The sequence below is a fragment of the Callorhinus ursinus genome, unplaced genomic scaffold (genome assembly GCF_003265705.2).
Source record: "Callorhinus ursinus isolate GAN/ISIS: 27379988/994484 unplaced genomic scaffold, GSC_fseal_2.0 scaffold8, whole genome shotgun sequence".
Lineage (NCBI taxonomy): Eukaryota > Metazoa > Chordata > Mammalia > Carnivora > Otariidae > Callorhinus > Callorhinus ursinus.
Window position 1 is genome coordinate 20,324,874 of NW_027397070.1, and position 72,089 is coordinate 20,396,962.

The 72,089-nt window shown below is 35.3% G+C and overlaps 1 pseudogene; it reads right to left on the reverse strand.

Moving 5' to 3' along the window:
• Window positions 1-16,437: 16,437 nt before the first annotated feature.
• Window positions 16,438-54,390, reverse strand: LOC141373216 (14-3-3 protein zeta/delta-like; annotated as a pseudogene).
• Window positions 54,391-72,089: the final 17,699 nt, after the last annotated feature.

Sequence of the window (72,089 nt, forward strand, 5' to 3'; positions counted from 1 at the left end):
AATGTGCAGCTATTCTAGAGAGCAATGTGACTGTACTCAGGTTAAATATACAAATACTCTGAGAACCAGCAATCCTCTCCTCAACATATATCCTAGAGAAATTGCCCACAAGTCTGGCCATTACTGGAGAATGGGCATAAAAATATGGTGGACACAAACCATGGAATATTAGAAGGCCATGAGAAACAACAGACTAGATGTAAATGTAATTTAAATAGTTCACAGAAACATTGCCATGTTAAAATTATAAGATTAAAATGAGACCTATAACACAACAGCTTATAAAATAAAAATACACATATATAAGATAACATGAATTTTCCAAGAATATACACACATAATAAAGGGACAGAGAATAAATGGAATGATTACCTTTTCAGGATGGTGGTTGGGTAGGCAATATGATAAGAAATGGGGATATACGAGACTTCATAAATATATAAAAAAGGATGTTTTATATCTCCATTGCTACATAACAAATTACCAAAAAGTTAGCACTTTAAAACAATGCAAATTCATTGTCTCACAGTGTCTGTACATCAGAAGTCCCAACAGGGCTCAGCTAGACTCTCTGCTTAGGGTCTCACTGACATCCAGGAGACAAATGGGGCCTAGGTTTCATCTGAGGCTTGAGGACCTCTTCCAAGCTAATGTGGTTATTGGCAGAATTCATATCCTTGCAGTTTAAGAAGTCATGAACTGAACCTTCAAGACCATCAAAAGAGGTTCTCTCTAATCCTTCATTTTCATTTAAAGGACTCACCTGATTAGATCAGGCCCACATGGAACAATATCTTCTTTGAGTAATTAAAAATGAAGTAATAAGTAACCTAATCATAATAGTACTAGTCCATAACACTACTGGTCCTGTCCACATCAAGGGAATTGGATTAAAGAAGGAATGTATGTTCAAACTGGATAGTATAAAATTTTATAAATTTTCAAATAGATACTTTACTATATAAAGCAGATAAAAATGTTTAAAGATATAGAATAAACATTATCATTAATAGTTTGATTTAATGAACATACATAGAATTTTGCACTCCCCCCCCAAAAAATGGAGTAGGAGAAAGGATTTTTAAAGACATGCAACGTAAACTGGAAACAAAAGAAAGAAAATAAAACTTGTATAGCTTTATTGATATTAGAAAAAATTGACATGTTAGATATCTACTAATACTATTTCAGTTAAATCTAACTGAAGTATTACTTAGTACAAGGAAGTAAAAAAAAATTATACGGTTTTGAAAAGTACTTTAAGACACTGTCATTATTATGTATATATCTACATAAATATGAAGGAAATTATTAGAATAATATGTAATTTATTTTAACATTATTTAAAATAAATTATTTTGTGGGCGCCTGGGTGGCTCAGTCGGGTAAACATCTGCATTCGGCTCAGATCATGATCCCAGGGTCCTGGAATCAAGTCCCGCATCGGGGTCCCTGCTCAGCAGGGAGTCTGCTTCTCCCTCTCCCTCTACCTCTCCCTCTCCCCACTGCTCGTGCTCTCTCTCACTCAATTGCTTGCTCTCTCAAATAAATAAATAAAATCTTTTAAAAAATAAAACAATTTATTTTGATATAAAAGTATAAATTATTTCTATTTTTATATGGCAACAACAAGAAGGTAGAAAAGAAAGTAATTTCAAAAAGTTGCCATTGGTAGGGCGCCCGGGTAGCTTAGTCAGCTGAGCATCCAACTTGTCACTTCGGCTCTGGTCATGATCTCAGGGTCGTGAGATCGAGCCCTGGGTAGGGCCCTCACTGAGCATAGAGTCGGCTTGAGATTCTCTCTCTCCCTCTCCCTCTGCCTTTTGCCCCACTCATACTCTCCCTCTCTCTAAAATAAATAAATAAATCTTTTCTAAAAAGTTGCCATTTGCAATAACAACTATAAAATATGAGGCACCAAAAAATAAGTTTTGAAAAGACATATATGAAAACCATTTGTATTGATATACATTAAAAAAATCTAAATAAACGGAGGGATATGCCAAGTAAGACATATTACTGGTTTAAACTGACTTTAGACATGAAGAAAATTCTAACAAAACATCCAAGCAAGGTTTCTTGTGTTTCCCTTCCCTCCTACCATCCTTATCTTCCTTCCTGCTTTCCTTTCCTTCCCTTCTTTGGTAGAACATGATAAGCTCATTCTTAGATACATGTGAAAGAGCGAAGGATAAAGAGAGGCCATGATACACATGAAGAGAAAGGATTACATGGTGGGGGAGACTGAAAATCATATGCTATCAGATATTGAGTCATTTTTATATTACTATGAATACTGTATTGGTACTGGCATATGAATAAACCAGACAGAGCAATAAAATAGAGCAGGTGCCCAATAGCAGATGAACACACACACACACACACACACACACACACACACACACACACACACACACAACCCCCAAAGCCCTTTGAATACTAGATCACAGGCCCAAAGTGGCAGGGGAATTTAGACCACAGGTGGTCTTGTTCTAATCCTCACTCTAGGCTAGGAGCTGTATGGTTTATCTATACAGATGCTCAGAGCAGCTCACCACAAGTTGTTATGTTTTGCCTCCCAAATCTTATGAGGCCTACCAAATATTGTGTCTTCTGTCTTTATGGTAGGCAGTGTAAAATGCAATTTTTTTTTCCTCACTTTGGACAGGATATCTCAACATGTCCCAAATTAATGAACACTAGAAATCTCACCCATGGGACAGACCCTTGAACTTTTACAAGATATATAATCTACTCCCTAGAATTCATATTTCTTATTAAGGCAAATAGGGTCCTTAGTTTTTTATACTCACTGGGTGTGTAATGGGATAAAGACAACTACAAATATTCTGACATTTTTTCCCACTGAGATGTGGTATCTAATTCCCTTCCCCTTGAATCTGGTTGGCCTTAGTAACTGACTGCAGAAGTAATGCTGTATGACTTCCAAGGCCAAGTCAGAAGACTTGGATCATCCTTCTTGAGCCCTTGGATTATTCATTCTTTGTCACCTCCTCTTAGGACATGTCTCAAAATCCAATTCCCATGCTCCAAGAAGTCCAAGTCACATGAAACAGCAATGTGAAGCTGTTTGGTCTGTAATTCCAGCTGAGTTCCCAGCATATAGCACATATCAACTGCCTGCCATTTTGGTTTTCAAATGACTAAATCCACAACCAACATACAAATGTGACCACCTGAAAAATCTCAAGCCAAAATTATGCATTCTGAGCCATTCTCAAATTTGATTTTCAAAACTGTAAACAAGGGGCGCCTGGGTGGCTCAGTCGTTAAGCATCTGCTTTCGGCTCAGGTCATGATCCCAGGGTCCTGGGATCGAGCCCCACATCAGGATCCCTGCGCGGCAGGAAGCCTGTTTCTCCCTCTCCCATTCCCCCTGCTTGTGTTCCTGCTCTTGCTGTGTCTCTCTCTGTCAAATAAATAAATAAAATCTTTAAAAAAGAAACAAAAAACAAACAAAAAACTGTGAACAAAATAAAAATGGTTGTTTCAAGCTGCTAAGTAATGGGTAATTTGTTACACAGTAAAAGATAACCAAAGAAAGGTCTGATTCACAAAACATCATCAGGGGTACCTGGGTGGCTCAGTCAGTTAGGCATCTGCCTTCAGCTCAGGTCATAATCCCAGGGCACTGGGACTGAGCCCCATGTTGGGTTCCCTGCTCAGCAGGGAGCCTGCTTCTCCCTCTTGCCCCTGCTTGTACTCTCTCTCTCGCTCGCTCGCTCTCTCCCTCTCTAAAATAAACAAGATATTAAAAAAAAAACTTAACATCATCAGATATTCTGTGATATCTTCATTATGAGACCCTGAGGCAAAAATCAATATATCCTTTTGTCACTGCCATGTGAGGGTAAAGTGATTCTGATATTCTTTAATTATATAGATGGATACAAAAGTATTGCTAGGGAAACAGCTCCATATGTGGTATTAGTGGTTATGCTTCTTTTTACCAGTAAAGATACCACAACTGGAAATGGAGCTGTAATTATCAAAACCACCTGATTACATTTGCCATAATCTATAGCACTGGCTCTAAAAATGTGGCCCCTAGATGGCTTTGGATGTTAAAAGACTTCTTAAGTAATATACAAAAGCACAAATCATAAAAATATATATATCAGACATTATTAAAGTATAAAATCCAACAAAATTATATCACTAAAAAACACAAAAAGAAGTCACACAGGAGAGGATATAAGCACATTTCAAACTAGAATATAAAAATCTTTCAAAATAATAAGAAAAAGAGACAATCCAAATCACTCAACCACCCTCTGAAAATGGGCACAAAACATAAACAAGCATTTCACAGATTAAGATGTGTGAAGGACCAATAAACACTTCAAAAGATGCTCAATCTCATTAACAATTTAGGAAAATGAACATTAAAACCACAGATACCATTTTACATCCTCTAGAACAGCAAAAATTAAGTGTGGCAATACTAAGTATCAACAAAAATGCAGAGGTAAAAGTTTATAAACTGTCAGTAAAAGTAAAAGTTAATACAACTACTAATCTCATAACCTGTAATTACCTTGTAAAGTTAAATATGTGATCCCCATAACCCACTAATTCTACACTGACAAAGCAGAAAAGCACAAACACATGGACACCAAAGTCATGTATTAGAATCTAATGGCAACATTGCCTGAAAGAACAAAAAACTGAAAACAACTCAATGTCCATAGTCTTGAGACTAAATAAATAAATCCTCATATATTCATACAAAAGAATATCCTGTAGCCTTAAAAATGAGCAATTATAGCTACATACACAATGTGAATAAATTGTTAGGTATACAGTGTTGGTAAAAAAAGCAAATCTCATAAAAATATATACCATATCACATATTTTACATAAATTTTAAACATGAAAATCCAAACAGCATATAAAATTTAGGGAGATAAAATGTTGAATCATTTGAAAATGCCCATTCTTATAGGTGAGTATTGGAAATTTCTTATGGTTTGACCTAATATAAATACATACAGCAAAATTATAAAGAAATGCAATGAAGTGCTTAATATAAAATTCAGGATTTATTTATTCACATACTTGGTATGTTTGAGACAATGGAGCAGCCAACAAAATAGTTCTTTAAAAAAACTGTTCTAATGCAGCATTTTAGTGCAGAGAGAAACAATAAACAGTCACGTGGTAAATATGAAACAAACAAACAAACAAACAAACCCAGAAACAAAGCAGATAAGGCAGATCTGGTGGATTTGGAAGAAGTGTGCTGGCTATTTTAGACAGGAGACAGAAGATTAGGCATAATTTGAGAAGAAATCTGAAGGAAAAAAGAAGGGATCCAATGGCTCTCTGGAGGAATGCTATTATTGGCAGAGGCAAATGCCCTGAAAGAAAGTGTGCTTGGATCATTCCAAGAACAGCAAGGATACTTATGTATCCGGGGTGGAATAGATTAGTAGTGGGGTAGGAAGAGTGATAAAAATGAAGTCAAAGAAGAAGCTGGAAGCCGAATCATGTAAGGACCTATATGCCCTTATAAAGACTTTGTCTTTTACTCTGAGTCTATGTCAAATTGCTGGAAAATTTTCAGCAGATAAATCATGTGATCATCTTTCTGTCTTACAAGGATCACTCTGGATACAACATGGAGAAGAGATTCTAAGGAAGGGAAAGATGGAAAATCAACTAGGAAGCAACTGCAATAATTCAGGCAAGAGGAAATGGTGGCATGGAACTAGGCTGGTAGCCATGAAGGTCGTGAGAATTAATTCTGAATCCAATTTTGAAGGCAAAAATCAATTTCCTGATGCACTTAATGTGGGTTACAAGAAAAAGAGAAGTGTCAAAGAGGCTCCAAGATGTTTGGAGTAAGCATCTGGAAAGTGGAAATTGGGCAATTGTGGCTAAAAAATGAGGTTTGGATTTTGGATACATCAGATTTGAGGTGGCTATTAATCATCTAAATGAAGAAGTTGAGTAGGGAATTAGATATAGAAGTCTAGCGTCCAAAGGAAATTTCTTGACTGGCAATTAAAATATGGGAACCTTCAAGGTAATTATGACTTTATAAAACTAAGTCAGGATTAGATCTCTTAGAAACTAACTATAGAAAGAGGAGAACTAGACCTGGAACATTTCAGTGTTTAGTGGTCTGGAAGAGAAGAAGGAGCCAGCAAAGATTTAGAAGGAGTAGCACTTAGGTAAGAAAAGAATCAAGCAAAAGTGGTGTCCCTGAAACCAAGTGACAGAATATCTCAAGAAAGAGCGACTTTTCGCTGGTAGGAAAAGGAGTAATGAGATCACAGGATGGTGGGGAGTAGCTTTAGTAATATTGGTGACACTTGGTTTAATAATCTGGATGGTATACAGTGGTAATATCTCACATGAAAAAATGAAAATAAGTTAAAAAATCATGCCAAGGAAAAATACCATGGCACAGGGGAAAATAATTATTTTGATAGGTTTCTATAGGAAATAATCCGCTATGGAAGACAGTTAAACTGTGCAATGAAGGAGAGATATACATTAGCCATTCAACTTGCCCCCAGTTCTGGAAACTATGTAACAGATACACTACCCAAAACGTATTACTTCTGCTTAACCCAGACAAATAGATAATTTGTGAACCATGTACATTTGGCACAAAATTAATGTATTCTTATCTGTTTGAAAAGGATGTTATGTTAAACCATATATAAACAACCAAATTTTCCAATTTTTTTATGAAATCTTTATAACAAAAGCTGCAATGTTAATAGAAAAACAATAAAAATGAAGCCTTTTGGGTTTATCCATTTATCTTATAAATACACTAAAGGAAAAAAAAAAAAAACACCCACATAATATCCCCTTAACAATGTAAGACTCATTTTGAAAATTTTTCTCCCTTAAGAAATAATAATTCATTAGAAATACATTTCTAAAGTTGTGGGTTTTTTTTTTAACATAAAAAACTCCATAATATTTTATCTTGTGTTTTGAAAACTGCTTCCCCAATGAGAAAATAGGATTCTAGACAGAATTTCTATACCTGAGTTCACATTAAAAAATGATAAAAGTAGGGATGCCTGGGTGGCTCAGTTGGTTAAGCATCTGCCTTCAGCTCAGGTCATGATCTCAGGGTCCTGGGATCGAGGGTCCTGGGATCAAGCCCCGTGTCAGGCTCGCTGCTCAGCAAGGAGTCTGCTTCTCCCTCTCCCTCTGCTACTCTTCCACTCATTTTCTCTCTCTCTCTCTCAAATAAATAAATAAATAAAATCTTTAAAAAATGATAAAAGCAGTTCTTATTCCTAACCCATAACAAGAGAAGGATTGTGGCAAGGAGTGAGAGGAGGAGCACTAAAAGTAGACACCACCTGGCAAGCAGCTCGACAGTAAGACGGCTTACACATTTATTACCAAATATCAACAGCATAATACCAACCAGCAGCAAAATCAATCTTTCTCACTCACCCTCTCTCTCTCCCTCTCCCTCTCCCCCCACAGCTTCCTTCCCCCTTTCTGCTCCCTCTCTCCCTCTCCATCTCCCTCTCTCACACACACATACACACACTTATTTCAACTGCAGCTTCCTGTACCTTTCTTGAAGAATATGATGAAGCTGCCTTATTAGTGATTATATAGTTGACCTCCACTAATGTTAGAGATTATTTTCTCAAGTCCCATTTGAATGTATGTCAAAGGAATCATTTCAGAAGAAAAATGAAGGTTTCCTGAAGTTCCTGAAGGAGGCATTGCTAGCCTCCAGGCACATGCTAAGGTAGAATTAGCCTCACTATGTGGAATAATTTTCTATATTAAAACTGCTAGAATGGAAGCTAATCCTGGAGATATATGGTTTGTATATACCTGAATCTGTAAGAGCAACTGATTGGATCCATTCAGTTAATTATCAAGTTGATAATTTGACATCATTCTGGGGGGAAAAAAGTATTAGTTGGGGTTTTGTGGGTTTTTGTAATTTTGGAGCCATATAAACAGCCCATGAATGGTGGTGACGTTATGGAAAAAAAATAATAAATTTAATGAATCAACTCTTTTTGCCCTTTGACCTACATGCTTACGAGTGGAAAACATTTTCTACTTACATTTCTCCAACACTTCTATTTTAAATTACTCATTTCCCATAGGTATTTAAAAGTATATGAGGCAAAACTATTTTTTTCTTAAAAATTAAAATTTTTCTATTTATACCTCCACTATGACTAATTATTCTTATCTCTTTTTAGTAATTTATTTGTACCATGTAGTCATCAATTTTCCAGCTAAAAAATCATCTTCTAAATTGATTATTTTCGTTTTCAATCAGTGTTTTAAGATTTTACCTCTGATGAGGATGTGGAGAAGGGGAACCAAAGCCCTTGCATTGTTGGTGGGAATGCAAATCTGGAAAACAATATGGAGGTTCCTCAAAAAGTTAAAAATAGAAATATCCTATGATCCAGCAATTGAACTAGTAGGTATTTACCCAAAGAATACACAAATACTAATTCAAAGGGATACATGCACCCCAATGTTTATAGCAACATTATCTACAATAGCCAAAATATAGAAACCGCCTAAATGTCCATCAATTGATGAATGGATAAAGAAGAAGTGCTTCATATATATGTAATGGAATATTATTCAGCCATAAAAAATGAAGCAATCTTGCCATTTGCAACAGCATGCATGGAGGGAAAGAATATTCCGCTAAGCAAAATAAATCAGAGGGTGATAAATAGCATATGATTTCACTCACATGTGGGTTTTAAGAAACAAAATAAATGAGCAAACAGAAAAAAAGAGAGAGAGGCAAGCAAAGAAACAGACTTGTAACTATAGAGAACAGATGGTTACCAGAGGGAAAGTTAAATAGATGATGGGGCTTAAGGTGTGCATTTGTTGGGATAAGCACCAGGTGTTGTATGGAAGTGTTGAATCACTATATAGTATACCTGAAACTAATATTACACTGTATGTTATCTAACTGGAATTTAAATAAAAACTTTAAAAGAATAAAATTAGCAGAAAATTTTTTAAAAGGCAAATAAAATTAAATTCAAGTAGAAAATGTGAAAAATAATTTTCCTCAGCACTGACAATTACTTGGAAAAATAAAACATTACTATTACCACTTTCATCTATGGTCATGCATTACACTAATTACTAAATACAGTTGTGAAGCATCACACACACCTAAACAGATAACCAGCTCGGAAGTTTAGTACAATTGTAAAAGTTTAGTACAAAGCTTATACTCAGCTGAGCAAAACTAAATGAGCAAATGGTTTTATCATTTAAGACAGAGTATTAATACCGCAGAAGGAAATACTGATAAATGTATTAATTCAGGTTCTATTTACAATTCTATAATGAACAATTTATCATGTAATTGTCTTCTGAAGTATTAATATCTGTTAGTGAATTTCAACAAGCTTGAATTTCTATAAATATGCTGGGACAGATGTAATTAAATATGAAATTATCATTTGTTTAACGTCTGCCCACTTGACAATAAAACAAATGCTTGCCTTTATTACTCCTGAGCACTTAATGAATAGTATGGAACAAATGAGTAAATGATTGATTGGATTAATGTATATTACAATGCCTGATTTAAGTCAAATTTTCTACCTACTGATAATATAGCATTCTTTATCAAAAGTTTATTCTTCAGAATAGAATGATACACAGCTTCATCACAAATTTGTTCTACTGATTTTTTTTCCTGCTTCAGTCAGGTGATCCAGAATATGTTTATATAATTTGTAAGATTATCATAAAAATTAAAACACAAATATAAAATCACTTGGGAACACTTGAAATCCCCAAGAATAAACACCTAAGATTCAGCCAACTCCAGCATGGAAAATACAATAAAAGAAAGTTCAATGCTATAATAATTGAAATTGAAGACAATGACAAGCCAGGAAGAGAAATACTTAAAAGTCACTGTCCCCAAATCACACTGAATAGTAATCAACTGTTCAGCCATTTATAGTATCAGTTCTGCTCTACAAACTTCAAATACATGCTAGTGTACAAGGTATATAAATATGCATAGTAAATACATATATTTAAAAGAAATGGTTTTGGATATTTAGTCTAGTCCTATTTCCTTAACCTCACCTACATGTAGGTGAGAGTAGAAGACACTCCTTTCTTTATAGTCTAGCAAAAGGGTGGATTAGGAAAAAGACAGGGAGGAGGAGGAGAGGGTAGAAAATGTCTATTGAACGTCTATCGAACACAAAGTTCCATAATAGTTACTTTTAAGTAACTACAAGAGAAGCAAGTTCTCATTCAAGCTCCCTCCATAGGTAGGCTATTAGTAGCTTTTTCTATTCAAGTTCTTTATAGCACTTTGCCTAGTCTAAAAATAGTTTTGTAGGTAGCAGCACAAAGCCTATAATCACAGGGTTGATACAGAAGCCCATGGCAATGCAAGGTTAGGGTCCTCCCTACTGGTCACCGAAGCAGCAAGAATCAGGATGTCACCCTGGAATTACAATGAAAAGCTCAGGGTGGTTCCTGATGGCTTAGTTTATGTACACAACTAGAGAGGTGAAAATGCTTGTCAAGTTAGGGCTGATACTAAAGATATGTGTATTGAAAAAACAAAACAGGGGCAACTGGATGTCTCAGTCAGTTCAGCATCCTGCTCAGGTCTCCTGAACTCAAGGCCTGCAGTGGGCTCCACTGTGGGTGTGGAAACTACTTAAAAAAACAAACAAAGAAACAAAACTCCATGGCACAGCAAAAAAAAAAAAAAAAAAAAAAAGTATTTATAATGGCTCATCACATGCCAAAGAAAGATGTCATGTTTTTCTTTTTTTAACAGTGAATGTAGCTGTATGTAGCTCCACTGAATGTGTACACTAATAAAATTAAAATTTCTTCATGGAACCTAAAAATATCGTACTTATACAAATAAGTTTGGAGGTGGTTTGTCACACTTCAATAGCTAAATGGAACAGGAAACTGTAACCGAAAGATACAGTCTATACCAATACTAAAGAGATTTAAAAAAAATGAGGAAAAAAATATGCAATAAGAAATAATACAATCAGGAGCTCCTGGGTGGCTCAGTGGGTTAAGCGACCAACTCTAGGTTTCAGCTCAGGTCATGATCTCAGGGTCATGAGATCAAGACCCACATTGCCCTCCACAGTCAGCATGCAGTCTGCTTGAGATTCTCTACCCCTCCCCTTGCCCTCTCTCACTCTCACTCACTCAGGCACTCTCTTAAATAAATAAATAAAATCTTAAAAAAAAAAGAAAAATAATTAAATTCTAATGAGCTGAATAATTTTTCAGATAAAAAACATTGCCTTGTAGCAAACATAATTAATGAAAAGGGAGCATGCTAAACATACCTTTTTTTCTTTTCTAATTTCAAAAATAAAGAAAAATCCTAAATTTGAGTTTCAAAGGGAAAATACTTCAATTTAAAAATCAACCCATCTCAGAAGATATGAATAGACATTTTTCCAAAAAAGACATCCAAATGGCCAACAGACACATGAAAAAGTGCTCAACATAACTCGGCATCAGGGAAATACAAATCAAAACCTAAATGAGATACCACCTCACACCAGTCAGAATGGTGTGTATAATATATATATATATATACATATATATATATATATTAGAATATTATGCAGCCATCAAAAAGGAAAACCGAAATCTTGCCATTTGCAACAACATGGATGGAACTAGAGGGTATTATGCTAAGCGAAATAAGTCAATCAGAGAAAAACAAGTATCATATGATCTCACTGATATGAGGAATTCTTAACCTCAGGAAACAAACTGAGGGTTGCTGGACTGGTGGGGAGTGGGAGGGATGGGGTGGCTGGGTGATGGACACTGGGGAGGGTATGTGCTATGGTGAGCGCTGTGAATTGTGTAAGACTGTTGAATCACAGACCTGTACCTCTGAAACAAATAATACATTATATGTTGAAAAAAAAAAAGATAGTAGGAAGGGAAAAATGAAGGGAGGGAAATCAGAGGGAGAGACGAACCCCTGGAAACTATGGACACTGAGAAACAAACTGAGGGTTTTAGAGGGGAGGGGGGTGGGGGGATGGGTTAGCCCGGTAATGGGTATTAAGGAGGGCAGGATTGAATGGAGCACTGGGTGTTATAAGCGAACAATGAATCATGGAACACTACATCAAATAAATAAACAAACAAATAATAAATAAATAAATAAAATCAACCCATCCAAGCTAATATTCTCATTTGAAAGTAAGTGAATGAAATTCTCAGGCATGCAAGTACTCATGGAAGTATAGAAAATACACTCTTCACATATAGTTTCTGGAAAAAAATATATTCAGTCATATCTAAACCAAAAAACTAATCAAAATAATTATAAGTAGAGAAAATAAATGATAAAATAAACAGTATTGAGAAATGAAACCTATTTAATGAAACAGGCAATCACATGCACAAGACAACAGGTAGTCAAAGAGAAAATCCAAAAGTATAATGCTTTTGTTCCTAGGTATTAAATTCTCTAATAAGACAGACCAAACTGAACCTGCTAAATATTTTCCCTAGGAGAGGATATCTAACCTCCTCTTCCAGGAAAAAGCTACCACCTTTTTCTACTCCCCTTCCCAATGCACTGGGATGTTAGAATTCTGAGAATCAAATTATCTCCAGTTTCAGTACTTAACTGAATGAAAATTCAGATGTGAACAACAAATATCAATTAGCTCAGTGAAAAATCAAACATGTGCTTCCTTGTTTAGAGTAAGTTGAAAAGCTTCACAAGGCACTGGAAGAAAAAGAATGATCGCCAAGAAGTGAAGACACTCAGTAAAGCTTATCTCCTATACAAAGGAAGGATTTTTCACTGATATTGTATTTGCAAATCAAAATCAGAGATCTTTGGTAAGGAATGTAGTCTAATAAAGTTCTTAAATATAGGATCTTGATATTTTATTGCTGTGAATTTATTATACCTGGGTTAATTCAGAACTGCTATAAAAAGATAATTTGATTATGATTAATCTATGATTTGGGAAGGTAGTTTATCTCATAATTTAATACTCATCTAGCTTCCGGGGGGAAAATAAAGTTCAATGTACTTATCTTACAATCAAATCTGGTGTTTCACAAGATGCTTTCCAATAGCATGTAAATAAATATTCAACAGAAAAATAAAATAAATATGTTTTTTGGAAATTTTACACAGCTATTATTATGCTAATAGAAGCACACATTATCTTCAAGCCCTTTGCATTTGCAATTCTTTTTTTTCTTTAAGTTCCAATATAGTTAACATAGAATATTATATTAGTTTCAGGTGCAAATATAGTGACTCAACACTTCCATACCTGTGCTCATCACAAGTGCCCTCATTAATCCCCATCATCTATGTCACCCATCCTCCCACCCACCTCCCTGGTAATCATAGTTTGTTTTCTATAGTTTCTTGGCTTGTCTTTCTCTCTCTCTTTTTTTTTTCTTCCTTTGCTCATTTGTTTTGCTTCTTAAATACCACATACGAGTGAAATCATATGGTATTTTTCTTTCTCTGACTGACTTATACAATCCTTTATTGGGAAAACTCTTTGTAGAAGGGAATGATTTGTAGCATTTCCAAAATCTATTTGACAAAGAAAATATTTTCTTCGAAAGATGTTAAAATTTCTCAAATAGCATTCCGTGGAACCCATGCTTGGAAAGGCTGCCATAAAGATCCTAAGTATTACACAAACTCATGTAATGGCTTCCACCATCATTTTAACATAACAATAGCATACAATAATAATCAAAAAGTGTGAAAGTTGTATCTGTTTGTTCACTGACACACTGGAGTGTTTACAAAATTGCCTAGCTCAAAAATAGTGGTTGAGCAATTAACTAAAGAGAATAGAGACTAGTAACTTTAAGTCTCACCATTTTAGTACTTCAATGAGTAGTCATCCTTTATTACTAAATTCATAGAGTATGTAGACTCTGAAAAGGAAATATTAGCAATAATATACAATTTTTAAGAACTGACATCATACAAGAACATATTGGCTTCAAGCGCTTTACATTTGCATCTCCCACTTCTTGGAAAGCTTTTCCTCCAGACAGTTGCGTGGCCCACTCTCAAATTTTCCCCAGATCTAAAAGTCACTTTGTCAGAGGCCTTTCTGACACATCTATGTAAAACAGCAACCACCCCACCCACTCTTCACCCTTCCTTTACCCTTTACTTTGTTATAAGTTCTTTACACCATCTGACACACTGCTTGCTTTCTGTTGCTTCTTTGTGAGAATATAAATTTAATAAGATAAAGACAGTATTTTGTTCAGTGATCTAATACTAGGACACAGGGTATTGCCAGGCACATAGAAGGCATTCAATAAATACTCATCAAAGGACAGGTTGATAAATGAATATTTTAAATGTCTAATGGAAATACAACTTAGGTACAGTTGTTTTTTTTTTTAAGCCCTAAGTTATGTTGAGAAGTAAAAAGAGAAGAAATTTCTTAGAGTGTGACTTCACAGATTTTATTGTTAGTATTGAAAAGTATACACAACCAGAAAAATGGGGCAAGGAACATGAAAGACAATTCAGTATAGAAGAAATAAGGAATAATCCATAAATATGTAAAGATCATCAAATTCAAACATAATCAAAGAAACATGAATTTGGATGAGAAAAAAAGTTTTTTACTCTTTACTTCAGAAATAAATTTTTTGTCAAAAAAATGTAGTTTTTGGCAAGCCTGTGATGAAACAGTTGCTCTTATGCAACTTATGGCAGTATAAACTTAAATAAAACATTTCTGGACAAAAAAATTCTAGACAAAAATTTCTCTTGGCTTTGGTTCAGTATTTCCACATACTGATTTGACTAGAAAAAAAATAGAGATGCCTGTACACAAAGATTTTTGGACAAGAATTCCAGTTATATCAATACAATAGTAAAACATATAAAATAGTAAAATAGTAATAGCAAAACATATAAAATAAATTAAATGTTCATAACAGGAAGTCTTAATCTGCTTGGGCTACCATAACACAGTACCATAGATTGGGCATTTTGTTTAGACAAACAGAGAAATTTATTTCTTACAGTTCTGGAGACTGGAAGTTTATGATCAAGGTGAAACCAGGGTTGGCTTCTGGTGAGACTCTCTCCTTAGCTTCCATGTTGCTTTCTCACCATGTCCTTACATGGCCTTTCCCCTGTGGAAAGAGAATGGTCTCTGGTGTCTCTTCCTCATCTTATAAGAACACAAGTCCTATTGAATTACTTCCTCACTCTTAGGACCTCAAGTTAATCTTAATTACTTCCTTAAAGGCCCAATCTCAAAATACAGCCACACTGGGGGGTTAGACCTTCAACATAGTGGGGCAGGATGGGACACAGTTCAGTCCATAAGGAGAATGGCTAAATAACTCACTATATAATCACAAGATGAACTATTATGCAGCTATAAACAAGGACTTACATCTTCCAAGAAGATTTAATGACCTATTAAACATTAACTGTTATGACTAGTGAAAAAATTAGTTTAAAAAAATATAAACATAATAATCTCAAGTTAGTTTAAAATAGCTCATGTTTTTAAAAACCTAATGTGATACATATTTAGGAAGGCTCTATTAAATTGTTTCTTAATCAATTGGAAAGGATTTTGCTTACTTTTATCTCATGTTGTCCTTAATGTGTGTGCAAATAGCTGCTAAATAGTAAAGTGCTATTTAAATTGTTTTGTCTATCTAGGGGCACCTGGGTGGCTCAGTCATTAAGCGTCTGCCTTCGGCTCAGGTCATGATCCCAGGGTCCTGGGATGGAGCCCTGCGTTGGGCTCCCTGCTCAGCGGGGAGCCTGCTTCTCCCTCTCCCACTCCCCCTGCTTGTGTTCCCTCTCTCGCTGTGTCTCTCTGTCAAATAAATAAATAAAATCTTTAAAAAAAATAAATAAAAAATAAATTATTTTGTCTATCTAAAATACATGAACAAAACTACTTTCACATTTTAAAATAAACAGTGGAAAAGATTTAAGTTGGCATGCTGTCAAAAAATAACAAGTGAAAGAAATTTACATAGCTAAGCCTCTCAGACTTTCCTGCATTGGTGTGATATATAATCAAGAGCTATGCACTTAACATATCAATATATTAAAAAATATTTACACTGGAAAATTGACACCATAATAAATCATACTCTCCCTCACAGCTTTTTATCAAAGCATTTACTCCATGAGCAACAATTAGATCAAAAAAGAGAAAAGCACTTAGACCTCCTTCGCTTAGAAAATGTATGAAGTTAGTAATTGTCTTCCAAAGATTAACAGAAAGCAACTGAGATGAGAGAGGCAATTCATCTGTCCCTAAAGTTTTCCAATTTATTTTATTTATTTTATTATCTTTGCAGTTTTCAGCATTGTCTTGGATAATGAGAGTGTGAATAAACTGTAAACTTGTAATCCTTCGTTTGTTAAATCAGAAGCCTGTCAAAGGTACCAGATGAAGTACTTTCGTTCTTAAAGCCAGCACTCAGAGGCAGAACACCAAGGCCAGGTAGCTCCATGTGCCCAGCCCTTAAAAGGAAAGAGGTACAGAGAATACAGAAGAGTTTAGAGTAAGAGTGGTACCACGAAGCAATCTGTTTACAAAGTGAAAAGAGGAGAAAAAAAAGTGTCCTGCAGGATTTTGGATGAAATAAAGAACTATTCATTTGCAGAGCCACAGCTAAATTCTTAAAAATAGAAACACAATTCTAAGTAACAATATGAAATATATGACAGATTCTTGCCTTCATTCACCAAATTAAATTTATAGATGTATTTTTAAAACCAATCACTTAAAGTCACAAAGGATCATACAGTTAATTTTTAATAACTTTATTACTTTTACTGGCATTAGTCCAAATCACGTAATTAGCAGTATATGTTCAAATAAAACCAAGTACGTCCTTTTTTTATAGTGTTGAGCACAAGTTGCCATAAATGTATGTTCCCACACATACACAAAGCAATTTATCTTTTCCTGCCTAATTGAGATTTTTCTGAACTTAAGGAGAAAACGCTTTAATGATGGAAGATGTTTTTGCCTCAGTGGGTCTTGTGCTACCTAATGGCATTGTATGTTTATTGCAATGAATAGTATATAAGTTATAAAGAAAGATTACACACATATTTATTCACATATAAAATATGTTACTGCATGCCTACACTATGTTAGGCAATGGGGATAAAATCATGAACCAAACAAACATGATCGCTACCCTCAGAAAACTGATAATATTAAATTGACCTGAGAATGAAAATTAAGTCTCTCACAATTACCCAGAAATTCAAAATATTCTCAAATAAAATCTCAACAGAATTTTTACGGAACACGAAAATCTAATTGTACAGCTCATATGAAAAGAATTAGCAAGTACAGAAAAAAATATTGCCCCATCCGCTACTAAAATACATAGTTACCATAAATGAAAATTTCATGAAAATGAAATTGACAAAGATGTAAAGGGAGCAGAGTATAAATTCCTTTAAGAAGCACAAACACAGATACAGAACTATGGTCTAAATAAAGCTGGCAGGCATTGACGCCAGTGGGGAGAGAAAGATCACTTAATAAATTGTACTGGACAATCTGCTATCCATTTGAAAATCATGTCAGACACCTGGCCATCCTACATCCTACACACACACACACACACAATCAAATTGATTAAAAGGTTAAATATTAAGGAGGGCACGAGTTGTGATGACCACTGGGTGTTATATGCAACTAATGAATCTTTCAACACTACATCAAAAACTAATGCTGTGCTCTGTGTTGGCTAACTGAACATAATAAAATAAATAATTATAATAATTGTTATTATTATTATTACAGTATGATAAGCCAAATATTTTAATTATAAACAAGGTGGAAATAAACTTCCTAAGCAAACACAAAAATTTAAATGATTTGTATGAAAAGAGTGATAGATTTTAAACCTCAAAAATTTTAAACTTATCTACTACAAAAGATATAAACAAACAACTGACTGAAATTCCCACTAATCATGGCATGTTGGAGCCTCACCTGAAACCTTATTACAATTACAGAAAAAGGATTTGTTTCAGTGGGGGGAGGGAAAAAAACTACAAGGATAAATAAAACTAAAACAGGAAAGAAGAAAATAATTGACAAGAAATACAAACTTTTGAAGCTTTGAACTCCTGTGGAACAGTAAAAACAGACTTGGTTTACTTGAGAAAACACACACTTAAGCACCTGAACTGGTGAAAGAAGAAAGCTAATCTGAGTCTTAGCAAATCAGAAAGAAACAAGAATCAGGAGTAGGGATATCAAATATAATTTATCCTTTTCCAAAACTCAAAAGTAAAGAATTCAATATTCTATCATTAACTTGATGTTAGCTGTAAGTTTTGGATATATAAACTTGTGGAATCTCCTCTGTTTTCCTGGCTTGCTGAGAGATTTTTACCATGCACAAATATTGAAATTATCAAATGCTTTTTTTTAAGATTTTTTATTTATTTATTTGACAGAGAGAGACACAGTGAGAGAGGGAAGAGAGAGAGAGTGGGAGAGGGAGAAGCAGGCTTCCCGCTGAGCAGGGAGCCCAGTGTGGGGCTCAATCCCAGGACCCTGGGATTATGACCTGAGCTGAAGGCAGACGCTTAATGACTGAGCCACCCAGGTGCCCCCAAATACTTTTCCTGTATCTACTAGATCATCCTATCACTTTCCTCTTTTATTATTAATGTGGCAAACAAATTGATTTTCACATTTATCCCAACCTGCCTTCCTACAATAAACCCCATTTGGTCATGATATATTTGTTTAATATGTTATTGGACTTAACTTGCTAATATATTGATTGATACAGGAACTTCCACATTAAAGTAACAGGTTTTCTCAGAAGAAAATATCAAGTATATTTAAAATTTCTCTGAAACTAAAGGATAGATTTTTCAAAATAAAAATTCCAAAGAATTCCTAACTCGAGGAATGAGAAATAGAGTCACACTAAAATTCATCATTGTGAAATTTAAGAATATGAAGACAAAGTAAATATCCAAAACTGTTTCAGAGAAGAGGTTAAAAGGCTCAAAAACAAATAAATAAGAATCAGAATGGCTTTTGGCTTTTCAATCGTCACACGGAAAAGTAAAGGACAATGGAGCAATGCCTTCAAAATATCAAAAGGTAATTATTGCTAACCGAAGATTCTTTATCCAAACTTTTATTCAGATATGATAGCAAAAAAATGGGATGATGTTGTAAAGGGAAAATCCAAGGCAACAGTTGTCTCCCCTCTATGCCATTTTTTTGTTACAGTTTGTAGGATGAAGAACCTGGGCCATTTGACCTGTAGTTTTTCTAGTCTGCTTTGTGCTAATTGTATATTCATGGTGCAGTTCAACATGTTTCTGAATTTCCTACAAACTGACATCTGGATTAAGATTCTAACCAAATTTGGATCCAATCCCTTTGAGGGGGAACAAAAGGCTTCCACTGTGTTCTATCATCAGGAAATAAATAATATCTAGTTGCTTCCTTTTTTTGATGCTGGAAGAGGGATGCTCAGGCCTGGATCCATTCATTCAATTCAGTGGTGTTATAAAAAGGTGATATTCTAATTCTATCATTTTTTCATGTAGTAGCTGTAATGATTTTTTAATGAAGCACTTCTCTTTTTCTTTGTGGCTACAGAGTGGAATGGTTCTTATGGAAAAAGCAAGATCAGTGCTCAGTTCTTTCTCTTATTTAACCTGTTTTCGAGAAAATGAATTTGTCCTCTCATTTTCAAAATGTTACCAATTGGTGTGTTTTAAAATATCATTTTAAACTCAGGGATAAAAAAAAAGCTTTATGAGTTTAAATTCAATCTAATTTTTATCCCTTTTTCACCTCAAATGGCTCAATCTTCAGCTAGTGGAAGGCTCTTTAAGTTAGCTCCTAAATCTTTTTGATATAGCCAGAATATTTTTGATAGTTTCCTTGATACCTAATATGTCAAGATGTTTTAAATTCATCTGTTACATTACCTGCTCTAAAATCAGCCATCTATCCAAGAAGTCGTGGCCCCTTATAATGGCAAGCAATATTTCAAGTTGGCAATTGGTGTGCAAGGCATGCTCATTGCTATTGGTTTGATCATTGTTTCCTTTTCACTGGACAGAACGGGATACAGATAAATATAGACAGATAGATATTGACAGATACAATAACTCATGAGTAAATAATATTTCCAATTCAAATGCAGGACTATAGGGTTCTTGTCTAAATGTATCTTCATTACCCTGTATCTCCTTTCTTCCATACTGAGGATCATGATTGTTAAGAACACAGATGATGGGATTAGGATAGCTCATAAATACTTTTCTGTTTCACCCCATATTAAAAATACAAATGCTTCAGATATAATAACAGTACCAACACTATTATAAATAATTAAAGCAGTTATAATTTTTTGCCTATGCCACTCTTATTCCCCATCTTTATAATTACATTTATATTGTCAAACACATATCCACCAGATATTACATATTATTATATCCTTCTTTTTACATGTTCATTTAACCTTAGTTTTACTAAGAACCATACATTGTATGGTCATCTCCAGTCTTACATTACTCTCTCAATTCATTTTGATACTCTGAAATTCATTTTGTAGTAGATTCCTTAGAAATAACTCTGGGAGGGAGAAATCAAGATGGCAGAGGAGTAGGAGACCTTAGTTTCATCTGGTCCCAAGAACTCAGCTAGATATTTATCAAATCATTCTGAACACCTGTGAACTCAACCAGAGATCTAAGAAAGGAATAGCTGTAACTCTACAAATAAAAATGCGACCACTTTCTGCAAGGTAGGAGGTGCAGAGAAGTGAATCCAAGGAGATATATGGGAAGATTAACCACAGGGGGAAGGAGCCTCTGTAAGCTCTCTACCAGAAAGTGATATAGCAGCAGAGCAAAAAATCAAAAAGTTTAGAAGTCTGCTCCGGTGAGGGATGTCCCCCCTGAAAGGCACTCAGGTGGTGAAGGCGGACAGAATCCTAGGTAGGACAGTGTGGTCTCAGGATTCCCGGGTCACAGGAAGACTAGGGATGCCTGAGTGCAGCAGAGTCTTCAGGCATCAGATTGGGAAGCTGGCCACAAACAGTGAGCCCAGGAGTGGGCTCTCAGATCAGGGTTGCCCTTAACCGAAAACCATAGCACAGTCAGGTGGCTGCTTTCCAAGCAAGGGCCCAACAAGTGGCAGAACCAGTGAGACCCCCTCTTCCTCCCTGGGGATGAGCAGCACGGGAGCCCACCACAGGAATCTGCAGGGTTTAGAGACTCGAAACAGGATCATGTGCCTAAGATAGAAATAGTCACAGTCTGGATGAGCACAGAGGGCGTCTGGAGACCAGGGAGACAGGAGTGATTAAGTGCTATTCCTTAAGGGTGCATTGAAAAGTGGGGACCCAAGCTTAGGGCTTGGGTTGGGGGCCAGAGATTGAGAAGCTGCCATTTTCATTCTCATCCTCTAAAGCTGCATGGAAAGCCTTCAGGGAACAAAAGCCACATAGAGCACACTGGGACAGATTACTTAGCCTGGCCCCTGGCAAGAGCAGTGCAGTTCCACCCGGGGCAAAGAAAATTGAGAATCAAAGCAACAGGCCCCCTCCTAGAAACTCAGCAAGAACATCCAGCCAAAACCAAGTTTACCAATCAATGAGAACTGCAAACTCCAGCACTAGGGGAATGTAGCATATAGAATTCATGGTTTGTTTTTTTTCCCATGATTCTTTAGTCTTTCAATTTTAATTTTTTTCTCTTTCCTTTTTCAACAAATTTATCAACTTTTTTAAAATCTTTTTCATTTTTACAGTTACATTCTATCCCCTCATTTATTTAATTTTATTTTTGAATATATATGTAAGTGTTTCTTTCTTTACAATTTTAGGATGCAGTTTCTTCTAACAGACCAAACTACACCCAGAATCTCGTGTATGGCTCTGTTCTCTTCACCTGCCTGATCATATTCTCTTTTTTATTTTTCTTTTCTTCTTCCTTTTTTGTTGTTTGTTTTGTTGTTTGGTTTTGTTGTTTGTTTTGTTGTTTTGTTTTTGTTTGTTTTTTTATTTTCATCTTTACATTTACATTCTATCCTTTCAATGTATTTCATTTTATTTTTGTATATATATAAGTTTTTCTTTCTTTACAATTTTGAGATGTAGTTTCTTCTAACTGACCAAAATACACTCAGGGTATACAGTATCTTTCTGTTGTGTTCACCTGTCTGTTTATATCCCTTCCTTTTTGTTATTGTTTTTTCTTGTCTTTTAAGTTTTCTTTTTTACAGTTACATTCAATCATTTCATTGTATTTAATTTTATTTTTGTATATATATGTCTTTCTTTCTTTACGTTTTGGGATCTGATTTTCTAACAAACAAACCAAAATACACACAGGATCCAGTGTATTGCTCTATTCTGTCCACCTGATTATATTCTCTTTTTTTATTTTTCTTTCTTTTTTTTTTTTTGGCTTTGGGTCTCTTCTGATGTTTAGTGTATATTTCTCTGGGGTCGTTGTTACCATTTTAGTATTTGGTTCTCTCATTCATCTATTCCTCTCTAGACAGAATGACAAGATGGAAAAACTCACCTAAAAAAGAACAAGAGGCAGACTGACTGCCAGGGACCTAAGCAGTATGGACATAAGTAAGATGTCGGAACTAGAGTTCAAAATGACTACTGTAAAGGTACTAGCTGGGTTTGAAAAAAGCATAGAAGACACTAAAGAATCCCTTTCTGGGGAAATAAAGGAACTAAAATCTAACCAAGTCAAAATCAAAAAGGCTATTAATGATAGGGAATCAAAACTGGAAGCTCTAACTGTTAGTATAAATAAGACAGAAGAGAGAATTAGTGATATAGGAGACCAAATAATGGAGAATAAAGAAACTGAGACAAAGAGAGATAAACAACTACTGGATCATGAGGGGAAAATGTGAGAGATAAATGATATCATAAAGCAAAACAATATGAGAAAAATTTGGATCCCAGAAGAAGAGGAAAGAGAGGGGCAGGAGGTATATTGGAGCAAATTATAGCAGAGAAGTTCCCTAATATGGGGAAGGAAACAGGCTTCAAAATCCAGGAGGCACAGAGAACCCCCTCAAAATCAATAAAAAAAGGTCAATACCCCGACATATAATAGTGAAACTTGCAAATCTCAAAGTCAATGAGAAAATCCTGAAAGCAGCTCAGGACAAGAGGTCTGTAAACTACAAGGGTAGAAAAATTAGAATGGCAGAAGAACTATCCACAGAGACCTGGCAGGCCAGAAAGGACTGGCATGATATATTCAGGGTGATAAATGAGAAAGATATGCAGCCAAGAATACTTTATCCAGAGACATTTTTAACTCTGCATTGCTCTTTCATTGCTATCTCTGCCAAATTCTGCTCTCACCCTTTTTCTTTCAAACGTTTCTCCCCCTAAACCTTAGCATCTCTAATTCCTTCTCTGCAAGGATCCAACTGATACAAAGACCATGGTAATTGGTTTATATTTTAATCGAAATGCAATGGGAAGCCATTTATGGTGAAATCTCTTTTGTGGGGAATGGATTTTAAGAGGGAAAAAGTACAAGTAGGAAGACCACTTAGGGGGACTATTGAAGTTGCTTAGTAAAGTCACAGCACAGACTTAGGTTGTGACAGAGGAGATGGAGAGAAGTGTTCATATTAAATACACAATTTTTTAAAAGATTTATTTACTTGAGAGAGAGAGAGAACGAGAGAGCAGGGGGAGGGGCAGAGGGAGAGGGAGAGAAGCAGACTCCCCACTGAGCATGGAGCCTGAAGCAGGGCTTGACGCTAGGACCCTGAGATCATGACCTGAGCAGAAATCAAGAGTCAGACCCCTTGGGGCACCTGGGGGCTCAGTTGGTTAAGCGACTGCCTTCAGCTCAGGCCATGATCCTGGAGTCTCAGGATCGAGTCCCACATCGGTCTCCCTGCTCAGCGTGGAATCTGCTTCTCCCTCTGACCCTCCCCCCTCTCATGTTCTCTCTCTCATTCTCTCTCTCAAATAGATAAAATCTTTAAAAAAAAAAAAAGAGTCAGACCCCTTAATTGACTGAGCCACCCAGGCACCCCACATAATAAATATACATTTTGAAGCTAAAATCAACAGGACTTGCTATGTGAAGATCAAAGAAAAATGGTAAGGCTGACTTCCAGGTTTTTGTCTTGAGAACACTTTTGTCTTGAGTGAACTGTGACAAAAAAAAAAAAAAAAGAGAGTTAGGAACCAACTTTGAAATGCAGAGGAAATCAAAGAGTTCTATTTAGAGATTAAATTTGGAATGCTTATTAGACATTGAAGTAACAATGTCAGATGGGGTACTTGGATAAACGTATATGTAGAAATATCAGTATAAAAGAGAGCTGTATTGTAAATTTGTTTGCTGGGTTTTATTTTTTATTTAGTGTAAAACAAGCACTTGAGCATTTTTTACTAGCATTTGATATTATATGTGAAAATGATTTCTCCAATTATGTTCAACTCTCCACTGAGATGGCTTATCAAGGCAAGGGTGATTTTGAAAATTTATTTTACAGTAAGTTATGAGAAGGATAAATCCATTTAAGTTTCATTGATTAAGACTCAGGAAACAAAAGGCTTATAGTTTTTTCACCTCAGCGGGAATTAATGCTAATTTCTTTTAAATTGCTAAAAGGAGCTTCTATTTAATTTTAGACAATTCAACTTGAAAATATGTAAATATATACTGTATTAGCATATAGCCTCAGTCATCATGTGAAATGAACAAAAGATGAGAGGAGAAATAACCTTTAAAAATTAATTCTGAAAGAATTGCTTTTTATCCCAAAAGCAATGGTGGCATTTATTTTAAGAACTCTAAAACAGATGCTAAATTTTTTAGTTTAATTATGGATGATTTTTCATTATTAATTACACCTAATGACTATTGACTTTAAGAATAAGAAAACTTAATATTTTATTAATTCCAAAATATTTATTGAGTGCCTATCATGTTCCAGGTACTTCTAAGTGGACATAAAACACAATTCTTGCCTGCTGTAATAAATTTCAGTCTAGTGGGGGAGGCATACGTTGAGGAATAACCCGACAAGTAATTATTTTTCATTGTAATTAAAATCTTGCTATGAGGGAAAAACATTGAGTGCTAATCTAGTCTCAGTGAATGTGTGTGTATGTCTGTGTGGAGATTTCTCTTCCAATTTCCTTCCATTTAGCTAGGATTTTAAAGATGAGTAAGGTGTAGAGGTGATGCTGAATAAGTCCACAGTAACCTATTCAAAGTTTTGTGGGATATATGTATCTGTGCCTGTTACTTTCTCTGAAAAAAAAAAAAAAAAGAAGAAAGAAAGAAAGAGATTTTATCTCAGGCCTCATCCCTCCCCCCATCCAAAAGAAAACAATTCAGAGAATATCAGATAACAGAATAGAAGGAAAAACTGAAGAACTTATCCTCAGAAAGTACTAGAACTATATTGGTCTGTGAGGGCTGCTGTAACAAAAGTACCAGGAACTGAGCAGGAATTTATTGTCTCAGGGTCCTAGAGGTTAGAAGTTCAAGATCAAGATGTCAGCAGGGTTGGCTCCCTCCAGGCACTGTGAAGGAGAATCTGCTCCATGTCTGTCTTCTAGCTTCCGGTGGTTTGCTGGCAATCCTTGGAATTCTTTGGCTTCTGCTGCATCGCCCTGATCTCGGCCTTCATCTTTACCTGGTATTCTCTGTGTATGTATTTGTGTCCAAATTTCTCCTTTTTATAAAACGCCAGTCTCACTGGAGTAGGGTCCATCCTATTCCAGTATGACCTCATCTTAACTAATTACATTTGCAATGACCCCATTTCCAAATAAAGTTACATTATAAAGTATATTCTCTGCTATCTTCCATTAGTACCATACCCTGGGCTCTGCACTCTAGGACTCTCCCTCTTGTGAAAATCTAAGGCCCTTTCATTTGTGAGCCCTTTCACCAGTATCCAAAGGCCTGGAGGGTCACTAAAAGTATTTTTTTACAGGTTCTTCTGCTTCCTCAATCCATTGCTCAAGGCAACTCTGAGTAGGTACATGAGATAAAGGGTAGACTTAATCCAAAGTTCAATTATTTAGAGTTTTTTATTCCTTAGCAAAAGGGATCATGAAATCAAATATAAATTAGTGCAATGGACTGGAATATGGTTGCCATACAAATGGATGGGCCTAGAGCAAACTGAAGCACACCTGCCCCATCTTAAGCAGACAGCAGCAAATTGTTGCCACATAGGAATATGAACTCGGTGTTGCCAGATTTTTTAAAAAGAGGGTAGGAATAAAAGTTTTTATGAAGATTTTTTGGCATATAAATCAACAGTTTTAAAAACACTATGTGGACCAAAATTATGAGGGCCAAACAAAGCATGTCAACAGGTCAGATTCAAGCTGCAGGCTGCCAGAGAGCAACGTCTGTTCTGCACGACACTAGGGATTCCTGGCCAACTCACGCCTTTAAGAATGGGCCAACTTTGAAGGTGGATTTTTGTTATTTAACCCAGAAACCATTAGAATCACAGCTCTAGCTCTGGCTAATCCATTAAATTCAGAATCTCAAAAAAAGTCTAGCCATTGCGATAAAGAAAGCATAATTACAATGCTGTTACACCTGCCTTCATTATTATACCCTCCAAGGCAACTCCCTAAATATTTTTTAGTTTTTTGATTAATCAAATTGGCAAATTCTTCAAATTCATCTGTCTGTGTGTAACCTTTCATTCCCTCCTCTAACTGTGCACTTCAATGCCCTGGTATTTTGGAGTCTGGATTCTGGTTACTAACAAGCCACAGCATGGGCATGAAGGGAAGTGCTAGCTTCCCCCTGTTAGCAGAAGAGGAATTTCTCTAACAAACAACATGCCACTAGTGAGTTTCAGATGACTTCCAATTTGGCACACTCCATGTCCAGATTCTCTAAACCTTTGTAGATAGGTTTTTTTCCTTACAGTCAGATCTTCATCAGTTATTGATTAGTTCTCTAACATTCAAACAAGAGACCCAATGAGGTTCTGATTTCAATTGATATAACCCAGCAATCTTCAGAATCAATAATTAGTGACTTCAGTGTTTCTGTTATTTTTTTAAAGATTTTATTTATTTTTGTTATTAAAAAAATAAATGTCTTTTAAGAGAGTAAGAAAGCCCCTGGGTTTCATTCTATGATATGTGGTGACAGTTTAGGGACTTGAATTTTTAATCCTCTTACTTTAAGTGATCCAATGTTATCAGAAGTCCTGGAATTCAGACTCTTAAATCATTAAATTATTCTAGGCCATCAGTGGCTTCAATCTCAGAACTTCAATGTCATAGTTTGATTGTGCCTCATGGGCCATTATTTCCTCTTCCCAGAATATGAACTGAAATCTTACTGTCTCGAATACTAAGTCCCATTTCCAAGAGAATAGCATAGTCAGCTAATTCATTCTCTGAAAACAATTGATTTAGTTAGGCTTCTTGGTTGCAAGCAACAGTGGCCAGGTTAGCTTCATGAGGATGGAGACAAAAGAATTTTAGTGAATTCTAGATTCTAGTTCTGAAAGCATAATTCAAGTGATCAAAATTTAAAGACCTTTATTTCTCCATTATAGGGTTTAACTTATTCATAAGCTCCTATTTCTCCTAATTCTTTTTTCTTTTAGAGGTGGTAAATAAATTTTGGAGGTATTAAATGAATGCCTTTTAGAATCATCTTTTTGATCAAGTATACAGTGAAATTCTGAATCCTCACCCTGTGCCCTTTCTTCCTTTCTCCATGCTTAGGGCAGTCTAATGTTAGAGGAGAGTATCTAGTCCTCAGACCTTTAATAGCCTCCAATTATTATGTAGCTTGTCCTGCTTAGTTTTTGTTGCATGGGTGGCATTCATTTGCTGAATGTTCTTATCATGCCTAATTTTTGATATTTGTATAAGATGGCCATCCTACTTCAAATCCCAGTTTCTCCTAGTCCAAAATCTGGAAGGGAAGAAAGCATGTCGCTTACTAATTCTAAATGTCTGTCATATCACTTCAGAATCTCTTTATATGAGATATTTCTGGTATCTTGGTGTCCAGTCATATCCTTAAGGCCTCACCTCACTTCAGTCAAAATTGGAGTGAACAGTTCCATAAGGGCTTTAAGTAAGTTCATGCCTCTCGCATCCCACTACAAAGACATACTGCCTCATTTTACACTTTGTCCCCCAGGACTTTCTCCAATGCTGTGATAGACTGAATGGCATATAGAGCTCAGGAATACAAGGAAGTTAACTCTCAGGAGTAACTCAACCAATTTGGTATTAGAGTCAATGAATAAGTGCTTCCATCTCCCCTTCTTGAAAGTAAAGTTCTACAAGGCTGACTGCATTTCTCAGGAAAATAAAATTTTTATTGTTCCTAACAGAAGTTTCAATAATACACTTATATTGGCTTTCTTCAGATTTATCTCACTCTCTCTAATTTCTCCTCCTGTGTCTAAAGATCACCTCCCTATATAAAAAGTTACATGGTTACGTGTAAGCCCTTATCACAGCATCTACTTTTGGAAAACCCGAGTTGAAATGCTCCCCACTCTAGACTACTCTTCCACTGCCACATAGGGATGATTTTTTTACCTTCTTCTGTAATTAAATGAAACTATCCCCATAATACTGTGTTTACTCTTAGACTAAAATGCCAAAAACAACATTTTCAAGTATGCTTTCTTGCTATTAAAAACATCTTTGGGGGACACCTGGGTGGCTCAGTTAAGTGGCTGCCTTCAGCTCAGGTCATGATCTCAGGGTCCTGGGATCGAGCCCCACATCAGGCTATCCTCTCAGTCAGTGGTGAGTCTTCTTCTCCATCTCCCTCTGTGATCTCTCTCACTTTCTCTCTCTCAAAGAAATAAATAAAATCTTTAAAAGAAAAAAAAAAACTTTGGAAGTTCAGAGAAAAATGAAAAACTTTTCTCACTCTCAAGTGCCTAGCTCTTGCAACTGAAAATCGGTTTTCATATCTTTGGCACTCCTGTGAGATTTTAAAATTGTCTGTGGAACATTAAACCTGAACGTTGACTTCACATTCAGCTGTGTTCTGTCCTCTCCCTCAGGTAACAGTTGCTTTCATTTCAAGGGAGAGAGCACCACAAGGTAAAAAAAAAAAAAAAAGAGAGAGAGAGAGAGATAATCATAGGAATTTTAAAAAATGGCAAAAATATTATCCTGCCACATTTTCTAGTGAATTTATTTACAAGGAGGAAGTTCATGTTCAGTGGAATGCCGACTGGAGTGACTAGGAAATTAGAGTGAAACAGGAAGTCTGGGCTACCATTTTGATAAGCTTGAAAAAGGAAAAGATAGTAGCTGGACAGGGCTATAGGCCAATAAGTGGTTTGTTGTATTTGTTTGTATTTCACTTATTCATTTAGCTATTGTAAGTGAAATAGTCAAAATTCACTGCACTTTTAGAATGTGGCATAGACAGCTAGGCATTCACCAAAAATTTAGTTTCTTTGTAGCCACTGGAGGGTAGCTGCCCAATCTGGGGCTACATTCCCCACATGTTTTCATCCAAATGTTGTTATCTTACTGGGTACCTTCATTGGAAATCAAATGGAAATAAAGTAGATCATTTCTGTGCTATGACCTTTAAGAACCAGGAATTGCCTCCAGAATGGCCTTAGATGATGAAATTAGACGATGGTAGGGTTTTTGTCAGTCTGGGTCACTAAATGACTATTTGGGAGCAGAATGCCCTCTTGAACCCACTCATCATAAAAATAAATGAACATCTATATAAGCCAAAAATAAAATATTATGTTAACCTAGTGAAATTTGGGGACTTATTTGTTGCAACAGGGTGGAATGACAGGAGAGATATAAGAATTTGTATCCTGGATATATTTTAAAGGTAGAGCCTAAGATGTGAAGAATGAGGGAGAAAAAGATATTAAGGAGGATTCTAAGCTTCAGTCCTGAGAAATTTCAGGAGTGAATTTGCCATCTACTGCATTAGAGAACACTGTGAGAGGTACAAGCTTGAGTGGTGGGCATATCAAGAGCTCAGTTTTAGACATGTTAAGTTTATAATGCATATTATATATTTAAGTTGAGGGAATAAGTAAGGCAGATGGCTATGTGAAGCTGGAGGTCAGGGAAGAGATCTCTGTTGAAAGTATTAATCTGGGAGTCAGCAGCTCATATTTAAAATTCTGAGTCTTGAGAATCCCAAGGAAGTGAGCTTAAATAGAAAAGAGAAGAAATCCAGGTAGTAAGCCCCAAATAATCTCACGATTAGAGGTCAAGGAGATAAGAAGGAATCAGCAAAGGGCAGTAAGAAGGAAAAGCCAGAGAATTAATGGGAAAACCAGATATCTTGGAAGCCAAGTGAAGAAAGAGACTCGAGGAAAAGCATAATCAACTATGGCAAATGTTGCTGAAATTTCAAGAAATATCACAGCAAAGAAGTGACTGCTGAATTTAATAATGTTTATTGATAATCCTGATACAAGAAGCTTGATGAGAGAAAAGAGAAAAAAATTAGGAGTATACAACAGTCTTTGTTTTGCTATGAAAGAAAGACAGAAATAGGGCAATAGTTGGAAGCATAAGGGAGCTAAGGAGGGTGATTTTAAGATGAAAAAAATAACAGTGTGCTTATACGAGGAGGGGAATAATTATTTTCCTCAGTAGAGGAAATAATAATTATTAATGTTCTGTGGATTTGTAATTAATAAAACATGTAAAATAATGTATAAATACATTTATAACATATTGAAATGATATATTTAAAATATATTGAAGAGATACTTGCATGTAGCATATTTAATTGCTAATAAGAAGAGTTCCATTCAGAGAAATAAGCTGAAAATAAAGGAGAGAAAGGGTGTATTTGATAGCTTAGTTTCTGAAAAGGCAAGAAAGTATGTAATTCACATGATGGAAAGAGATGTAATTTACGCAGGTTAACAGGAGAGAGGGAGGAAAGGATAGATGACATCAAATTAATGGGTGGGGGGGATTGGGAAATGAAGTAGGCAATGTCTAGTGGCTTCCATTTTCCCCCTGAAGCAAGACACAAAATCATCAACCGAGAGTAATGTGGGAAGGAAAGAGTGAGAGACTTAAAGCACAGAAAGTCTGAAATCCTATTTGGGTCAGAAGGAAAGTAAGCTAACTCACAGTTGGTTAAGGCCTTGGTTGAGGCTGAAGTTAGAGAAAGACCATTTGTGTTATCCTTCAGCTCTGGCTCTGTTGTAAGAAGACAGAATTGGATCTACTCAGGGATAGTGAAATGTACCTTTTAAGACTGTAATATGATCAAATGCATAGTATCCAGCATATCATGAGTACTCTATAAATATTATTTCACTTTCTCTCCTATCTTGTCTTGTCTTTTCCCTCTATAAAGTGAGTTCTTAAATTCCCCACTCACTAGACGACTGTTAGGACTTTAGTCTACTGAAAATATTTAAAAAGACTTTTAGGTCTATGTTTATTTGTCTTCTCCTTTTCCCAACTTGCTTTGCCTCTCCTGCTCTCCCACCAAACACCTTGCCCTAACACACAGGACTGTGTGTGTCAAATTTATTGACTGGAATTTTTAGTTAATTACTCTAGATTTCAAAAGTAGTTAATAATATTAGACACGAGGTGACTATAAACTTTAATTGCCTTACTTCACTGGCAGCTGAATATTTTGGTTTTTGAGGATATAATCATCAACAATAGAAATCATTTGTTAAAATGAAGGTATGCGGGATTAGTTATGTATCCCTTAGCAAGCTTCTGACGTGATGAGCAAAGATATATAACAATACATTTGATACTTACTTTTGATACAACTCTAGACTGCAACCATCAATACTTTTTGAACTCTGAACCTATTGTTTATAACTTTTTAACTACTGTAATTTTAAACCCTAAGAGGTTTTTACAATAAATGAAAGAAAAAGAGAAGAGCTTTATGTTATGAGCTTCTACATCAGTGACAATTGCAAAACTGCTCAGAAGCCTGGATGAAATGAAGCCAAGACAAGATACGGTCCAAAAGCCAGAAGTTCCCTACCTTTTATGAAATCGGCAGTAGTTTAGGGAAACCAAATAAGAGAAACAAAGAGAGAGAGACAGAGAGAGAGGAGATATTTCTTATTTTCACTTCTGAGAATTTCTCTAAAGAAGCTAACACCTTTCACAATGAAACAACATAGAAAATAAAACAATTTTAATACCACAGATATGTTGCTCTATCAAAATACCAGTGAACACAAGCTCAGAATCCAGAGAAAAGCAAATGTGAAAATGTACTGTATGTCAAAGAATCAGGTTTTGTTTTGTTTTGTTTTTACCTAATTTTATGCAAAATGAAAATGAAGACTTTTGGACATGGAGAAGTTAATAGTAAAACAGTTGTTAGAAGGGAGTTTAGCAGCAGGTTAAAATTTTTTTGAGAAATAATCCTTGAGTAGGTAAAGATAGAGAGAAAAGGCCAATGCTCTTGCCCTAAGCCGTTTGTCTATTTTAGAGAGACACAGTAACAAGGACCTAAAGAGAAAACTCTAAGCAAAATGTGTCCATTCACTCATTCAACCAATAATTTTACTGAGTACCAGTAACTATATGCCAAGTGCTCTTCTAGACTAGGGGAACTAAAGATGAACAAAAAAGGTCCCAATTCTTATAAGATTTACATTTTAATTGAAGAAAGATGTAATAAATGGCAAACACATTAAGATTGTTTCAGATAATAAGCTTTCATTAAAATAAGATGATGTGACACAGAATATCTAGGAGGGTAACAAATTACCAGAAAATTTAGCTACTTAAAAAAAAACACATATGTATTTTCTCACAAATACTGTAGGTCAGGAATCTGGACCCAGATTAGCTAGGTTCTCCAGCTCAAGGTCTCTCACTAGGCTGCCATCAAAGTGTCCACCAACTCAGCTGATTTGGCTTTATCCAAGCCTGCCAAAGAGGGAGGCGTGAGCAAGAGAGGGAAAGACAGAAGTCAGTCTTTTATAGCCTTATCTCAGAAATGGCATCTGACACTTTTGTCATACTCTATTTCATTTGAAGCAAGTTACTAGGGGCAGGCCCCACACAAGTGGAGAGAATTCCAGAAATCGGGAATCTGTCCCTGGGAACCCTTTTAGAACCAGCCTACCCCACAGGGAATCAGAAGGCAGGAAAGGACATGAAGTTGTGATATCAGAAAGAGAAATTCAGCCCCTGAATAACACCAGGATGAATCCAGATTTAGCTAATCTCCTTTACCTAAGAAAGAAACTTCTGCATGGGAAACAAAGATAATCCAAAGAGAGAATATACTGCTCAACTTTCACAAATCTTACACAGGTTTGTTATAGTACTGACACCCATTTTTGCTCAATATTTATTCAACATTAATTATTTGTAGAATGAAAACATATTTATCTTTTCCATCCCTTTCAATTCCAATTCCTATTCTCTTATCTGACCTATGTGCTCTCCTATAAAAACACAAAAACAGCAAAAACATTTTTTATTAAATTTAGTTCTAGTTGGGACAAAGTAGTTTAACTCCAAGGCTACACTTGGTCTAGCCATATTTTAGTCAGAAGGCAAGTAAATCATTTAGGATTCTATTACATCAAAAGACTTGAATATACTAAATTCTAGATCAGCTTTGGGCAGATGACTTAACCTCACTGAGCCTCAGTTTCCTAATATACAAAATAGGAACATAAAAATAGTAACAATATTATTTCTTACTTCAAAGGACAGATGAGGATTAATGATGTATGTGTTAGCATTTTGTAACCTATAAAATACTGTGCATCTTTAGAAAGTTTAATTTAAAAAGTAGTTAGTACAAAGAAATCGGAAAGTGATAAGCTTAGGAAGTTATACAAGATTTTTAACATCACCACTCATTTCTCTCCTACGCAGAAAAATGAGAACATGCTGACCCGGTTTTCTTCGATTTGCAAAACTCTTAAATGTTAAGTAAATGCTTTATATCTTTAAATCATTGTTTATACCATGCAGTGCCCCAATATCAAAACTCTGAAAATTCTTAGAAGGTGTCTTTGTTTACTAAACAACAGTAAAGAGTCACAAAAGAGTTAACATGGGAATGAAAGCAAAGGAGAATATCATATGTATTGGAAAAAAGAACTATATTAAAATGAGCTCATTTTTATCAGAAGAAAATGGTTCTTATTTTAAAACAGATGCCTGTCCTTTTACAATTACAGAAGCTGAAATATAACTGTAATCTACAACCATAAGGTAAGATTTCCATCTTTATGTGACATGAAAAATGTGCCAAGCCAAGACTTTTCCATAAACAAAATTGCTTTCTTCAACTCATACTTTAATGCAAGATATCAATCATATGGTGGATTTTATTATTCAGAATTTAGCTTTGTTTTTTGACAGATTGCTTGCAGTCAGCTTGAAGTACAATTGTATATCATCCCTATTATATACACATCTAAATTTGTGGACTCTTTTTTATTTTAAAAAGAGTATTATAAATGGGAAGAAATACCTGGTGAGGTAGAATTAGTTTGACATCAACCATTTTAACTCAATGGTGTAGTTTTGATAACGTGTCATTATTTTATCAACAGTAGGTCTGAGGTGGCAGGCTTTCTATAAGACACCAGGGGATAACAATGTCTCACAGCTATATGAACCACCCCTCTATTTTGACTTTTTTTTTCTACTTTTCCACATGCCTCTATTTATCAAACCATTCTCATTTTGAATAAAAAGGCAACATTGATATCAATAAATGCACTGATTAGACAATACATACAGAGGATACATATTCATACATGGCAGCAAGACCATGAAAAGTATAATTTCTTTTTGGTAAAAACCAATCTGCTGTGGCCCAAATGGAGAAATAAAAGTAGTAGGAATAAAAACTACACTTGTGCTCTCTGTGGTCAGGAGTAGAAAAAGTAGTCTCAATTTGAAGCGAGCTACAATGACCTGTGTCATTCACAGCCTACCATGAATTTAGTATTCCTTGGGCACACACATAAAGAACAGCAATGCATATTAAAATGAAGATGTAGAGCCTTGAAATGAAGAGTTCACAGCTAAAGTTGCCATAAAATTTGCAGTCTATTTCCAGATAGAAAAAGTGTAGAGAATTTCTAGTGCTGTCCTTTACAGGGCCAAATTGGTGATGATATTTGCTAAAGTCTTGGCAGATATGCAAGCCTACTGAATTCCAGCTGTCTATGAATAAGTAGAATACTTTAAAAACCTTTTAACCTATCTGTGATGAAAAATGCATGCTGATTTAAACTTCCTTAGAACTTTAAATTAACCACTGCAGCACATTCGGCTCCACAGCCCTCTAGTCCTCAAACCACCAAATGCTAAGAAGAAAATAAGCTATGTGGTTCTTAAAAAAAAAAAAAAAAAAATTAAAAAAAAAAAACCTTAACCTAGCCCACTTATGAGGCTTTCCTTCTTCTCAGCAAAATACTTAATTTTCAGGGCTGCTTTAGCTGTCATACTGCTGGGTGTGATTTTTGTTATTGAAAATAAAGGATAAAAGCCTGATCCCAGTGCAATCAAATTTAACTTGGGATCAGTGACTAAGAACCACATTTGAATGCTTAGAAGTGCAGATATTTTCAGATAACTCATCTCTATGTAATCCCTACTTAAACATGCTTATACAGATGAGTCTCATTTCCATGGTTTTACTTTAATATTCTTTTAACAACTCTAAAATGAAATAAAAGAGCTGCTAAACACACTTCATTATTGTTTTGAAAAGCCTGGTTTAAACACTTGTTTTGTGAGATATCGCGGGCTCAGTGTCTGCATGATCAAGTATTCAGCTTTTCTTGAGGCTGAAACCTATCAAGCTTAGTTTTCAGGCATGTAGAAATTTGGCTCTAAAGGATAGGTCCAGACTCCCTAAGATGCCTTTCCCTGCTCTAAGAAAGAGCCAAAAATGTGGGTAAGAAATACATTCCTTCTGGTAATTTCACACTCCTTTAAAATCCTGATCTTTGTGAGAAATTAGTACATAGTGTATTAGTATAGTGGCCACAAGAGAAGTTTTCCACAAAGATGAGCTTCTATCCCCAAGTTCCTTCTTAGAATATCATTCACATTAACTCTTCTTAGTAACGTGTCATCATATTCAATTTAACCAGGGCATTGTGTTCATTTGCCATTGTTTGGAAGTATCACATGATCTCATAAGGGTTACCTGAGGTAACAGATGCTCTAGGAATTACTGAAGTTAGAATCAGTATCTGTCACATACAAAGTGCTTAATAAATATGAGGCATTGACTATGCCTTTGCTAACCATAGTGACTAGATTAACATATATAATTATAAATCCATTTTCTCAAACTAGTTTTTGGGAAAATTATAAATAATGCTGTTAGTAGCATATCTATATGTCAATGTGTTAAACACTGTACTAAGATTTTTACACATATTATTTTAGCAGATGTATAAAGGACCTAAACCATACCCAGCATGAAGAAGGAACTCAATAGTGATACTTATCATCATCTGCCTACATCACGCATTGCATGATGTAAACTGATCTGCTTAGAACTACTCAGCTCCACTGTGAGTCAGTTGCATCCTGCATTACATAAAGGCAAGCTATGGTGAAGTCCCACACTATGTAAGCTAAGTATACCTACCAATAGTACATGTAATTTGATTTAACCTATAACGCTGTGTTGAGTTTAAGTCTATCAATAGGACATGCTTGTAGAGATACAACAGAATTATAATAGCAGGTATTAGTGCTATTACTCCCATTTTCTGGATGAGGAAACTGAAGCCAGGAGAGTTTAAGTTACTTGCCCAAGATCAAGCAAATAATAAGAGGTAAAATAAAGTATTGAACTAACACTGACTAACACCTCAACCCTAGAACTTAACTACCCCACTATACTGCTTCCTATTGTTTGAAGCAGTGGTATAATTTGAAGGACAAAGGCAAGTTTCCAGCCCTTGGAATAAGTCTCAAAGAATTCATTATTTTTTAATTAACTTTAGGGAACATTAACATCTTCTTAATCTTTGACAATTTCCTATCTGAAGGCAAATCTTAACGAAAAATATTGTTGGAACAGTATGAAGGTAGGAAAATGCTATTTCTCCCTATTTCCTACCAGGCCCATAATAAACATCAATAATAAATTCCACCATATTTCCACTGAGCCTAAATGTTGCCTTAGAATTCATGTTAAGATCATGCTCCAGGTAACTCCTCAAACAGTGAGATCTAGCACATAAACAAAATATTTTCTCATCTTGGCCTTCAGCTCTCTTATTTCTGTTAATAGACTGGGAGGCGTTATTGACATTTATCCAGCTAAGTTTTGTTGTAGGTCCACTGTTACCCATGCACTGTGCTAAATATTGGGACTACAACAATAGCAAGTGTAACATTTGCCCTGAAGAAACTCACAGGCCATCAGGAAAATAGGAAAAAAGTAAGAATCAACTGTTACTTTACTGCCAAAATCATACAGAAGAAACAAGATGTACATATGTAAAGATGAGGGAACCTAATCAGAGTGTAGGTAGCTATAGGGAACAGTTCCAAAGGAAGGCAATATATTTGAACAAATCTTCAAAAAATTAAGAGTCAGTCAAAGACAGGCCATGAGGGATAGGTCATCCTAGGCAGAGAATATAGCATATAGCAGGTTGCTTAAGAATGTATGACAATATGTAAGGCTGGAAAAATTAACAAAGCCAAATTATGAAGGCTTTGTTTGATTTGCTGTAGTCTGGTTTTTATCCTGAAAGAGTTAGGGAGATATTTAAGCATTCCAAACAGGCATATGACAGAATTACTTTTACATTTTATAAAGTTCCCTGGCTGTGCTATGGTAGATCCATTGGAAGGGAGCAACATTTGAGAAGAGGACTTTCCTGGGGCTAGAACTATAATAGCCCAAGTGAAAAATTATGAAAACATGAACTAAAGTAATAACAGTAAAAATGGAGAGCAAATGGCTCTGTAGAAAAATACTGAAGAAGTAGAATTTATAGGACTTTAAGATTAATTAGAGGTGGTAGAACATGGGAATAGGAAAAATCTATGAGGAAACCTAATCTCTAGTTTGGGAAAATTGATGTAAGATGATTGCATTTAATGAAAGAAGGAACATAAGACCAGGCAGGGTTTTGAGTGGAAAATAATTAACTTGTTTTGGGATAATTTAAGTTTGACATTGTAATAGTGCTTCTATATCAAGTCACACACTTTGCAGTTCAAAATAAAGATATGAATGAAGTGTAGGAGATATACATGGTATCTAAGTGACACTTAAAAATGGGCACAGATTAACACATCCAAGGACAGTATGTAAGAGCCAATTAAAGTTCCTGTTTTAGATTTGGGGAGACAAAGTAACGTAGTGGTTATAAGAGTAAGCACTGGAGCCAGACTGCCCAGGTTCAAACAGTGGTTCCGGTACTTATGTGTGTAATCTTGAAAAAACTGTTTAATCTCTAAATGCCTACGTGTCCTTATAAGTAAGATGTGGACATAATACTACCTATTTCATGAGGTTACTTTGAAATGTTAATTTCTGTAAAGGCTTAGAACATTGTCATATGGTAAGAACATAATAAATGTTAGCTATTATAAAATTGAAAATGATCATTAATGATGAGACCAAGAAAATATAGCTTTTCCCTACTCTTAAGACTTTTAAGTACAGAATAAAAACACAAAAACACCTATAAAATAAATAATAAGAATAATGGTAGGATAGCTAGTATCAAAAGAATGTTATGGCTTCAGCTGACCAGTGAGTGCTGGGATGGATGGAGTTGTTGGTAACTAGGTGGCAACAAGACTGTACCTTAAGTGGGACATGGCAATCAGTGGGACCAAGAAGATGTACCTGTGTGGATGCCCTAGACAGTTGTTAGTAAAGACAAATACTCCCTGATGAACAATTTTGTTTAAGGCCAGCCCTGCCCATAAGCTTCATTTCCCATGTGGTACAAAAGACAACCCAAGATAAAAATAATCTCAAAAAGCATGATGACTTAAATATAGAGAGGTTATCCTGTGGAAGGGGGAATTGACATTTTTTTTTTTTATTATGGTTCACGTAGATCAAACCAAGGATACTGGGTAGAAGTCCTATGGAGACACACAAGAGAGAAAAATCTAAAATCAAACCTTTCCCTAAATAAGAGTGAGCAGTCTTAAAAGGTAATAAATAAATGCCCTTTCACAGTAGGTATTCTAGAAAAGCTCAGGCTGTGCTTGTCATGAATTTTATAGAAATGATCCCAACACCAACTTCCTGCTATTCTGTGATAAGGACAATACCTGAAACACTCTATGTTTCTAATATGCATGGAAGAGATGGAGTTACTAAGGAATACCATTATCCCCTAGTATCATAACTAACTAGTATCAACACTAACTAGTATCATTACTAACTAGTGTCATTATTAATTTTTCCTCTTTTTTTGCAACTTCAATGTTAAATAGAGTCTCTCCCTGGTTCTCATAAGAAACCCTGTGAAAAGGGCCTATCCTTTCTCAAAACAGATGAAATCCCTTCTGACATTTTTAGCAAGTCCAGCAGGTTGGAGTGACTTGCTCTACTCTGATTTTTACTACATTCTGGAAAAGTTCTCTACTCAGGCCAGCGGCCAGTTTTATGCTCATTCTTGCTCATCTTATACCAGCTACAGGGAGGAGTAGGATTTGCTCTTGCTGTTTTGAATCTTCTAGCTTCGATTCCTTCTGTGTCACACAACATTAATAGTACTCCAGTTAAAGACAAGTCTAAGCCACGGCTAAGATTTTTACGTGATTACCACTATTCAAAGAAACTGCTCCTCTCCCCCCGAAAAGTACCTAATTAATCAACTACAGAAATGATCTCCATATAATATCATGCTAAAGATTTAATTAAAAGAATATCTTATGGAAGGGTTTTGCAATAAGATGATGAAGTGTTTCTTCCACTTGTTTAGTGCACACTGTTCTCTGCCATGCATATCAATTAGGTAACTAAGAAGGTATATAGCTACCTCCACTATAAAGCCCTTTCTTTAAGCAAGGCAGTTCCCACTACCTGTCCAATGAGATACTATTTTATTATTGTTCCCTACTGAAATTAGATGCTTCTGCACAAAACTCAATCTTCATCACCCTTTGATTACCACGGGGGTTGGCAGTGGTCCAAGTCATTCAAAATCCTGTAAGTTTAGAAAGATTCTCAAGTATCAAAATATTACATCAAATGTACTTGATAAATTCCACTTTGATAAGTAAGAAAGAATAGCTTAGATCATACATCATAGTGATAATATGGCAACATGGTATTAGCAGTGCATTCTAAAGTTTTACTAACTGATCCACAGTTGACACCATCATTCGCAGTAAGACTAGATATGGCTTATAATTATAGAATATATAATGCTGGGCTTTTTCAGAACAGCCAACTTCTGTTTTATGAACCGAATTCATAAAGCTTACATATGGGATACACATTCTCTATTATGTCTTAAATGTGTCCTATGTCAACGAGAGAATATGTCTTTCTTACCATTCTATGGCCTTTCATTCCTCAACTAACTAGCTTATGATATGTTCTTTTCATCTCTCCCTCTTCTCCCCCAACCCCTCTTTCTCATCTGGTTTGGTTAATACACACCAAAGATCTCACCAGCTTGCCCATCTTCAAACAACATAACTACTGACACAAAGGGCCCATAGTAATTGCTTAAATTAGAAGTCCTGCCTATAGGCTAATGTTGGAGCTCTAACCTCAGCCACAGATATTTTTATTGGCAAACAACCTGACACCCTATTTACAACATACACCCAAATCAGTCCTTTTGATTTAAATTTATTTGTGACAGAATTCCTGTCATCATCCATTGGGACAAAATTTTAGACTCTTAGAAACTTAGATTTGGCCACCCTTAATTGGAGATTTGGTTGGGCAAGTTGGGTGCTGACTTCCATCCCTCTGACTTCCAGGTTGCTTTTCCCAATGGGAAATATCAGCAGAAAATCCAGAGATTAGGAAGGAAGTGATATTAGATATTTGTCCCACTGTCCCACTGGCATTCTCTTTGCTGGTTGCTGTGGGTTGTTGTGTCCCTCTGCCAGAGGCTACAGCTCCAGTCAGGAGGCCTTCTTAATTTTTTTGTGTTCTGGTAACTTCTCTCTTCCTTTACTCCATTTTTCTTTCTTCTTCTGCTGGCCCTACAGAACTGGTCTGTCCCTAGTTGATTTCCTAAATCCTGCCCTTGCCTTTGTAAATAGTCCACGTCTTGAACTCTCTCCAAATCCCCCTTTGTTCCTACTGAACCCTGACTGATACAATATTCTTAGCCAATTTTCCATTCTATGTTTTCTCTTTTCAATTTGTAGAAATTATTTTCATACTCTGGTTATCAACTTTTTGTCAGTTGTATATATTACTAATGTTTAATCTGCAGCTTGCTTTGAACCCTATTTATGGTATTTTGTGGTACAGATATATATAAATATAAAACTTAAGGTTGTAAGATATATTATTTCTCCTTTGTCCTTTCTGTAAGAAATTCTTCTCTACCTCAACTTTATGAAGATTTTCCTATAATTCTTTTTAGAGATATAGACTTGCTTTTATAAGTAGATCTTCAATTTATTTTTACTTTTTTGATCTTCAATTTATTTTTATGAAAAAATAAAATATAAATTAAATTCAGTAGTTTATGGGTACCTGGGTGGCTCAGTCAGTTAAGCAACCAACTCTTGATTTTGGCTCATGTCATGATCTCAGCATCGTGAGATCGAGCCCCGTGTAGGCCTCCGTGCTGGGCATAGAGCTTATTTAAGATTCTCTCTCTCCCTCTCCCTCTGTCCCTTCTCTCCCACAGGCATGCATCCGCATGCACACATTCTCACTCTCTCTCTAAAAAAAAATAAATTAAATATTTTAGTTTGTTTTCCCACCGTTTGATCAATTGTTTTAGTGCCATCTATTGAATAAACCATCAATTTCCAGGTTGCTAAAACCTGCCTTTTCTATAGTTATTATTTATCCCCCCCTTTTTGGGGGGTCCTTAATCAGTCTTACCTGTTTTTCCTATTGATTGCAATAGAAACAGTGTAGCTCATATTGATCGTATGATATGTTTTAAAAATGAGAAGAAAGTAAAGATAGGAAAGGCCCAATAAATTAGTAAAAATAATAAACGAAAAACAGGAAAGAGAGAGTGAGAGACAGAAGAGAGAGAGAGAGAGAAAGAAAGAAAGAGCGATCAAGGCCTTAGAAGTCTCCATGAGATCAGATTCAGTGAACACAGCAGGCAAAGAAAACTCTGCTTCTAACAATTTCAAAAGACAGCAATTCTAAAAGACAAAATCCATTGTATGTTTGTGGGGCTGGGTTGTTAAAATAGTATGAAGGTGAAGGTTGGTGGAGATGAAGAAAGCAGGAAAGTTAAGGCAAAAGTATTTATGAATATCCACATCCTGATGTTGACATCACTTAAGAAAATATCAGAAATGAGCCAGCTCTTTATCCTATCATAGAGAACACATATGAACTCTAATCCATGCCAATTTTCTAATTAATAAATGTGAAAAAGATATATATTTTCGATAACAGATTCATTAAAATCCACTAATATCTTCAAATATTTTTCCAGATTTTAAAATGAGAGAATGGGTACCCCCCAAAGTTTTTAAAACATCTAGTAACAATGAATTAAAAAATAAAATTTTATATGTAAAATTAAATAGGATTCATCGAGTACCTATCTGTTTCATTTACTATGTGATGTGCTTTACATTGGTTAGCTCATTCAATACTGTGGGGCAAGGAATCAAATCCAAAACTGATCTAACACTAAAACATGTCTAATAGTTTCCTGACATACCTACTTTCATCTGTAATAAAAATTTTACAGAATAAAGTTTAATACAATGTTTTGATAAAGAGAAACTTGAGTTACTAAAACATATTTCCATATTGCCTTACAAACTTATTTTACTCAGTAGCACATCAAAATGAGTTGTAGCATTACCAAACATATTTACAGTGAAGTTTTTTCATACTAAACCTCTGCTGAACTTTTCTGTAATTAGTTAAAAATCTCATCAGGAGATAACCTTTACTTTGACACAGCATCTTTCAAAATATATTCTTGAAACTCTGTTTGTTATATATTTTAATATCAAGTTAGAAAAGCTTATAATAGAAATAAAAGGGTTGAATTAATTAGTCAACAGTGATTAATTAGACATTTATCCAAAGTGAGATTTTAATTCTTTTCATCCCCTTGGCTTGATGCCACACTTTATTTGTTTAATGAGAACTCTATCCTCTGCAAAGTTTATGAATAAGTAAAAATTCTGGGATTTAGATATATTCATTCTGAGAATAGTTGGCAGTGACAGTAACTATCCAGATTCTGTATAATTTGGGTAGAATTTTTTTAAATACTACTTAATCGTTTTCTAAAATACATTTTAAGAGGATAAAGTATCGGACCTAAATTATATCAGTTAGTTGCTCTTTTAAATAGATGTTTGGTAAGTTTAAATAGATAAATTTGGAGCATTTTTCTATGAGTCAGCCTAATTTAGGGCATAAAATCATCTCCAAAAAATATGATGGAATTCTATTGACTTGATTTTAAATAACTAAATAACTGTCACATACATGATGAAATTGTAACTAATTATGCAAACAATAATTGACTGAAAATTAGAAAGACTTTGTTCATAAATATTGTTGTTTGCTGTTAGCTATTTAATCTCACAGCAATTAATACCATTTGGTTAATAACTTGCATATTTTACTTAAGCATTTAAGGGTTTCCCAAGTGACTTTCCCCCTGAATATTTATGTTTCAGGAAGTATTTCCCCAAGATATTTTAGATGGTTGGATTCCAAATTAATTTTCATTTTTAATCAGTTTCTGCTTATAAATTTTGACTTTACTATATGCATTTATATTATTTCTCTATCTTCAATGGTTTTGGAACATAACATAAAATCAAGAGCCGTTGCAAATTCAATTAATTCTTTTAAGCTTGTTATAGATACGAAATAAAAGTAGAGATGACTCATTATTTAGAGTTAATCCTCTACTTAATTCCTGTCAAATCAATATGCTGTAACTACTTTTCTGTTTTAGTTTTACAATCTGACATTTTAGTCTGTGCAGAAGTGTGTTAGTTTACTAGAGATGTTCTAACTAATTTTCACAACTTGATGACTTAAAAAAAAAAAAAAAGCCAGAAGTCCAAAATCAATGCTGGCAGGATTGACTGCTTCCTGAAGTTCTGAGCAAGAATCTGTTCATAATTCTTTCTTAGCTTCCAGCTAGTGGACACATCACTCCAGTCTCTGCCTCCATCTTCACATGGTTTTATCCCATGTCTCACATAAAGATGTTTCTTTGGACTTAGGGGCCACCTGGGTGATTCAGGATGCCTTCATCTTAGGACATTTCATTCATTCATTCATCCATTCATTCATTCATATAAATTTCCAAACCATAGTTTATTGTTTCAAAATTATACAGAATTAGCCTACCTTACCCATCTTTCCTTATGTTAGTGTCTCTTCACAGTATTCTATTTAATGGACTTGTCCAATACATAGTTCTTACTTCTTTTTTACTCTCTTTTAAGAACCTTTAATTTAATTATACCTGCAAAGACCCTTTCTCTAAATTCACAGTCATAGGTACTGAGGGTTAGGATTAGGGCATATCTTTGGGGAGACCACAAATCAACCCACTATAATATGCAACATGTTTCATTACAAATTGTTCTAACCTGATTATTTGAATGAAATATCTGAGACTAAACACATTACTATGCAGTATATAACTGTTTTTACTAGGGTCCATTCCTGTATTAACTATATATGAATCACTAACCAAATCAACTTGCCCTACTTGATCTTTCCACAGTCACACTCAAAATTTTCAGATATTTTTGAGTAACATTTTAACTAGTTGATCACCACAAAATCATTTTCTGATTACTTTAAAGTATTAATTGTGATCAAAATAGCCACGCCAGAAGTAATATCCTCTTGAAAAGCAGAGATCATGACCACATTCCTGTTCTTTTTCACAAATCAATAAAATATTAATCTAACACTTCCACTGTTCTCAATGATCACATTTATCCCTATGCAGAGTTGAATTATCATCCAACTTTCTATTCAATAAATACATTTTGACATTGATTCATTTCGTTAGCTATTTCCTGATTTCTGGATATAGAATTAGGAACTTTTTTGCTTCAATCACTCATTCACAGGAATAATCAATATATCCCTATTATAGAACAATCAAAGAGCTGAAGAAATAACTAATGAAAAAAAATCTGTAAATGACATTAAATAACAAATGAACATAGCTTGAAAGTTAAATGCTTGGGAAAAACTGAGTTATGTTTTATATGCTCTCTAAAAACAACAAATCCCTTAAGCTTAAAATGTAATTCTTAGTATTCCCAAGGATATAGTGATATTAAAGTCAAAGTAGAGGACTTTGGAGAAGTGCTAACTCATAGATCTAAGAAACCATACAACTAAAAGAAGGCATGAGGAAAATAAACTTACTGCTCTACATGTAAAACATACTTATTTGGCAATTTTACAGGCAAATGGACGTGGATGTGAATCCATTTTGTGTGTATGTGGCTTTCCTGCTTAATTTTTTTTCTAATTATTGTTCATATTCTATTCACTGCTTTCCATCTTTAGAATAACAACAACAAAAAAAGAATTTAAAAGTAAAGCATTCAACGAGCCAATTAATTTACCCACATAAAACTAGGAAAATCACCTCCCAGAATTGGTACAAGGATTACATGAGTTCACACCTCTTATGTTCTTAGAACACCAATTGGCACATAATAAACACTATGTGTGTTTGCATTGATATGATGATGATTAAAAAGACTAGAAAAGGTTGAGAACCATTAGGAAGTCCTTGGATTCCCTTACTGAAATGTACATTAACAGGTATTTTTTTCACTTTGCCTTCTTTTTTTTTCTTTTTTAGAGAAAGAGAGAGCATGCGAGAGGAGAAGTGGGTGCAGGGGAAAGGCAAAAGGAGAGAGAGAGAGAACCTTAAGCAGGCTCAACCCCCAGCTCAGAGCCAGACACAGAGCTCTATCTCACAACCCTGAAATCATGACCTGAGCAGAAATCAAGAGTTGGACGCTTAACCAACTGAGCCACCCAGGCGCCCATTTCGTCTCTTAAAGCCCCTAGAGAAGTTCTTTTTGCATTGTCTATTACAGTTTGTGTTTGAACATAACTAAATAATAGTCCAGGAGAAAACTCCAGGGAGATTTTTATAAAGTTAAGTGCTTCTGTTATTTAACAGAACAGACTTAATGCAATTAGTTTAAAATGATAAATATGAACACAGTAGTGTGTTTATGGCTCTTAAGGCAGATCTAATTTCTTGAAATGAAATATATACTTAAAAATAGAATTGGTTCAGCTATACATTAAAATGAAACAGCATAGTGCCTCTGGCTCTCTGAACTCTAATCATCTTGGCTTCTATGAAAAGAAAATTGAATTTCTTATCTAAATATTAGATATTCCTTGCCAACTAACTGAAAGTCAAAATTCTTTTCTAGATAAAACTTTAAATTATCAGGTATGATCCTGGGTTAATGACTCAAAGGACCACTATAAATTATATATTAAAATAACTTTCAGATGATCTCAGTTATTTTTAAAAGTGTGATTGGGAAAATCTATATTTTTTAAAATCAATAAATGGTTAGAAAGCTTTGTCTAATTTAGAATGGACTGCTTTTCAGTGTCTAGGTGAGACTCACCAATTTTTTACAGTGATGAGATTATTTAATATTGAGTAATTATTAAATCTTAGATTAAATGAGATTATTTAATATTGAGTAATTATTAAATTATTAAATCTTAATTACTCAATTATTTAATATTGAGTAATTATTAAAATGTTAGGATTTTATAATTTTCAATATCCCATACATGTATATTTCCAGATGTGGAAATAAATGAAGACTACCCAAATGAGAACAAGCAAGACTATTTATTCAGACATTACTACCGCAATGGAGTCAGCCACCATCACTTGAATTTGGCAGAGATTCAAAGGCCATCAGGGAAGTGTAAAAGTTTTCAAGCAGAAAAAAGGGAAGGTTTCAGGTATGCCCTGATTAAAAGATGTTGGTGTGAGGAATCTAGAGAAGGGTTAACTAGAAGTGGGGAACTTTATGGGATTGGTTAGGGAAGCATATTTGGTTTTCTCTAGCAGTCCTATTTTTAAAGCAAGAAAAAAATTAGGAAGCTGGCACTTATTGATCAAGTTCTGCCATTTGGAGCTGATTACTACAAAAGGTTGTGAGTCAGAGTTCTATTTTCATTTATGGCCTGGAAATTGTCAATTTGTATATTCAGTTCCTTACAGATTTATATGTATTTCATTACAAAATTATTTCTACTGTAAGATCCAATGTTAATCTGTAGTAAAAGCTGTTATTTGATTTATTAAAACCCTGATATTTATTTATATCTCATCTATAAATTAAAATGCAAAATAAGGTATGAATTTTCTCTTAAAGTAGAATAAAATCTTCAAATATAACTCAGAGATCTTTCTCTAATATCTCATAAAATAAAAAGCCAAAGTTGCTAATTAGTCAACAACTATTTAAATATTTAAAACATGGTTTAGAAAGTCATCATCCAAAATGTCATGACACCAGCTTTATTGCCCAAAGTCATTCCGCATTTCACTCACCTCCTGTTGCTCACTCGCATGCTTGGGAAAGACTCTTCATATTCAACTCTGATTCCAGATTAGTGTAATGCCCCTGATAAAATCACTGTCCCACTGGATCCTGGACCTCTCCAACTGCTGCTGCTACTATCAACATTTTGGTTTCAGCAGAAAAGTCATGTGTATCTTAAGCTCTAAACATTCTACTGGCTTAATCTTTCAGTATTTATTTCTTAAAGATATTCTAGCATATTCACATGTTCATCTCCTCACCAATGAATAAGACAATTTTTAGATCATCTATGAACAGTACTTATTTTTGTTAAAATAACTAAAATTTCAAAGCATTATAAATCAATAAATACAGCCAAAGCAAAGGATGGTGAAAAATATATATTAAAACCAGTTACACTATGTGCTATGGTGAGGGCTGTGAATTGTGTAAAACTGATGAATCACAGACCTGTACCTCTGAAACAAATAATACATTATATGTTAAAAAAAAAAAGAAGAAGAAGAAGATAGCAGGAAGGGACAAATGAAGAGGGGGAAATCAAAGGGGCAGACGAACCATGAGAGACTATGGACTCTGAGAAACAAACTGAGGGTTCTAGAGGGGATGGGTTTGGGGGGATGGGTTAGCCTGGTGATGGGTATTAAAGAGGGCACGTATTGAATGGAGCACTGGGTGTTATATGCAAACAATGAATCATGGAACAAAAAACTAATGATGTAATGTATAGTGATTAACATAACATAATAAAATAAGATTAAAAAAAAAGCATACCCCCAAAGCAGGGGGAAAACTTGATGAAAGTACCTTCTAAGTACCTTCTAAACTAATGTGGACATCCAAAAACATAAAATGTATTTCTTAACATTAAAATTAAACTGAAGGGCGCCTGGGTGGCTCAGATGGTTAAGCGTCTGTCTTCGGCTCAGGTCATGATCCCAGAGTCCTGGGATCGAGTCCCGCATCGGGCTCCCTGCTCCTTGGGAGCCTGCTTCTCCCTCTGCCTCTCTCACTCTCTCTCTCTGTGTCTCTCATGAATAAATAAATAAAATCTTTAAAAAAATAAAAAATAAAAAATAAAAATAAATAAATAAAAAAAATAAAATTAAACTGAAAAATAAAGTAAAAGAAAAACTGAGAGTTAATGTTTCTATTTTTTCTCCATGTATAAAACTTTTGTTCCACTTACATCAACTTGATACACATTATTAATTATGCTTGGATGTTCATAAAAATTTCATAAGATATTAAACAAAACTAGCCACTATCTTGTTATTTCCCTGTTAACTATTTTTATAGTACGTGCATGTTTAATAAGTTTTTTAAATATCACAAAAGCAAAAAACCTTAAAAAAGTTAAGTACTTTTTTATTGTCTTTTACATTTTTACTTCTCTATTTGATATATATGAAAAAATGAATATCAAGATTTCACTTTAACTGCATCTTATAAGTCTATGCTTACTTTGCTTAAAATATTTAAACAAAAATAAAATGAGTATTACAAAAATAATGAACAAAAACAATGGGTAATTTTACAAATAATGGAATGTGAAAAATTTCTGCCCTCCTCTAGACTAAATGGTTTACAACTTTGTCCAAAGGAACACTTCTACAACTATAGTCAAAGATTTGCATATTGAGATTGTGTATTCCACAGGTAGCTCATGGTTCAAAATGTAATATCCATGGGGTATCTACTTCTACTATAGTCTTAGAAGTACTCCAAACCTTAGAGTACCCACAATAACTATAACTGTGATAGAAACCAGTTATCTCCGCTATCCCATACCAGGACAAATCAATCTGTAATCAGTTTTCTTTGCTTAGACATAGAAGGAGTTTTAACACAGACCACTGTAAAGCCACCATGTAGCAAAAACATTAATAAAATTTCCACATCCCCACATGGACCACTTGAAGATGACAACTCTCAACAAAGTGGGTATAGAAGGAACATGCCTCAAAATAATAAAGGCCATATATGACATGGCGACAGCTAACATCATACTTAACTGTGAGAAGCTGAAAGCTTGTTCTCTAAGATCAGCAATAAGACAAGGATGTCCATTCTGATTCAACACAATATTGGAAGTCCTAGCCAGAGCAACTAGGAAAAGAAAAAAGAAAAAAAAAGGCATCCAAATTGGAAAGGAAGAAATAAAATTGTCACTATTTGCAGATAACATATTACATATAGAAAACCTAATGACCCCACAAAAACACTTTTAGAATAAATTTAGTAAAGTTGCAAGATACAAAATCAATACACAAAAATCTGTCATATTTCTGCACTTAATAACAAAAAATCAGAAAAGGAAATTAAGAAAACAATCCCATTTACAATTGTGTTCAAAAGAATAAAATACCTAGGAATAAACTTAACCAAGGAAGTGAAAAACTTATACACTGAAAACTATGACGCTCTGATAAAAATTGAAGACACAAAAAAATGCAAAAGTATTCTGTACTCATGAATTGGAAGAATTAATATTGTTAAAATGTCCACATTACCTAAAATAATCAATGCAATTTTAAGAAAATTCCAATGGCATTTTTCATAGAAACAGAATAAACAGCCCTAAAATTTGTATGGAACCACAAAAGATCCCAAATGGCCAAAGCAGTCTTGAGAAAGAACAAAACAGGAGGGATTATAATCCCTGATTTCAAACTATATTACAAAACTATGTTAATCAAAACAGTAATATATTGATATAAACACACACACAGATCAATGGAAGTGAATACAGAGCTCAGAAATAAACCCACACATATGTGGCAACTGATATATGACAAAGGAGCCAAGAACGTACAATGAGAAAAGGACAGTCTCTTCAACAAATAGTGCTGGGAAACTGGACAGCAATAGGCAAAAGAATGAAACTGGACCACTTTCTTACACCATACACAAAAATTAATTCAAAATGGATTAAAGACTTGAACATAGGCTTGCCTGACACCATGAAACTAGAAGAAAACATAGGTAGTACCCTCCTTGATATCAATCCTGGTGATGATTTTTGTATATGACACCAAAAGTAAAGGCAACAAAAGCAAAAATAAACAAGTGGAACTAAATAAAGCCTAACAGCCTCTCCACAGCAAAGCAAACCATCAATAAAATGAAAAAACAATCTATCAAATGGGAGAAAATACTTGCAAATCATTTATATGATAAAGGTTAATATCCAAAATATACAGAGAATTCATACAACTCAATAGCAAACAAAATTGGCAGAGGGTCTGAATAGACATTTTTCTAAAGGTGATATAGAGATAGCGAAAAGATGCTCAACATCACTAACCATCAGAGAAATGTAAATAAAAACCAAAATGAGATATCACCTTACATTTGTTAGAATGACCATTATCAAAAAGACAAAAAGTAACAAGTGTTGGTGAGCATATGGAGAAACGGGAACCCATGTGTATTGTTGGTGGGAATATAAACTGGTGCAGCCACTATGGAAAAAAGTATGGAGGTTTTTCAAAAAATAAAAAACAGAACCATATGATGCAGAAATTCAACTTTTGGGTATTTATCTGAAAGAAATGAAAACACTAAAGTGAAAAGTATATGCACCTCTGTGTTTGTTGTAGCATTATTTACAATAGCCAAAACATATAAGCAACCTAAGTGTCCACTGATGGATAAATGGATAAAGAAAATATGATACATATACATGAATGGAATATTATTCAGCCATAAAAAAGAATAAAATCTTGCCATTTGTGACAACATGGATGAACTTTAAAGGCATTATGTTAGGTGAAGTAAGTCCAACAAAGAAAGACAAATACTATATGATCTCACTTATATGTACAATCTAAAAGCAAAAAAACAAACTCAAAGATAGAACAGATTGTTGGCTGTCAGAGGCAGGGGGTGAGGGATGGGTGAAATGGGTAAAGGGGGTCAAAATTTATAAACTTCCATTTATAAAATAAATAAGTAATGGAATGGAATGTACAGCATGGTGACTATCATTGTTAATACTGTATTGTATATTTGGGGCACCTGGGTGGCTCAGTCAGTTAAGTGTCTGCTTTTAGCTCAGGTCATGATCCCAGGGTCCTGGGATCAAGCCCTGCATTGGACTCCCTGCTCAGTGGGGAGCCTGCTTCCTCCTCTCCTTCTCCCTCTGCCCCTCCCCTCACTTATGGTTGCACACTCTCTCTCACACTCTCAAATAAATATTTAAAAAATACTGTGTTGTATGTTTGAAAGTTGCTAAAAGTAAATCTTTAAAGTTCTCATCACAAGAAAAAAAATTATAACTATATGTGGTAATGAATGATAGACCTATTATAATCATTTCATTGTATTAAATTATACACCTAATATAATAAAACTAAACAATCTAGTTAACAATAGCCAAACAAAATGATAAAATATCTAGGAAAATTAATAAAAGTTAAGCAACCCTATATGAAAAAACAGCAAAACCTTATTAAAGCAAGATGAAATATCTTGATAAAACAAAAGCAGAATCAATGGAGAAACAAATCAAGTCTAAATGTGAAAAAAAAATGAAAATAGGTAATCTCTAAATGTTAACTGGTTCTATTTTCCTAATATTAAACACAAAAACCATATGGGGAAAAATAGAAATTCAAATAGAAGTAACATATACATGTCATAGTTTGTGCATAACACCCAGTGCTCCATGCGGAACATGCCCTCTTTAACACCCATCACCAGGCTAACCCATCCCCCCACCCCCCTCCCCTCTAGAACCCTGTTTGTTTTTCAGAGTCCATCGTCTCTCATGGTTCGTCTCCCCCTCCGATTTCCCCCCCTTCATTCTTCTCCTCTTGCTATCTTCTTCTTTTTTTTTTCTTAACATATATTGCATTATTTGTTTCAGAGGTACAGATCTGTGATTCAACAGTCTTGCACAATTCACAGCGCTCACCATAGCACATACCCTCCCCAATGTCTATCACCCAGCCGCCCCATCCCTCCCACCACCCCCCATTCCTGCAACCCTCAGTTTGTTTCCTGAGATTAAGAATTCCTCATATCAGTGAGGTCACGGAACATTACATCAAAAACTAATGATGTAATGTATGTGATTAACACAACAATAAATTTTTTTTTAAAAGTTCTAAAAAAACATACACGTCATAAATTGTAAACAAAAAACTACTTATAGGGCATTATGGATAACAAATGATCCACTGTGTGAATTTCAGAATAAAATAGACTAAAGTTGGGAGTCTGGTTAATTTTCCCCTCCTTTTTTTTTTTAATTTTGTTATGTTAGTCACCATACAGTACATTAGTTTTTGATGTAGTGTTCTATGATAATTTTCCCCTCCTTCTCCTGCATTGTCTTCTTGTGGATCCTATGTCCACATGCCAAGCTGCTTCTCAGCCAGTGCATTATTACCAAGTTGCCCTTGTATGACTCTACTTAATATATTAAGTTCAACAATGGCTTCATCAAAAGCTGCCTCAGTAGTTTAAGCGTCCATCTATAGATAAATGGATAAAGAAAATGTGGTGTACACACACACACACACACACACACACACACACACACACACACGGAATACTATTCAGCCATAAAAAAGGAGAGAAATCCTGCCATTTGTGACACCATGTATAGATCTTTAGGGCATCATACTAAATAAAATAAGTCAGACAGAAAAAGAAAAAATACTGTATGATCTCATGTATATGTGAAATCTAAATTAACCAAACTCATAGAAATAGAGTCAAATTTGTGGTTGCCAGAGGTAGGGGTGGGGGGGCATGGGAGAATTGGGTAAAGCTGATCAAAATCTACAGACTTCCAGTTATAAGATAAATAAGTTTTGTGGGTATAATGTATAATATAATGACTATAATTAATATCATACACTTGAAAGTTACTAAGAGAATAAATCTTAAATGTTCTCATCACAAGGGAAAAATATTCTAACTATGTGAGATGTTAATTAAACTTATTATGATAATCATTTTGCAATATATACATATATTAAATCATTCTGTACACCTTAAACTTACACAATATTATATGTTAGTTATATTTCAATTAAAATGGAAAAGAAAGCTATCTTTGCAAAAGAACAGTCTTTGTCCAGGAAGTTGAGAATTGCACAATAAAACACAGAGAAATGAGAGCCCAGACCCAATACCGTAGGATGTTTTGGTTGTATTTCCTTTTTCTGATTTAAACAGCTTCTTGGTGTGCTTGTTGTGATAGATAGTCTCTTTCTGGTCACCACAACCGCAACCTGAGCCAAATATCACTAGTAATCTTCTTACATTTTCAAGCAGAAGACTTTGCTCTGTGCTTGTGAAGCAACTTTTCCAAAGAGACAGTACACCATCGCAGACACCTCTGAGATCGCTTTCTGTATTCTCAAGCCATCTGCTGTTTTTCTTAGCACCTCACATCATTAGCTCAATACTTGAGATGAACCTCCAAGATGACCTATGGGCTCCTATGACATTTTTATAAGCAACTGAGAGAAGATTCCTCTCCTTATTGGATAATACAGCTCCTTGTTCAGTTACAGACTTCATGCAGGCTGCAATGTCAATGTATTACTCAATTTACTTGGCCAGTTTGGCATTCTGCACCAGCATATTTTTGTCCATGGCTGGGTGTTCTGTGTCAGAAGTGGCTGGCAGTGGATGGAAAAGGATTTTGCAGTTTCTGAGCCATGGTAGTGGCAAGGCTGAAACCTGGATGTCATGGCTCAGAGGTTCTGTGTTTATATTTTCAATTTGTGGCAATGTGTATAAGAAAGTACTATGAAAGAAATATTACTTGTATTATTTCCTCATCCCTGAATTCATTACAGCAGCTTCTTTTACCTTGTGAAAGAAAGTTCTAAACTGAGCCTATGAGCTTCTGCAGAAATTTTAGCTCAGGAAATAATGAATGGTTATTCTTTCACCAACACCTTTTCTCCCGTCTTTTACAGAGTGAGAGCAAGTCTTTGGGAGCAAGTCTTACTTATTCAGGTGCTTGGGGGGTTTTCACCACCTTGGGTCTCTCTACATTCTTCTAAATCATTATTAGCACAAATACTGTATTTGAATAGAAAACATCTTCTTCTCCAACTCTATTTTCTTTTTAAAACATCCTTGATATTTTCATAGTTACAATCAAGTTAGATATAATAAAACAAAAGTTGTATATAATCAGCATTGCATACAATTAATTATATCTCTTAATTATTAAATTGACCTTATTAATAAAACATTTCAAAAAATGCATTTTTCCTTCAAAAGTAGCATGCAATATAGTTTTATTTGCATAAATACTACCTTATTTTATTTATTTTTTTGAAATTTTATTTTATTATGTTATGTTAGTCACCATACAATACATCATTAGTTTTTGATGTAGTGATCCACGATTCATTGTTCTCGTATAACACCCAGTGCTCCATGCAGTACGTGCCCTCTTTAATACCCATCACCAGGCTAACCCATCCCCCCAACCCCTCCCCTCTAGAACCCTCAGTTTGTTTCTCAGAGTCCATAGTCTCTCATGGTTCATCTCTCCCTCTGATTTCCCTCCCTTCATTTTTCCCTTCCTTCTCCTGATGTCCTCCATGCTATTCCTTATGTTACACAAATAAGTGAAACCATATGATAATTGACATTCTCTGCTTGACTTATTTCACTTAGCATAATCTCCTCCAGTCCCATCCATATTGATGTGAAAATTGGGTATTCATCCTTTCTGATGGCTGAGTAATATTCCATGGTATGTATGGACCACATCTTCTTTATCCATTCATCTGTTGAAGGGCATCTCGGCTCTTTCCACAGTTTGGCTATTGCGGACATTGCTGCTATAAACATTAGAGTGCATTATGGCCCTTCTTTTCACTACATCTGTGTCTTTGGGGTAAATACCCAGTAGTGCAATTGCTGGGTCATAGGATAGCTCTATTTTGAATTTTTTGAGGCACCTCCACACTGTTTTCCAAAGTGGCTATACCAACTTGCATTCCCACCAACAGTGTAAGAGGGTTCCCCTTTCTCCACAACTTCTCCAAAATTTATTGTTTCTTCCTTGTCAATTTTTGCCATTTTTGCCATTCTAACTGATGTAAGGTGGTATCTCAATGTGGTTTTATTTTGAATTTGCCTGATGGCTAATGATGATAAACATTTTTTCATGTGTCTGATAGCCATTTATATGTCTTCTTTGGAGAAGTGGTCTGTTTGTGTCTTCTGCCCATTTTTTACTTGATTATTTGTTTTTTGGGTGTTGAGTTTGAGAAGTTCTTTATAGATCTTGAATACCAACCCTTTATCTGTAGTGTCATTTGGAAATATCTTCTCCCATTCTATGGGTTGCCTCTTGTTTTGTTGACTGTTTCCTTTGCTGTGCAGAAGCTTTTTATCTTGATGAAGTCCCAAAAGTTCATTTTTGCTTTTGTTTCACTAGACTCATTCATCTCCAAGAGATGAATCTTGAAAGAAGTTACTGTGGCCGATGACAAAGAGGTTACTGCCTATGTTCTCCTCTAGGATTTCGTTGGATTCCTGTCTCACATTGAGGTCTTTCATCCATTTTGAGTTTATCTTTGTGTATGGTATTAGAGAATGGTCGAGTTTCATTCTTCTGCATGTGGCTGTCCAATTTTCCCAGCACCATTTATTGAAGAGACTGTCTTTTTTCTATTGTATATTTCTTCCTGCTTTGTCAAAGATTATTTGGCCATAGAATTGAGGGTCCATATCTGGGCTCTCTATTCTGTTCCATCGGTCTATATGTCTGTTTTTGCACCAGTACCATGCTGTCTTGGTGATCACTGCTTTGTAAGAGAGCTTGAAATCGGGCAATGTGATGCCCCCAGCTTTATTTTTCTTTTTCAACATTTCCTTGGTGATTCAGGGTATTTTCTGATTCCATACAAATTTTAGGATTGTTTGTTCCAGCACTTTGAAAGCGTCACTGGAATTTTGATTGGGATGGCATTGAAGGTATAGATTGCTCTGGGGAGCATAGACATTTTAACAATGCTTATTCTTCCAATCCATGAGCATGGAATGTTTTTCCATCTTTTTGTGTCTTCTTCAATTTCTTTCAGGAGTGTTCTGTAGTTCCTATAGTACAGATCCTTTACCTCCTTAGTTAGGTTTATTCTGAGGTATCTTATGGTTTTTGGTGCTATTGTAAATGGAATCATTTCTCTAATTTCTCTTTCTACAGTTGCGTTGTTAGTGTATAAGAAAGCAACTGATTTCTGTGCATTGATTTTGTATCCTGCCACATTACTGAATTGCTGTATGAGTTCTGGTAATTTGGGGGTAGAGTCTTTTGGATTTTCCACAAAAAGTATCATGTCATCTGTGAAGAGAGTTTGACTTCTTTGCCAATTTGAATACATTTCTTTTTGTTGTCTGATTGCTGGTTCTAGGACTTCCAGTACTATGCTGAACAATAGTGGCGAGAGTGGGCTTCCTTGTCGTGTTCCCGATCTTAAAGGAAAGGCCCTCAGCTTTTCCCCATTGAGTATGATGTTCACTGTGGGTTTTTCATAGATGGATTTTATGAACTTATGGAATGTTCCCTCTATCCCTATACTCTGAAGAGTTTTAATCAGGAGAGGATGTTGGATTTTGTCAGGTGCTTTTTCTGCATCAATTCAGAGGACCATATTGTTCTACTCTCTCCTCTTATTATGTGTTCTATCATATTGATTGCTTTGTGAATGTTGAACCATTCTTGCATCCCAGAGATAAATACCACTTGGTCGAGGTGGATGATCTTTTTAATGTATTCTTGGATCCTATTAGCTAGGATTTTGTTGAGGATTTTGAAATCCATCTTCATCAGGGATACTGGTCTGAAATTCTCCTTTTTGATGGGGTCTTCACCTGGTTTGGAGATTAAGGTAATGCTGACCTCATAGAATGAGTTTGGAAGCTTTCCTTCTGTTTCTATTTTTTGAAACAGCTTCAGTTGAATAGGTAATATTTCTTCTCTGAATGTTGGGTAGAATTCCCCAGGGAATCCATCAGGCCCTGGACTCTTGTTTTTTGGGAGGTTTTTGATCACTGCTTCAACCTTGTTACTGGTAATTTGTCTATTCAGGTCGTGAATTTCTGCCTGTTTCAGTCTTGGGAGTATATAAGTTTTCAGGAAGGCAACCATTTCATCCAGGTTTCTCAGTTTATTGGCATATAGCTGTTGATAATAATTTCTAATAATTGTTTCTATTTCCTTGGTTGTTAGTCATGATCTCTCCCCTTTCATTCATAATTTTATTAATTTGGGTCCTTTCTCTTTTCTTTTGGATAAGTCTAGCCAGTGGTTTATCAATTTTATTAATTCTTTCAAAGAACCAGCTTCTAGTTTCCTTGATCTGATCTACTGTGTTTCTGGTTTCTAATTCATTGATTTCTGCTCTAATCTTAATTATTTCTGTTCTAATGCATGGCTTAGGCATCATTTGTTGCTTTTTCTCTAGTTCTTTAAGGTGTAGAGTTAGTTGGTGAATTCGGGATTTTTCTATTTTTTTGAGTGAGGCTTGGATAGCTATGTATTTCCCCCTTAGGACCACCTTTGCAGTATCCCATAGGTTTTGGACCAATGTGTTTTTGTTCTCATTGGTTTCCATGAATTGTTTAAGTTCTTTGATTTCCTGGTTGACCCAAACATTCTTGAGCAGAGTGGTCTTTAGCTTCCAAGTGTTTGAGTTTCTTCCAAATTTATTCTTAGGATTGAGTTCCAGTTTTAAAGCATTGTGGTCTGAGAACATGCAGGGAATAATCTCAATCTTTTGGTATCAGTTGAGACCTGATTTGTGACCCAGTATGTGGTCTATTCTGGAGAAAGCTCCATGTGCACTCGAGAAGAATGAGTATTCTATTGTTTTAGGGTGGAATGTTCTGTAAATATCTATGAGATCCATCTGGTCCAGTGTATCATTCAAAGCTCTTGTTTCTTTGTGGATTTTCTGCTTAGATGATCTGTCTATTGCTAAGAGTGGAGTGTTGAGGTCTCCTACAATTAACGTATTGTTATCAATATGACTCTTTATTTTGGTTAACAGTTGGCTTATGTAGATGGCTGCTCCCATGTTGGGGGCATAGATATTTACATTCTTGTTGAATAGACCCTCTAAGAATGATATAGTGTCCTTCTGTGTCTCTAACCACAGTCTTTAGCTTAAAATCTAATTTGTCTGATATAAGAATTGTTACCCAGCTTTCTTTTGAGGTCCGTTGGCATGGAAGATGGATCTCCATCCCTTCACTTTCAGTCTGGATGTATATTTAGGTTCAAAATGAGCCTTTGTAGGCAGCATATGGATGGGTCCTGTGTTTTTATCCAATCTGCAACCCTGTGCTGTTTTATGGGAGCATTTAGGCCGTTCATGTTGAGAGTGATTATTGAAAGATATAAATTGATTGTCATCATGTTGCCTGTGAAAACCTTGTTTTTATAGATTGTCCCTATAGATTTCTGTTCTATATCACTTGGGGTCTTTCTCCTTTTATAGAACCCCCCCCCTTAATATTTCTTGGAGGACCGGCTTAGTGGTCACATATTCTTTCAGTTTCTGCCAGTTGTGGAAGCTCTGCATCTCTCCATCCATTCTAAATGACAGCCTTGCCGGATAAAATATTCTTGGCTGCATGTTCTTCTCATTTAGTACCCTGAATATGTCTTGCCAGCCCTTTCTGGCTTACCAGGTCTCTGTGGATAGGTCTGACATTATTCTGATGTTCTTCCCTCTGTACGTAAGGAATCTCTTCCCCCTAACTGCCTTTAAGATGGTTTCCTTGGTTCTAAGATTTGCAAGTTTTACTATTAGATGCCGGTGTGTTGTTGGCCTGTTTTCCTTGATCTTGGGAGGGGTCCCCTCTGCCTCTAGGACACAAATGTTTGTTTCATTCCCCAGATTAAGGAAGTTCTCAGCTATGATTTGCTCAAATATATCTTCTAGTCCTCTCTCTCCACACCCCCTCAGGGATCCCAATAATTCTTACATTGGAATATTTCATGGTGTCACTTATTTCTCTGATTCTATTTTCATGGATTCTAAGTTGTTTTTCCATTAGCCTCCTCTTTTCCTTTCTTGTCTTAATTGGTCTTCTAAATCACTAATTCGCTCTTCTGCCTCACTTACCCTAGCTGTTAGATTATCTAGATTAGATTGGATCTCATTGATAGCATTTTTAAGTTCTGCCAATTCAGCTTTCATATCTGCCCTTAGAGACTCTACATTGCCATTAACTGATTTCTCCATTCTAGCTAATGTCTTCACAATTGCTAGCCTGAATTCCATCTCTGACATCTTGGTTATATCTTTATTTGTAAATCTGTGGCATAAGTCATAGTCTCTGAGTCTTTCCAATTTTGGGGATTCCTCCTCCTAGTCATTCTATTGAGGAATGGTTGAGGGAATGTATAGAGTCCCAATTATTGACCACAACCCAAGCAAGATGCACCTGTTTTATAGGGACCTTAGGGTTTATGACTTCTTGTTTTCCCAGCCTGTCTTCTGGGGGAGGGGCCTGCCGCGCTGTTACTCAGGCAACCCTATTTGTGAAGGGTTGCCCTGCCCCCTGTGGTGAGGGATGGCTCAGTGAAAACTGGTTTTGGGGGGCTTTTGTTCCCTGGTGGTTTCCCTGGCGGCTTTCCATGTCTCTTTTGAGAGTCAGAGCAGAAGAGATCGTTTTCAACCCTCTGCCTCAGAGCAGAGAGATTGCAGTCTGTTCTTCAGTGAGCTCTCCAGGACACACTATCTCCATTTCTGTCTGTGTTGCTATAAACTGTAGCGTCCTGGGTTTTGCACCCCTCAGCAGCACTCCCAGTCCTTGCTTCCAGGTCAGGCACGTCTCTGCCCTTTATGCCTCTAAAACCACCAGCCACCCCCAGTTCACATGCACAGCCCAGCTGCTCTGGGTTTCTGTCCAGGGGCTGCCCTAAATTCCTTTTCCTTTCGCTACCAGTCTGCGAGTCTGTTCCCCGTCACCGGCGCGGGAGGCTATCGCTCACCGGTGGTGTAGGATCCCAGTGGCTCAGCTCCCTCCCCTTTCCATTTATCCTCCAATATCTGCCAGTTGAATCATGACTCCCTGCTTTGTACCTTGAAGCCAAATGCCTGCAATATTCTGTTTGTAGAGATCCAGATCTATCTTACATCTCAGGCTGATTTCATGGGTGTTCAGAGTGGTCTGGTAGATATCCAGCTCAATTCCAGGGACCGGCTAGAATAGGGTCCCCTACTCCTCCACCATCTTTTCAACACTCTACCCTAATTTAGAGAAACTGACAAAAGTTTAAGCTATTATCAGAATATATAATTTCTATATGATAACTTAGCAAATGTGGCATAAATGGAGATTTATTAACATAATTCACAATTTTATACATTTAAAATCCACAAAAAAGTATCTTTTTAAATCCATTTATAGTAAAGCTAACTGTATTGAACAACTGAAGTCAGATATATGGAAAGGACAAAAAAATTAAAGTCCATTTAGCTATCTAAAGTATTATCATCATAAAACCAAATCATCATAAACCACAATAATAAGCCTCAAGTAGAACCTTTATATTGCATTTGCTGCAGTATTCCAGGTCCTTAGAATAAGTAAAATTACATGCATTTTCATATAAAAAGATACCATACACCCATCCTCTAAGTTACTGTCCACCATGATGATAGATTTATGTTAATCTTTCTATCCTCTTTTGTGTGGTAAAAATCTATATTTGTGAAAAAGAGCAAAGGTTAAATGTATAGACTTCTGGGTAATACTCCCAGCAATCTGTTTCCCAAGATGGCCTTAGGCCTTAAAATACCCCTCAGTTGGACTAAACTTCAAACAGGTTTCTTCCAGACTACTGGCCCCTGACCTCCCTTTTCTTAGAGCATGTACTTTAGAAATCTTTCAACTGTAAATTTTTCTCTGTCCCTTTGAAATGTAAATCTTCTCCCAGCCTCTTGCCCATTTTACTACCCAGGATATCTTTCTCAAGGACCTGGAAGCCATCCCTTGGAAGTGTGATCATCAAGAAAGACACTGCTCCTAATTTCCTGTCTTAATTGATAAGTACCAATTAGCAAACATGGATGGTATAATCACATTGACTATAGTTCCCCTTAAAGTCTTCCAGTATTTTCTCATTAGCTCACTCTAGTGCTTAAAAAAATCCTCCTACCTTTCATTAAGAGTTCAATCTCTTTACCCTACTATAATGGCCTTGAATAAAATCTTGCCTATTTAACTCTGTCCAGTTCAATCTTTCTTTGACACTGGGTATAAAATTTTTCACCTTATCCCAGAAATATACTTATTAATAGCCAACTATTTGCAAGGCACTGTCTTAGGCACTATCAAAATGAATGCTCCTTCTTAAAGATTAAATTTGAATGTAAATGTACAGTGTCCTAATCAAAATTATCATTTAGGCAAGTTTGTCTTCAGTGTTTTTTAGGTTCTTTTTTTTATTACCTTCTCTAGTTAAGGGGAGTGTGCTCTTCCCTACCTCCAGGTGCTTCAGGAAAACACATGGAATTGCAAAATAAGAAAAGGTCCAAGTCCTCTAGCCAAATATATATGAGCAAACCAGGGATAGAAGAAAACTTCAATTTGATAAAGGACATCTACAAAAATCCTACTGTTAACATAATACATCATGGTGAAAGACTGCATTTCTTCTATGATCAAGAACAAATCAAGGATGTCTATTATTACTTCTATTAAGCTTGTATTGGAGCTAGTATATCAGTTTATCAGGTTTGCAAGAATAAGAGCAATACATAATATTAATTGCATTTGATATACTAGCAACAACTGTTCATAAATTGGGAAATAAAAATATGCCATTTAAAAAACTGTGCCCCTTATAGCATAAAGTTATTAAATAGTTAGAAATAAATCTGACAATTGTAAAATATTTGCATTAAAACCATAAAATGTTACTGAGAGAAATTAAAGAAAACCTAAATAAATTGAGAGATATACCATGCTCGTGGGCTAGAATCATCAGTACTGTTGTGATGTCAATTTTCACCAAATCGAGCAATAGATTCAATAAAATCATATTCAAAAGCCAACAGACTTCTTTTCAGTAGATACTAACAAGCCAATTCTAAAATTCAGATAGGAAGTCTATGGAACTAAATGTAGTCAAAAATGTAAAGATCCTTAACAAAGAAAAAAGCACTTGGCTGTGGCTTTGTCCCGTATTCTCATCTGGGACATATTCCTCTGACTCCTCATTTTGTCTGACTCTCTGTGTTTGTTTCTATTTATTAGGAAATTCAGCTACATCTTCTAATTTTGAGAGTAGTGGCCTTATGAAGAAGAGGTTCTGTGATAAGCTATAGCACAATGCCCTCTGTTCACTAGAACCAGACATTTTAGGAGGGTCTCCTATGTGGATTGTGTGTTGTGGCTGAGCCACATTTGCCTTCAGTCCAGTCAGCTGCAACAGCCCACTTTTCCTGTTGTGGGCACACTGAGTAGCGTTTGGTCCCTGTGCTGTTAAGGGACCATTCAGGGACTGCTTCCAGCTCATAATTGGGCCATGTTAGTAGTCATACCAGATACTGCCCTCAGGCTATCTGCCAGGGCTGCAGTTGCACTGAAATGTACAGTGCTCTCCCTTTGTTGCACTGTGAGAGGCTTTTGTTGGTGGGCAGGCTGGCAATCAGACCAGATGCATGCCCCCATTCTATCTGCTGCAACTGCAGGTGCACTGTTCAGCAGGATACTCTCTCTGTGCCACCAGCTATAAATTTTGACTGGTGGGGCTGCAGGTGTACTGGTGCGTATGATTATCTTCCCCTCTCCCCAGAGCAGGAGTCACTTTGGAGTGGCACCCCTCCCTGCTGGGGCAGCTTGCAGGCTGTGTCAAGACTGTCAAGACAGGAGCCATAGCCAAAGAGCTAAAGGAAATGGAGATAAGCAATGTACCTAATAAAGAATTCAAAGTAATATTTATAAAGATACTGGACTTGAGAAAACAGTGGACGATCTCAATGAGACTTTCAACAAAGAGATAGGAAATATAGAAAAGAACCAATCAGAGATTAAGAACTCAATAGCTAGAGTTATTATAATAAAAAACACTAGAGGGAATCAATAGCAGATTAGAGGAGGCAGAGGAAAGAAACCAGCATTGTGGGAGACAGGGTAATGGAAAGCTACCAAGGTGAACAGCAAGTAGGAAAAAAATAAATGATCAAAAATGAGAATAGGTTAAGGCAACTCCATGATATCATCAAGCTTAATAACCTTTGCATTACAAGGATCCCAGAAGAAGAAAGTAGAAAGTAGAAAAAATTGTTTGAAGAAATAAGAGCTGAAAACTTCCCTAATCTGAGGAAGGAAATGGATATCCAGAACCAAGAGGCACAAAAAGCCCTCAAAAAAAAAAATCAGTCCAAGGAAGTCCACACCTAGACACATAATAATTACAATGGCAAAAAAAAAAAAAAAAAACAGTGATAGAGAATTTTTTTAAAATACAAGAGAGAAAGAAAGAAAGAAAGAAAGAAAGAAAGAAAAAAAGAAAGAAAGAAAGAAGGGAAAAGGGACAGGAAAGGGGAAAGGGAACGGAAAAGGAAAAGAATTATATATAAGGGAAACTCCATAAAGTTATCAGTAGATTTTTTAGCAGAAACTTTGCAGGCAGAAGAAAGTGGCATGATCTAGTCAAGGTACTAAAAGGAAAAAGCCTTCAGCCAAGAATACTCCTTCCATATCATTTAGAATAGGAGGAGATATAAGGAGTCTCCCACACAAACACAAGCTAAAGGAGTTTGTCACCACTAAACCAGCCTTACAAGAAACATTAAAGGGAATTCTTTAAGTGGAAAGAAAAGTCCACAATCAGGAGTAAGAAAACTAGGAAAGGAAAAATTTTCACAGGTAAATGCAAACATATACCACAAGTAGTAGATTAATCACATAAAACCAGTACAAAAGTTAAAGCACAAAGCAGTAAAATCAATTTTATCTATAAAATCAGTCAAGGGATCTAAGACTAAAAGGACATAAAGTATAGCACATACATAGAACATTGTGAGGGGATCAACATTTAGTGCTTTTATAATGGTTCATACTTAAATGACCCTCAACTTAATATAGACTGCTATACAGATAAGAGGCTACCTATGAACCTAATGGTAACCACAATTCAAAAATTTATAGTAGGTACAGACACACAAAAAAAGAGAAAGGAATCCAAGGTCAACAATAAAGAAAGCTATCAAACCACAAGGGAAGAGAGCAAGAGAAAAAGAATGGAACAGAGAAGAACTACAAAAACCACCATAAAACAAATAACAAAATGGCAGTAAGTACATACCTATCAATAATTAAATTAAATGTAAATGGACTAAGAGCTCCAATAAAAAGATATAAAGTGCCTGAATGGAAAAAAAGCAAGACCCATCTATATGTTTCCTATAAGAGGCTCATTTCAGACCTAAAGACACAGCTAGATTGAAAGTGAAGAATTAGAAAAACATTTACCACACAAATGAAAAAGAAAAGAACTTTGGGGAAACAATACTAAATCAGACAAAATAGACTTTAAAACAAAGACTGTAAAAGAGACAGAGAAGGACACTACATAATGATAAAGGGAACAATCCAACAAGAGGATATAACAACTGTAATTACTTATGCATCCAACAGGGGAGAACCTAAATAGATCAAGCAACTATTAACACACATATAGAAAAAATTTGACAGTTAAAAGTAATAGTAGAAGACTTTACCACCCTGCTTACAGCAATAGATATATCATCCAGACAGAAAATCAACAAGGAAACAGTAGCCTTAAATGATATGTTGAACCAGATGGACCTAACAGATATTCAGAACATCCCATCCAAAAAACAGTGGAATACATATTTTTTTCAAATGCACGTAGAACATTCTCCAGAATAGACCATATATTAGGGCAAAAAACAAGTCTCAATAAATTCAAAAATATGAGTCATACCATGCAGCTTTTCTGACCACGACACTATGAAACTAGAACTCAATCATACACATACACATGCACACACACAAAATCTGGAAAGAACACAAAGATATGGAGGTTAAATAATATGCTACTAAAAAATAAATGGGTGAACCAAGAAATCAAAGAGGAAATAAAAAAATATGTGGAGACAAATGAAAATGAAAACACATTTCAGAATCTTTGGGATTCAGCAAAGCTGTTTTAAGAGTGAAGAGAATAACAATGCAGTCCTACCTCAAGAAGAAAGAAAAATCATTTTTTTAAAGATTTTATGTATTTGACAGAGAGAGAGAGAGCAAGAGAGCACAAGCAGGGGGAGTGGCAGGCATAGGGAGAGGGAGAAGCAGGCTCCCCCGCAGAGCAGGGAGCCCAATGTGGGGCTCGATCCTAGGACCCTGGGATCATGACCTGAGCTGAAAGCAGACACTTAATGACTGAGCCACCCAGGTGCCCCAAGAAACAAGAAAAGTCTTAAATAAACAACACAATCTTACACCTAAAGGAACTAGAAAAGGAAGAAGAGATAAAGCCCAAAGCCAGTAGAAGGAAGAAAATAACAAAGATTAGAGCACAAATAAATGAAATAGAGACATAAAAAAAAATAGAACACATTATGATACCATGAGCTGGTTCTTTGAAAAGATCAACAAAATTGATAAACCTTTAGCCAGAGTCATAAGAGAATTAAAGAGAGAGAACCCACATAAATAAAATCAGAATGAAGGAGACATAACAACTGATACCACAGAAATACAAAGAATTATAAGAGAATATTATGAAAAATTATATGTCAACAAATGGACAACCTGGAACAAATGAATATTTGGACATATGGACATATATATTTGAATATATGGACAACCTGGAACAAATGAATAAATTCCTAGAAACAGAACCATCCAAAACTGAATCAGGAAAACACAGAAAATTTGAACAGACTAACTACTAGTAATGAAATTGAATCAGTAATAAAAAAAAAAAATTCCCAACAAACAGAAGTCCAGAATCAGATGACTTCACAGATGAATTTTGCCAAACATTTAAAGAAGAGTTGATACCTATTCTTCTCAAACTACTCCAAAAAAATAAAAGAGGAAGGAGAGCTTCCAAATTCATTCTATGAGGCCAACATTACCTTCATAACAAAACCAGATATGCTACCAAAAAAGAGAATTAAAGACCAGTATCTCTGACACAGATGCAAAAATCACTAGCAAAGTACAAGCAAACTGAATACAAAAATACATTGAAAAGATTATTCACCATGATCAAATGGGATTTATTCCTGGGATACAAAGGTGGTTCAATATTCACAAATAAATCAACAGGCTACATCACATTAATAAGACAGGGTTTTACCTTTACCACATGGCCATCTCAATAGATGCAGGAAAGGCATTTGACAAAGTACAACATCCATTCATGATAAAAATTCTCAACAAAATAGGTTTAGAGGGAATATGCTTCCATATAGTATGGGCCATATATGAAAATGATACTCCAACATCATACACAATGGTGAAAACCTGAGAGCTTTTCCTCTAAGATGAGGACAAGACAAGGATGTCCAATGTCACCACTTTTATTCAACTTAATACTGAAAATTCTAGCCCCAGCAATCAGACAACAAAGAGAAATAAAAAGCATCCAAACTGGTAAGGAAGAAGTAAAACTGGCACTATTTGTAAATGACATAATACTATATATAGAAAAAAGATATAATGATATTAGGAAATTCTTTAATTCTGAAAGAGAAAACATAGAATATGTGGGAAGGGGGGAATGAGAGGATGACCTCGAGGGTAAAAATGCAGAATTAGTATTTTTCAACTAATGACAATATAATTTAATGTAACTTTATCCTCTGTAAGTTCCATTACTAACATAACTAAATGTCACACTTCCTGTTGAAAAGTTACGTGATGCTATTAAAATCAAAAGAAGGACATGGTCATACTCACGATTCATATTCTCTGAAGGAATACAGACTTTGAAAAACAGGAGATTTTACAAAATTAATACTATATTGCCAGATTCTTAATGAGAAACATCCACGTTTTACCATTTATAAGATTTTTTGAAAAGTAAAATGTGCCTTAAAATAAATATCCCAAATAAAATATATTATATTCATGATTCAGATTATATTATATATTATATTATATTCATGTATGCCTAATCCCAATTTAGAAGCATATATCCAAACCAGGAAAGAAAATCTATTTATTCCCCAATAGCTTTGGAGTTGGTAATTTATTTCATTCAAATATACTGTAAGGACACATCACTCTACTAAGTTCTAGATAAATTCAGTGACACAATCCCAAATTCTTTTTAGAAAATTTCTATCTTTAACAAACATAGGTCCATCCCTCATCAAGTGTAAAATCTGATTTCACCCTCTTCCAAGCAGTTAGTAGAACCTTATCTCTGCACCCACTGGCACTCTGAACATGTATCTTTCTACTTCACAACTGCTTGTTTGACTATATAGTTTATGTTTTTGTTTTTAAGTAGTGAAAAATCACTCTCCCCAGCTACAGTAAAACTTCTTCAAGGGTAGGGAACATATTTATTTTCGTCTTTATCCTTCAGTTCTGGCAGGCTATCTGGCCTATTTTCAGGGACTTACTAATAATTTACTGAGATCATGAATGAGTTAAAGAATAAACAAAATAATAAATAGTTTTAATACAAATCGATAAATCTTAAAAATCTTTTAAAATAAAAGGGGGGGAGGGCTCCTGGTGGCCCAGTCTCTAAGCATCTGCCTTCGGCTCAGGTCATGATCCCAGGGTCCTGGGATGGAGCCCCACATGGGGCTCCCTGCTCGGTGGGAAGCCTGCTTCTCCCTCTCCCACTCCCCCTGCTTGTGTTCCCTCTCTCACTGTCTCTCTCTCTGTCAAATAAATAAATAAAATCTTAAAAAAAAATGGATAAATCCTGTATCTTCACAGAAATCAAATATTCACATCTCTTTTATAAAAGCATATTGTTTTCTCAACTCTGTCTATATTTATTCAGCTATCTCAGAGATACTGTCTACAGTAAATCAGGACTCATTTCTTCCTTGCTAACCAAGTCTATAACCCATCCTCTTCTAAATTATCCACAGTGGAAAGGTATTAACTCTAAAACAAATCTGTCTGAGATTCTATGACCAAATTTTAGCTCTGGGACTATGCTTAGAAAATGGTGGTTGGGAAACAAAAATCAAACCATTCCATTTATTTCATTTTTCATATCAAATGTATTTGATTATGTTAATAGAAATTAGAAGATGTCAGGGACATTTTTTTAAAGTATGTGGCAGAAACAATGCTATATATACACCTAATTATTTAATTTTCTTTCTATCACAGCTAAACTTCATTTCCCAGCCCCTCTGCATCTAGAGGCAGTCATACAAACAATTCTCCCCATAGAATGTGAACAAAAGGGATGCATCATTGCAGCCTGAGACAACAAAGGTCAGAATGCTTTCTCTCTGCTCTTGGTTTTCCTTTCACAGTGTTGGAATCAACTCCAAGAAAACAAAGTTGCAAGATAGATGAAGTTCTAGGACCCTTTACCACTACCTACAGGAGAGCTATGCAGAACAGCCCACTGAACTACAAGGTACTGTTGCCTCAGCAGGAAGTAAATTGTTGTTTATTTATTTTTTTAAAGATTTATTTATTTATTTATTCATGAGAGACGGAGAGAGAGAGGGAGAGAGAGAGGCAGAGGGAGAAGCAGGCTCCCAAGGAGCAGGGAGCCCGATGGGGGACTTGATCCCAGGACCCTGGGATCATGACCTGAGCTGAAGGCAGACGCTTAACGACTGAGCCACCCAGGCACCCAGTAAACTGTTGTTCAAAACCACTGAGATAACAGAGTTTAAATTGTTTCCCCTCAGCACAGCTAAAGCTACCCTAATATAAAATTTAAAACTCACTAAAATTAAATAATCTCTGCTGTTGAAATAATTATAATGGAAATAACTATAATTTGAGGCATATTTTTTATTTTTGTCATATTTGAGATTCAATAAATGTTTTACTCAATGTCATAGCTTAAAACTGGTTCACATTCAAAGTCATTTTTTAAGAGCGATATGATTACGTTTTATCTTTTTAAATTAGAAATAAAAGCAAAAAGCAAAATTGCAATGGAATAATAATTGCTAAAAGGTCTGTGCAGGGAAAACATTTTCTAAAGGGAAAAAATCATCAGTTTGGATGATGCTATTTCACAACCCTTCTTTCACTGGTGCCTCAATATTATCATAAATATTAAGAACACTAAGTTTCTTCCTGCATTATACTCCTCTGTTTTATACTCCTGTTGCCTTCTCTGTTGTATTTTACTTTTAACAACTTCCCAGGAAAGTATATTCTCCAGCAGTAGTTACGCCTGGACTGAATCTGTATCTCTAGAATGTCCTCTTTTTTTTTTTTTTTAAGATTTTATTTATTTATTCAGAAGAGACAGAGAGAGACAGGCAGAGGGAGAAGCAGGCTCCCCGTGGAGCAGAGAGCCTGATGTGGGACTCGATCCCAGGCCTCTGGGATCATGACCTGAGCCAAAGGCAGACGCTTAACGACTGAGCTACCCAGGCGCCCAAGAATGTCCTCTTTTTTGAATGCAAAAATAGACTTCTAATTTTTTCAGGTGATTAGCAGATGTCCACCTTCTCAAGCTCTGTCTTAGGTATATCTTTCAGCCAATTTTGACAAAACTTCATAGTCTAAATTTGTAAGATTATAAAACTTCAAAATATTATGTCAAATCAAAAGTCAAAAGTTAAGTACAGAAGCATTTAAAGTAAACAATGATGCACGGTTCTACTTCTAAGGTTTTTCTTACAAGGATTGACCTAATTTAATTTAAGGCAAATATAATAATAAATATATGATCTTAATTTTAAAGTGTATTCAGAGTAACTTTAAATTAGTTTCTAGATGCAATTGTATTAATACTGTACTTAGGTAATCTTTTTATTTAACTGAGGTACAATTTTATATTTCCAAATGTGTCTGAGAAAAAATACAAAATTCACAAGATTTTCAAAGACTATGAAGCTATGAGCAATATTACTAAATTTTCATTTGTGATCCTAAAGCAAGTGGGATGACATTATACCTGTCCCTTGATCAACCTAAATAGCATCTCTTCCTCAGTAAAATGAGAGGGGTAGATCAAGAAAAACTTTCTCAGCAACAGAATCCACATCTAGCAATAATTAAATTATTTTCTCTCTGGGCCCAAATGGGAAACAACAGAGAAGAATACAAAGCTAACCACCTCCTGTTAATTAATTAAGTCTGGGAACTACAAGGCAATGTAGTGATAATAGTAAATACACACACACACAACTGCACACACCTACACCATGCCCTGCAGGTGTCAAAGGTAGCATATACTATGGTTACCATCTGCTCATTTTCTTATTTTTCATTTGTTTGAATTCTTATGTTTTTATGTTTTAATTTACATACAGTAAGTTTTCTCTTTGTTGGTGTATAAGTCTGAGTTTTGATGAATGCATTAAAGTCTTGTGACAACCACCATACATACAGAACAGTTCCATCAGCCAAAGAAAGTTTTCCCATGTTGCCCCTTTGTGATCAACCCCTCACACACTCCCAATCCCTGAACCTATTACCTACGGATTTTTTCCCTGTGCTTATGGTTTTGCCTTTTCCAGAATGTTATATAGAGAGAGAATCATACAATAGCCATTTGTGTCTGACTTCTTTCATTTGGCATAATTCATTTGAGATTCATCCATGTTATTGGTTTGTATCAATAGTCCATTCCTTTTTATTGCAGAGTATTATTTTATTGAATGGTTATACCTTGGTTGGTTTATCCATTCACATGGTAAAGGACATTAGTTGTTTCCAGTTTGGGGCAATTATGAATAAAGTTGCTGTAAATATGCACTATAGGTTTTTATGTACATACAAACTTATGTTTCTCCTGGACAAACACCCAGGAATGGAATTGCTGGATCATATGATACAAATACATTTAACTTTATAATAAACTGCCCGATTGCTTTTCAAAGTAGTTGCACCATTTTGCACTCCCATCAGCAATGAATGAGAGTTACAATTGTTCCACATCCTCACCAGGAATTGCTATTATCAGTTTTTTGTTTATTTTTTCTGTTTTGTTTTATTTTGATCATTCTAATATGTGTGTAATGGTACCTATGATTTTAATTTTCATTTCCCTAATGGAGAATTATGTTGAGTATCTTTTCAAATGCTCATTTGCCATCCTTATATCTTCTTTGGTGAAGTCTATTCAAATATTTTGCCCACTTTTGAATTGGATAGTTTTT